This window comes from Larus michahellis, chromosome 1 (genome assembly GCF_964199755.1).
Source record: "Larus michahellis chromosome 1, bLarMic1.1, whole genome shotgun sequence".
Taxonomy (NCBI): domain Eukaryota; kingdom Metazoa; phylum Chordata; class Aves; order Charadriiformes; family Laridae; genus Larus; species Larus michahellis.
The window spans coordinates 102524474-102596562 of record NC_133896.1 but is presented as its reverse complement, the minus strand read 5'-3'; the positions used below and the strand labels follow the sequence as shown (position 1 = coordinate 102596562).

At 39.5% G+C, this 72089-nt stretch overlaps 1 long non-coding RNA gene across 2 annotated transcripts; it reads left to right on the top strand.

Moving 5' to 3' along the window:
• Window positions 1-45545: 45545 nt before the first annotated feature.
• Window positions 45546-63790, top strand: LOC141737846 (uncharacterized). 2 transcript variants are annotated; one of them, XR_012585246.1, is made up of 5 exons: window positions 45877-46235; window positions 51062-51145; window positions 52652-52755; window positions 61917-62071; window positions 63001-63790. It is a non-coding gene; the product is annotated as an uncharacterized LOC141737846 (long non-coding RNA). The 2 variants fall into 2 exon arrangements; XR_012585247.1 differs by lacking the exon at window positions 51062-51145 and having other exon boundaries at window positions 45546-46235.
• Window positions 63791-72089: the final 8299 nt, after the last annotated feature.

Here is a 72089-nt window from a genome sequence, read left to right as displayed (position 1 = left end):
GGTATTGGTGTGTTCAGAGAGAATAGAGTATGAAGGGAAAGGAGTTGTAAGATCATGAATTGTCTTACCCCCTGGATACGATGTCAGGATCTTTCAAAATTATTTTTTTGCATTTGTTACTGAAAGAAAAGGTGAAAGGATAGATGGAAGTGGATAGTATTTAAAAATACAAAACTGTTTGATCAGGAGTTGTCTGCTTTTTAATATAGTCTCAGAGCTGAATGGAGATATCCCATTCTGAGCACTAACCCCGACTTTTGCTGATGCCGTATTTCCAGCCTGACAGTATTCTCAGACTAAATTGAAATCGTGTGGAGAACTGTCACTCCTTAAGCTCCATTTTGACAAACAGTCATCATTTTGGATGCTGCCCACCATACCTCTTGTATTAATTTAAAAGTTAACTTGCGTTTAAAAAATGTGTGTTTGAACTAACAGTCTCGCTTGGGAATAAATGGGACGAATGCGTATGGTATCGTTTATAGTGTTTGTGATACACCTGGCAAATGCAGAGAGTCTTACTGTCTGTGGAATTTTTCAGTGCGCAGAAGACACCGCTGCTATAACACACATAAGTGAATATACCAAGTGTATCCTATAAATAAAGTTATTCTGTTAGGCTGCGTCCTTCAGAAAGCTGAAGTGCAGTTTGGCAGTGTAAGAAACTATTTCCTTTTTTTTTTTCCTCCTATATTACTCCTTTTTAGTTGGCCAATATTTATCCTATTTAATTTTTCCACAAAACTCAACTCCTCAGAGTAACTTTTACAGCCATTTTCCTTAAGACAGGAGAACTTTCATGAGTGAAGATTACTCACTTTAGGATTCGGGGCTAAGTTATAGGGGAATGAACTAAAACTGTAAAGTATTAAGTGTGCCTCAGAAGTGTACTCCTTTGCATTCATGGAACAATGCAGGGCTCCTGTGGGACTGGAAAAACAGAACACTGAAATTCCCAATAAAGCTGCCACAAAGCAACACACGGTTTTTAGCTTAAATAAGGATGCAGAAGCCAGAGAGCATAATTTTGATGCCAATTAAGAAAATACAGTTAGCTGTGCCTGAAGTTGATTTAAGGTTTATATTAGCCACAGAAAGGAAGTTACTAATTAATTAAAAAGTGAGTTGTTATCGAGCAGCTCTTGAGCTGGAGGCTTGATTTCTCTTTCTTGTTTTCCAGTCGTAGACTATCTTCTCTGTGTTCCACGCAGTTGTTTTCTATTGCTACTAAGCCAGTTGGACCACTCGGGGAGTAAGGGCTCGTGATTCAGTGTGTGTTCATACTGCCATGTCTATCTTAATATTTTTCTTGATGGGCAGGGCAGCTTCTGAGGCTGGTACTATTGACAGAACAATAAGCAGAGGGAGGGTGGAAATAGGGAAAAAAAAAGTTGGAGGGCAGAACTAGAGCTTTCTAGAAATCCTGGTAGCATCACATTAGAGTTTTCCTTATTTATTTTTTAAAACCCTGCTTGACTCCTTTATCTGCAGGTATACAAAATAAGTTGAGGGCAGGTTGCAGTACCCAAATGCTTCTGCTCAGACCGTCCCCTGTGCTACCTGAGATAAAACTGCATGCATTATTTACTTTTTCTTGCTAAGACAGCAATGCTTGAAGTAATGTTACTGATTCTCACTGGGCACGATGTAGGTGGATGAGATGGACAATTCAGCCTTATCTCAGAAATAACAAGAGTGTGTAAAGAAGCTTTAGTCAAATATGACAATAAAACACTAGAGCTGCCCATGGATCTATGCCCCCATTTGTAAATAGCAATGGTTTTTGTAATCAAGTGTTAACAACAGGTGGCATCTCATTTGTTAGGACATAGGCTAGTGAGATATTAGAGAAATATTGAAGTGCCTGAAGTTAACATGCAGCATGCTAGAATTACTAAAGCTGAATCAAAAGTGTTTCCTTTCTGTACACGTTTCTGTGGCTTCATACATTTTATCTTCTGCTTGACTAGGTCTTTTGTCAGGATGGCAGAGAAAAGAAGTGGAAAGCCTCTAACTGAAAACAGAGAGAGAAGGAAGGATCTTGTAAGGCAAGAAGATGCACTGGGAATATTTCTTGGACTGGTATTTAATTAGATTTACTATAGTGCCTCTTGGAATGAACTCAGAAAGGAGGTAAAGGATGTGACTTCTTGCTAATGATCATCTCCTAAACCAATGGAGATAAGAGGTGAGCAAAACATGGAGTTTGGGATTCGTTCTAGTTGTTGCTTAAAAACATGCAGCAGCATTTAAAAATTAATCCATAGTTTTGAAAAATTTATTTTTACCTTATTTTAACTGATCTAATAAAAATGGCTTCGCATAATCGTGTATCACTTAAAATATACCAGATCACTACAGGTGGAAGTGCTTGGAAAAAAACATTTTGCCATTGATCCTTGTGTTCATTCTGAACTCCTATCCCTGTGACTTTAGTTAGGTTCTGATTACAAGCTAGGCGCCTTTTTGACTTTTGTGTTTTGTGTGACTTTGTGGTTGACATCATGAGGTTGATTTAAACTGTGATTTTAGTTTAGAGCTCCAGGGTATGCTTGAACCCCAACTCTCTGATCACTCATGCAGCAGAATGCATTGTGTTTCTCCAGTCTGAAGTTATCCAACTGTCTCCTCTTGTCCTATAAAAACTGAGAACTTTTAACTTTTATAGTTGCCTTCAGCACAAGCATCTGAGACCTCTCTGCATAGTTTTTGCAATGTACTTGTATGGTTAGTGCAAAAACAGATGAGGGGAAACTAGAATTAAGGGAATTACTCAGGTTTTTGCTATTAGAAAATGGAGAAACTGCAGAGTGTCTTGGCACATTCCCGACTCCATCCAGCCTCATCCAACACTTAACATTCTGTTGTTATATTATAACTACATTGTTCTTCAAGTGTTGTTTTAAGAAGCTACCCTCAAACTGGTAGGGAGTGGGGTGGGGGGAGTCACTGGATACAATTAGTACTGCAGGCCATGTTAAAGTATTTTCTAAATAGTACAGTGATTTACATTTTATCCATCCAATATGTTAGTTATTTATAAATGATCTGTATTCTTGCTAACAGAATGTGAAGAACAATTGAGATGATTTCATGCATCAGAGTATCCATGCACACAATGAACTCCCAGGAGAAGGGAACAAGTTTGAGGAGTATGGGAAGTCTGGAGCAGAGTCTGGTGTGTAACTAGGGGTTGCTTTATGAAAAAAACCACAAACAACCAACCAGCAAACCCATAACAAATATCTGAAGACTAAAGAGTGAAATATCCCTTTGGTTGTATGGAAGAGGGAATTGTTCCTCCTTTTCCGTGAGCCTGGCTGTTTGCTGACCCGGCCAAATATATGTAGAACATGATTCTTAAAATCATTACAAGTAATGTGTTTTAGTTTTTCACATATTCTTTTTCTGCCTGGATGTCATTTTGTCTCATTCTCAGCTGGTCTGAAAGGGAGGGTGTGATAATTACTTGACAGATTGAGCAATGGGTGTTTTATTTCTTAGTGTCTCTAATTTCATTATTACATAACATTCTCTTGTAATGCAATGAACAATGGCTTTCGTGGATTTCTATTAGAAATGTAGAAAAAAAGCCTGAAGAATGCAGCAAAGCCCCAGTTTTATGCCTTTGGGTGTCCTGGATGTTGGTATTGATATTTTTCAAGGGCTTTCTGGGGAGGATTCTTTTCAGTTTGTTAGTTTGAAAAGTTTTGCCTGAATAAAACTCTGTGTCTCATAGACCTTCCCTGACTGGGGCCATTCTGACCTTTTCTATTTACTGCTCCTGTAAAGAAAGGCATAAGGTATATGGTGATAAGGGATGGACCAAATGCCCTCCCCACCTGGAAATGACATGCTAGATAGTTTTAGAATTTTTTTGTGAGCTCAGAATCTTTTTTTTTCTTTTTTTTTTTTTGTGAACTCCCCATTAATTGGCGTAGAATAATGGTTGTATAGAATTAAGCAAGCTCTTGTTTTGTTGACCCTAACACCAGCATGTTGCATGTTTCATAAAAAGAAGCAAAGAGAACTCAAGACCCAGTATTTCCTAAATTTCTAGTTCTAGCTGAAAATGTTTAGCCTCAAACTAATAGTTCTTATGGGTCTTTCTCAAAGCAGCAAAAACTGTAATGCTTTCACAGGACTACTCTGAGTGCTTCTAGTCAGGGAGGTTCAACAGAGACTCCTCAGACGCAAAAATTTCTGAAGCATTGTGACTCCACCTTGTGAATTAATAGCTTTAATATGTCATACTTGTCTTTCCCAGTCATCAGTTGCTTTGTAAATCATGACAGTTGATAACATATTGGGTTCCCGGAAGAGAATTAGACAAGCCTGCCTTTCTTTCCCCTCATTTCTCATTCCATCTGAACCTGTCTCTATCTCATGTTAATTTTAATGTAAACCTTTTTGGTTTTTTTTTAAGGTTACGTAGTGTCTGCAGCTCAGTGCATTAGCGGTGCCCTGCAATCTGGGGCAGACAAGTTATATATCAGTAATTTAATAAGTCATACATAAAACAAAACAGCATAGATTTATTTTGTTTTAAAATTGAGTAGGGTCAGCTGTGTGAGCAATGTATCTGCCAGCTACTGTCATTGTCCTGCCTGTCTGGGCAAGCTCATTTATCTTTGTTAGTAAACAACTTTAAAGGCAAAGGAGGTGGATGGCTTAAGGGAGCGTTATTAGGACACAGAATCTCTGATGTTTTGCCTACATCCAGGCCAAATCACTTATTAGAATTCTACTAACAGTAGGCAGTTAGGGGATGCAGCTAAATATATGACTGTTATTAGACAGGTGACAGTAGAACAGGCAGTTGTCACAGCTGGGAGGTCTGCACAGTTAAGTCAATCAAATTCAAGCTGTCTGCAGAGAAAACAATAAAGGTGCAAGCTTGTAAATTCTGATAATCGCCAACATTTGAGGTGCATGCATTCAGTGGTAAAGTCTTAAAATTTAAGGGTCAGTGACTTAGGCATAGCTGATGATCTAAAACTTTTTTTTCCCTTTTTAATCCTAAATTCTTTGGTATTTGGAATGCTTTGTATTCTCTGGCGCGAAAACATATGATTTCTTGATACGCAGAGCAGTTCAAATAAGCTATAAAAGTAAAAACTAGTGAACAGGTCATTTGGTTTTCCAGTTACTTAATTTCTTGTGTCTGCACAATATAGGACTGTGTTCAGCAGTCCTGTAACAACAAATAGCACAGCAATTTGGAAACCAAGTAGTTTAAGCGTGCTGGATGGTGGGAAAGGGTGTTCTCTGTTGAAGGACCACAGTAAAATGCCTGTAAATTAAAAACATATAATCTGCCTGCATAAAAGCCAGCAGGAGCTTGTAAAGCATTTCTGGGACCGTTAAAAATGACCATATTTACCAGGAGAACTCATTACCTTAAGAGCACCCCTGTGGACTCCAAGGAGCCCAGTTACACTTGACAAGTATCTCAAGGGTAGCTGCTTCCCTTCTGTCTGAAAGCAACATTGCTTTGCTCCTTTCGTGAAGGCAGCATATACTTAAACGGATGTGTTTAAAGGAGAAAAAAATAATATATATATGTATGTTATAGAATATACCACTTGGTATGTGAACACCTGCAAAGCTACTTGTCACATCAACTGTAGATCTTGGACAATTCTATTGCGAAGAAGCTTGAAACACTTGAATCATGGGAATGGATAGTGGAAGACTCCTATTAGGGTCATGTATACCACTCAGTATTCAGACTGCAATAAATCTCTCTAGTCCTATTGTCCCTTTTTTCATTCAGGTAGTATATTTCCAATGTACTTCTCTCTTTTCCTCCAGAAGACTGTTTCACAATGCACTATATTTTGCTATTAACCTAATTTCTGGAAGCCTTTATTTTCTTGTATAAATAATCAGACAGATTAAGTTGGTTGTTTCTTTTTTTTTCTTTTTTGAAATGGGCAATGAGGGGAATCTGTATCTCCTAGGTGAAATTCAGTACCTGAAAGGTCCTGATTCAGGCCTTGAGTCTGTTCTGTAGAAACGTTCTTCAGCTTCCCAAATAAAAAACGCAGTGAGCTATAATGCTTCTGCTTTCTTGCTATTCATTCTTCACAACATCGAACAAAACGTACCGTAAAAACTTCATGAAACAGAAGTCAGCAAAGAGGTCTAGCAAACCAGTTAGAGGTTTTCCCTGGAAGCTGTCAAAGCAAGGAGTACAAAGCGTAGTATGGGCAGATGATACCTACTAGCTGTCTTACTAAAGCTACAGATTTCCCATGAACAGCAATTTTTTTCTCAGTGTGCCCGTTGTCACAGCGCGGTATTCTTTGTTGGAAGGTAGTGGTATGTGACGGTATGAAGGCTACTGTTAGAAAACAGTAGGAAACAGTTGGAGATGCACTAATCGGGTATTTGGAAATGCAGAAGTGGCTGAAGAGCTGTTTTGACACTGTGAATTTGACAGCGGTGTTGCTTAGACCTTTTCTTAAACTTCCAGAGGTTCCCTCTCTCACACGCTTTAGAAAAGGATAAGAAACAGCACTGATCTGAGGTTAGCTTGGTTGTTCAGTTCTCATTACTGCCAGGATCAATTTTTTTTGAAAGATCAGTGTGGTGCACTTAACCGTTTTAAGAACTGTCCTGTTACCTGGCCTACCAAAACAGCAGAGCAATGCAACCAAAGCATTGCAATGCAACAGAGCAATGCAATGCATGAAGAGACTGGACACAACTGAATGTCAAAATGATTTGTGTGGTTTATATTACGCAAGACTTAGATATTAGGTAAAAATAATTTGGCAAGTAACTTTCCCTATTAGAAAAAACAGAGACAAGCAGACTTTACACAAACAGGAGCAAAAGGAAAATCAAAAATATAGTTCAAAATTTCTTTTCCATGTGTTTCACGTTGTCTAATGTTACATTTTCCTTAGTTACTTAAGCAGACCATTTCTGTTGCAGCATTGAAGATGAAAGGCCAAAGATCAAATCCGCTGTAAATTTTTTTTTAAACCTTTTTTTTTTTTTTTACAAGATAACAATGTTTATGAAAGCCTGAAATTATTCAAGGGTTATAAGTGTCACTTCAGTACGGCTTTGTGAGATTACTGCCAGTAATAATATTTTCTGCTTTATTACTGCATGAGGATCTACGTTATCCATATAATCTGTTATTTTAAGAGGAAGAAACAGAGGTCTCAGTTCTTTTAATAATTGCTACTTTTTCAGTGTTTCTCATTTTGGTACCCTGAGTTCTTTGTATGAAAACTGAATACATGTGAAATGACTGAAACAACAAGATGTTTCTGTTTCAGTGGCTGATGGGAATCCGTTAGTAGTTACTGTATCAGTGATAATGCTGGAAAATTGTGAGAAGCACACTTCTAATAAACAACAGGCAAAGTAAAAAGTTTCCTAAGAAAGGATTTATCTGCCAAATTAAAAGGTAACGTTGATGTTGCTGTAGAGTTAAAATAAATGTATACAAGTTTAAAGCCATTAGTTGATAAAGTAGGAAGCTGCATGAATGAAGGAAAAAAAATACAGGGTTTTTTTTTTGTGTGTGTTACCTGTTAGCTCAAAACAAACTGTGAGTGCAAACAAATTTATGAAGGCTTGAATAATATTCTTTAAATATTGTCCTTTTTTCTTTCTTGATAAACAATCGCTCGCGATTAAGTCAAATGTATCCATAGTTTGACCTTGTTTCAGGTTTATAATATGTCAGACAAAGGGTCGAAATTCATTAGTTGTATGTTGTGCTCCTCTGGGGTTTTTTTTGTGGTGGTCGTTTTGTTTTTGAATTGTGAAAAACAGTTGTTAGGAAGAGCTAGTCAGAGTTTATTGGTTGTCTGACTACCGCTCTCTCAGACTGAGAACTTAAACTGTTCTCTGAAAGAAGGGTGTCTTGGCATTTTATTTGTATAGTTCTTAATAAAATACTCAACAAAAAGAAAAAAGCTAGTACTGCCATAGGTTATTTTCTTATCGGTTAGTACCTCACTGAAATGAGCACTGCAGTAAAAACAACTCGTTGGTCTTAATCTCGGTGTGATGTAATTCTGTAATCCTCACTCATTCAGAGAGAAACTAGCAAGGTACCATCCACTTTGAAACAGTCTGCAGGTGGGACTAATAACCTGAGCTAGAGTTAATGAATATTTTAGTGTTAAAAACTGGATGATAACCTCAGAGCCAACTGTAAAGCTTATCTCTTCTAGTTCTCTTGAGGTACTGTTTTTCAGCCCACCAGAATCCTGTTATAATACAAACCTAACACAGGGCTCCTGATGAGCGGGAACCAGGCAATTTATTACTAAGAAGGTTCAGATTTTTCAGGATTTCTACGCGCAAAGTATGTTTTAATGAGAAGTGCTATGACAACAGTTACGGCTTTTTAAACTAGAAACCTTTCTTCTACTTTTTCCTTATGAATTGTTAAGCTTGAATACTTCAGCAAAGCGAACGTGCTCCTTAAAGACCCAGGAGAGCAGCTGGGTCTGGTGTGTTGGAAAAAAATACAACAGTGCTGCTTTCTCACTAAAGGACATGCAGAGGGGTCCAGCTGAGAAAAGCGTGCTAAGGATAGCAGCTTGATGGCGACAGATAGGCTACCAGAAGATATGAGAGTCCTGAGGGCTTTCTTTAACCAGCCAGCAGACCTGAAGAAGCAAAAAGTTTGTTCCAAAGAAGGGCTCCCAGTTTCTTGCTTAATTACATGGGACTGTCCCTGTTCTCTTAGCATACCTAAAATAAGCCAGCTTGAGACAGCGGTTAACCACAGCAATTGCAGTATTTTTTTGCCTGACCTAGAAAACAGGGAAACAATGAAACTCTTTTACTCCCATTCCTGGCTAAAACAAAAACAAGCACCCCTGCCCCCAAACCCAAAACATAGAAGGTCTGATCACCTTCAGATTAAAGAAGCGTTAGACAAAAAAAGTGGATGATTTTCCTGTAATGAGTTGTCAAACTACACTATACTTTTTCTCGAATACTTATAGACGTGTATGTCAGTGAGGCTTCACAAGGATATTCTGTGGGTGCCACTATGGGTTCAAGAAGGTCAGTCAAAGGCTGAAGTGGCTTTGAGGAGATCATGACTGTCTTCCTGAGATAGTGAGCCCTGAATAGAAGGCAGATGTCAGTCTTCCTTCACGTGTTGATCCAGAAGGGGAGAAAGGTACAACTGCTCCCAAACCTTGAATTCTTAGAGCTTGTGAGTTTTGTTTTTTCTGCCTTGTTCCTTAGAAGGTGTCCAGATCTGCAGAGGTTTGTTAGCACACTTACAGTTGAATTTCATTGTCACTGGTACAGATGAGTTAGAAAATACCATGCAGCAAATGACAGCTTTGTAAATAGATAGCATTTTGTAAACCATATATGTTGACGTTTCTGAGCGTTCTTGCTTTTTTGTTCCCAGAAAAAGCAACTTTGGATACAGAGTCAACTGTGGAGCAAGTCAGAATAGTCTTAAGAGATGAAAAGATACTCCCTATACCATGTTTATGGGGAAGATTTCTGTAGAAGTGATCTAAGGGTTGATAATTGCTAGCTTTTCTCCCTCAGCTTCCACTCGTTCAATATTAATCCATCAGGAAAGCTAGAAAAGTTTGAGCTATCAATGATTCTTGATTCTAGGAACTATACGACTCACTAAGGTATATAGTTTTGTTTCTTGGTGATTTTTATTTTTATTGCATTACCAGCTAACTTTGTGGGGGGGAATAAGAAGGAAGCTCAGTACTATTTTTGGTAATAATAAACCAAGTTCTGTTGTGTAAGCCTTAGCTGGAGTAAAACTAGTAGCTAAATGTTTTCCTTTGTATGCAGGTATCCTTAGCACAGGCTCAACATCGTCTTTCGCAAGCTTGCACCACCATGGTTCTGTTGGTATAAAGCACTTAAAGTCAAGGGCAGAATACAAGAGAGTCTTCTAAGACAGATGTTGAAGATAATAACCTGATTTAATTTCTTAATTAAAATCATAGCTTCCTGTTCCATTTATTGCAGCACTCAGTTCTCTGGGTCACTCCTATGAAGGCATCTTCTGTTGTGCCAAGAAAAAAATCAGACATACACCATGTGGAGTATACAACAATTACCTGTTATTAATGCACACAGTAATGAGCTGGGACTGACACACTGTTGGATAGAGATTTTATGTTCACTGTCTGGTATTTTCCAACAATGAGTCTGTGCTGGCCAAATAGCTTCCAGTCAGACATGGAAGAGTAAAACTCCATGTCGTCTTGGGATGGAATGAGCCACCGTTTTGCTGAGCTGCTGTTTCCTCCTCACTGTTTTTTTCTTTCAGGTCTTTTATTTTGTCACACTGCTGCCTTTTTTTGAATCTTTGATCTTGCTTCTTACTTGAAAATTTTTACTAAAGTTTCAGCTTGTCCCTTGTATTTCTGTGTGCTTTATTTACTTACACATTCTTCTCTTCCATGCCTTGGTAGACTATGATCTCTCTTGCTTTCAGACTAAGGTGAGAGCATAGCTATGGCTTCATCATTACATTATTTCATTAACACTGGCCCCAGTCACATATTTCCGCTGCCTTCCATTGCATATTTAAGAAAAAAGGCATTAGAAGTACTACTTATACTCATCATGGATATACAAACAGTGCTTGAAACTAAACAAACACTTCTGATTTCCTAAATTATGTCTGGCAGCTGTGATATCAATGAGCTTTTGGTTATAATTTTTACATTGTGACTGAAAATTCAGTTAAAACTTAGCACTAATAGGCTGTGTGGAGCTAATAGATTGCTTCGTCTTTTTGTCATCAGAACAAATTCATTTCTCGCTTCAAAGCTATTTGGGTTCAACAGCCTTGTCTGATTTAGCAAATGCAGTTTGTCAGTGCTCTGTGTAAAAATGGTCATTCTACTCTCCAGGTATGGTGTTGCTAGGTCATGGAAGCATGTGCATGGTAGTTTTCAGTTGTGAAATGCATTGGTTCAACATCTTCAAATTTTCTCTCTCTTTTTTTTTTTTTTTGTTAGGAAGTGTGGCAATGTGATGCCATGGTCAAAAAAAAATTTGAGAAGGCTTGCCAGGAAAAAGAAAAAACTTCCTCTCATAATTAGTGCTGGTTTTGCCAGAGGTACTCCTTTATAACTCAAGGAAAAAATAACTCAAAACTTTTGCAAATTTGACATCTTCATGTAAGATTTTTGATTGCCTGTATTTTAATATTAAAAAGCAAAAAGTTGTTACATGGATCCTAGAACCGTGAGCTCAATTTAAAGAAGGGATGGCTAATTTCAATGCTGTCTTCTCAGGCCATAAATTTCACAGATTATGAGTATGAATAGCTGGAAGCAATGTTCTCTTTTCTAGGTTTTAAATTCCACTGCTGTTCTTTTCATGGTGTCATTCTTGTGCTTCTGAAAGGAAAAAAAGGAAGACTGGCTGTCACAGGAAAACTCTGTAATGCCTCACAAAAGAAACCTACCTACTTCTCCCATTCTCAGGATAAATAATTTGGGGGCTTTAAACTCGTTTTTGGCATGCTGTTCTCTTCTGTTTACACTTTTAAGGGTACCTTTGTGACTGCCTTCCTTAAAATGTGATTTTTCTGATGATAGCATAAAAGCTTTCCAAAACATAGCACAATTCATGTGACTGCTGGTTATCTGTTTGCTGTCATTTAACGTTCACAGCATGAGAAACGGAACCCTGGTGTGTACTACCTTGCTCAGTAGTGTGGTGGGAGGGAGTTTATTTTCCATGACTCCTGTATGCAAGGAATTAGAGGAAGATTTCTCTGTTAATTCCAGCAACTTTTTGGTACTGTTTTGCTCTTCAGTCTCCACCTTCTCCTGAATGCCACTTAAAAGCATCCCAAAAAATCTCTTATCTTAAAAAAGAGATGTTTTTAACTTTGTCTGTTATGCTCATATTCTTCCTCAGTCTGAAAGTCTCATAAATCTTAGTGTTAAGGAGAGAAGCTTGCCAGCATGGTGGCATTTTGCAGGGTGTTCGTGAGTAGGGAAAGGTTCTTTTATTTTTAATTAAACAAAAAATATAAATGTGATTCATCAGCAAATTTTCCCAAATTGCTCTTTCCTTTGCTGGTCATCCATGTACAAAATAATTGTTATGAAGAGCTAAGCCTACAGGCACACTGCTGTTCACCTTTGTCAGCTCTGAGTTCTCTGTTCACTTAAGGTTGCCTCCCGCTCTAGTGTTTGTGTCATCTTAGTCTACACTGATGTCCCACATGGAAGTGTTTAAGTATCCAGTGTTGTTAAAACATGCTGGTTTGACGCTCCAGCAAGTCCGAACAAAAAAACACGACAATGTGACCAGATCAAATTCTGTTTCTCTTTGTGCTTTACCATAAAATGTCTATCAGTTTCTGTGGTAAAGCTTTCTCATTCTTACTAAATTAGTCTGGACTTCATGACGAGTAATGGATGTTGTGTTGCAGGCTTTATATATTCAGAAATATCTGTGGTTTGGTGCTTTGTCTTCATTTGCTGCTTCATCCCTTTTTTCCTTCAGAGCAGACATATGAATAAATACTTTTCTAATCTAGCAGTTTACTGTGCTTGAGTTTCTCAGCTTGTTTCTTATCTTCTGCCTGTAGAAAGATGAATCTTTTTGAACCCATGGCTCCCTGCTAGGAGTTGTTTACAACTAATGTCTTCCCTAGTCGTCTTTTCCTTTTGATATGTATTGGTAGGGGACTCTATTTTTATTTTTAAGACCACTTTCCTTTCCTTCACAGTTTCTCAGGGGATTATTTCTCTTTCACTTTCACCCTCTCCTCAACATGACTGTCTTAAATATTTCTTTCATGACAGTTCTTTATCCAAGCTTTTCTCAAAATATAAGAACATTACTTTTAAATACTCTCCAAATTGCTATCCAAAACCTGCAAAATGTAGTATGTCTCACTTTTTGTCATTTTCTGATTGTTTTTCCTCATTTTATTCTCTTCTAGGGAGAAGTTGTGTTAGTTGTTTAAGTTTAAAAGAGCGCATTTTCCTGACCAGCTGCCGTTTTTGTTCTTAAACCTTGGGAAGACTTGGTTGCTATCTGTGCAAATAGGGAAGCCCTGGTCTAGTTGAAGTCATATCTCTGAGATCTGGCTTTTGAACCAGTATGTGCTGGCTACCATCAGGTGCAGGGTTATGAGTGAAAAGTGTCAGGGATGTAGTTCAGGATAAAGTTTGTATTCGGTTTCTAGGCATAGGATCATCAGTGATTCTTTATCGCTAGTGATCACTTCATACCACGATTGTAGAAACCCCACATGTCCTATCTCATCTGTGTACTTATCTTTCTATTCTGTAGGGTGTTTTCATAGTCAAAACAGTAGGGCATACTAAATTGTTAAATCTGTTACGCTTGTCCTTCCTTTCTTTGTAGTCTTATAAAACACAAACATCTTTTTTCTCTCTCCTTTTAAATCTGGATGGTAGTTCCGTGGCAACCAAGCTAACCAGGGCAAAAATGAAGAGCTTCAGTTCATTAATTGGAATGGAAAACTAGTGCAAGCTGCTTGCAATAAACTCTTCCTAGCCAGATCTCTAAAAGCTCCTGGAATAACAATACCTTCATCGGATGTTATCAGTTATTCGGGGGAAAAGAAAAATAATTAATTTGGGGGGGGGGGGGGAGATTTACTGTCTTCTCCTGAAGTAATGCAAAGCAGAATAACAGTATGGCATAACAAACCCATTTGCCTAAATGCCCTTAATGTCAATCAGTTATATATTTAATGATGTTAAATGATTAGTGTTAATGATGATCCTTGTAAATTTTAGGGCATTATTTGTGCTGTTCAACTTGAAGGTGTTAGATTAAGCTGACAGACCAGGTGGGATTCTGGAGATAGCACAGTATAGATCCCTCCAGAAAACAGTTCTGCCAGAAAGTGGTAGGACTGATTCCTGTTTTCCTGATAATAAAAGAAACCTGGGGGAATTAACTTACCTTTTGGACACCTCAGCTAGATATCTAAAGCTAAGGGAATATTCACCATTTTGTCTTCATTTCCTCCTCTTTCCCCTTCCCCATCATTATATGCTTAATTCATAATATGTCAAATTCGTGGATCACATATAGCGGCTTGTTAATTCAAGAATAGCTGGAAGCTTTTAGTGGTTATTTTTGGGCCATCTGGAACACGAACTTTAATCTTCATGGGCTGTATTTTAAAAGGGCTGATGGACTCATTTTCCAAAGTTTAATTTGACAGAAGACTGATTTTATCTGTTATATCTATTAAAGTGGAGTCTTATTTGTTATCAGTCAACAATATTGTTTATGCTAAGTATTATAACTGTTATATGCGTTATGTTGCCCGTACAGTGGCCATTCTGCTGTTGTCTCTCTCTTCAAATATACCTTTTTTTATTGGAGAACCTATTGCTTCTGCTCAGAGCATGCTAATCAGAAATGTAACTCTGAAATGTAACCAGGAACTCAGTCCAGAGAACTCTGATGTGAAAGTGGAGTTTTCTTTTAGCAGAATAGAAAACAAAATGGCTACCCGACCAGAATTGCTAAAAAACTTTTTAGATTTAAAAGGAGGTTTTGTTCTTGCTATTCTCAAATAATAAAAACATTGTGCCCAGTATGTGCTTACTTATCATGGCAAATCCACTGCTGTCCAGGAGCAAACACCTGCTTTGTATCTCTATGCTCCTCAAATAAATCACTTGCAAGAGATCTATGTGGGCTATTCTTTAGTCTCTTCTGCGGTAAGAGGAATACTTTTTTTAAGGTATATTTACATTTTGGTAGTTGGAAGCTTTCCACAAATATAATGTGAACATTTATTTTGGTGTCAAGTCCTACAGAAGAAATGCTGAGTATGGACTTGAACAGAGCTTTCCAGTATTACCAAATGAGTAAAATGCAGTGTTTGGAACACGAAACTAACTTGCCTTTTCTCATTCTTCTGAGTTTTTACTCAGCCTTAACAATGTCTAGTGATGATGGCAACTATGAAGGCTCCATGGGTGAATGTCCTAAAATCAAATGCCTGTTTTGCTTTAAAGAATTCGTAGTACCGAGCGTTGTCTTCTCTGAACAAAATCACAATGGAGAAGGCCATATTCTCGCTATGGCTACTTTCTTCTTTACATCCATTTCTTTCCTCTGTATAATTTTTCCCAAGTGCATACTTTTTCTTCTGTTCTTTTTCATATTATTTTCTTGTCTCATCCCCATAAAAATATAAGTTTTGTCCCATATTTTTTTCCCTTCCAATCCTTTACACACGTGACTGAATCTTATGGTTATCCCCATTGCAAAATTTTATTTTAAGTTGCTTTTGCACGTTGCAATAATAAGAAGAAATAAACGTGACCTCTAGGGACACATGTATGCGAAAAGGAAGAAAATAGTTATTAAGATTTTGCTTTATTTTTTTCCTTTCTATTGTGGTATCAGCATTTGCTCTGTACTGACTTTTCCTAAATATCACGAGATATTCAGCCAAGAATGGATGAGACTCGGACACTGAAACCAAGAACAAAATTCTCACCCACAGTGCTGGTCTCCCAGTTTCTCTCTGTGATGTTGGTGCTGGGGTGGAGACATCAAAAGGGAGAAAGGTGCAATGATATGAATCCTCCTCCTTCTTCAGATATTCTGATTTTCAATAGGGCTTATGAGCCGCAGGATGTTTCAGCTCTGTCTGCATTCAGGAAAATGTATAAATACAAAAATAGAATTTGCAGTAGTGAGCCTTTCAAAGGGATGTGGATAAGGTGGAGGTTCTCAAGAATATCTCACCCTCTTAATTTAACTCCTGTGTTTTCCTAAGGGTGAGCAGGAGTAGGGAGCTTCCACTGGGCTTCACTGTGACAGAGCACTGTGATTTGTAACCAGTGCTGTGATTTTTGTAGCTAAGACTATCTTCACAGTGTCTCACGGAAAATCGTTAGTTACTTGTACTCAAAAGATCTAAACGTTTGAAAGAGTAAGTTACTGACAAATGAAAATGAAATGGTAATTGCGATGCTAACTTGATTGCAATTTCTGAACATTTCTTTGTGCAGGAAAATTGTACCAAAGCACTTTGAGAAAATGAAGACTGCATCAGGCTCACACTTGTATAAGGTTATGTTCCTGAACCTCCATCTGGAAACTTCCTGACAGGCAGTCTTCCTGGCCTTGACTCTCAAAGTTGTTCAGGCAATGAAGTACAAAGTCTTGCACACATGGCCCCTGTAGAAGTGGGGAGCTGATAGCCCTGTCTGAAGTCAAACATGCTATAAATGGGCAAACTCCTCCAGAGACCTCTGCCAGTCTACCTTATGCATGAATTCTCTTCTGCCTTTGTCACTCTTTCAGAGACAAATATACTGGATTTTGCATATGCCAGGCCATTTGCACCACGTGCAGCACAAGATTTTGTTGAGTGGAAGAAGGATGGAGGCTTAGATAATTGATGTTAATCTTTCACTTGGAGTAGGAACAGTTAGTGAGGCAGAAAACTCTGGAAATTAAGATCTTGGCATTTATGTAAACAGAAACAATCACAACTGCTCCTGTGTCCTGAGCCTTAGCAACTCTTCTTCAAATGCATGTACAAGGTCTAGGGTTTATAGACAATTCCTAGAGAGTAGTCTTGTCTGTTTAGGTACTGCAAGTATCAGTGCAAAGGGACCAGCCACACTGAGACAAGAAAAAAAAAAAATATATATGAGGACAGACATGCACTCTATTGTCTCATCTCAGATGCTTGCTGTTGGAATGAATGGCTCACCTTTGCATCTTTGCAGACTGAAGGAAATAATTTATATGCACGTTTATAAAAATTAGTCCTGTAACTATTCCATCTTAAGGTGATTATTTTTGGATCTTGACAAATGCAGTCCCTAGATCTGAGTGTTGTGGTGGTGGTAGGAAAATGACTGACTGCAATGCTTATCATCATGGCACAATAACAAATAGTTTAGTCTGACGGACCTGATTTTCCTAAAGCCTTTTGTCAGTAAGTGTGAAATTTTGTTCAGACAAAAAAAAATAAAATAATAAAAATATGGTGCAGACATAACAGTTTCATGGCAGTTCTATCTATGTAGCCTGACTTTATACCCTAAACCTCTTCCTCATACTGTAAAGCATTGCTTTACAGATCCAGAAGTGGTCCAGGCAATAAAAGGAAGCCTCAGCCCACTAGCCATATTGCTGAAAGTACTTTCATGTTGACACAGAGCGTCTGAATGAACACTACAGACTCAATTAAGGCCAAAAAGTGTGTCATTGCTCCTAGTAAGAAGCAGCAGCACTGTGTAGTGCTAGTACACAGCTCACTTTACAGTGAGTTTAGTACTGTAAAATTTGACAAATTCCATGTACCATGCATTTCATGGATTAGAACAAATTGTAACCTGAATTAGGCCACAACCCACCCAAGTTATACCACGTTATGTTCACTGAACTCTGCTCACTGAGAAGACGTTGTGTTATCGGTGATTTTTTTGTTGGTCATTCAGTTCTACTTAAGCTGAATTGAGCTCAAGCAGAAAGTTATCTTTCGGTGACAGATTTTGGGGGTTTTTTTGTATTGTCCAAAAACTTTAGAAACGCCTAATACTTTCTTGAATGATCTCATTACTATGTTACTAGCTGTGTACTGCCCGGAGAGCACAATTACCACTTTTTCAAGGTATAAAAAAAAGCGTTGCAATCACTGAAGCATCTAGACTCGTAAAATTTTACATGATATTTTTTGTAGTTTCTTTCAGAGACAAGCAAAGCAATAGCCATTGCATAATGTCTGCGAGAGTCCAGCAGGCCAGTTACGCAGGGGTTGAGCAGACGGGTCTGGAGCCCAGGCTGTGACAGCATGAAGGCGAGCTCTCGGGGCTTGGTCGTGCATCACACAGACCTGTAAGTGATGGTCCTTTAGCATGAACGGGAACAGGTTCCAGCCGTGGCTGTGGTGTCCTAGCAACAGAAAGTAAAATGTATGCAATTGTGCAACGCCTTGACTTATTAACTTCTTCAGTTTGCACTCCACCTGAATTCAAGACAAAAACACAGATATATGTATAAACAGATGCGTTTGTACATTTGTGTGAACATATATACATATTTATCATTCATTTATATATATGTACAAACACATATATACACAGATATATATATGCGCATCACCAGTGTGTATGGATAACACTTATGGAATGATCAGAATAAACTAACTCAAGTTTTCATCCACACAGTTATGGGGAAAAGAAATAGAATTAAACTCTGAAACAGGTGAAGAGTCCTAGTTCAAATGAGGGATCCTCATACGACGGCAGTTTGCTGCATAATAGTGCTAGTCTAAGAACCTCTGTAAAATTTCTTTTGATAGAATGTTGCAAGATAACATTAGCAGGTTTAAAATATCCTCTAATTAATTCTGATTCTGTACTGAAATCCAAGTGCACTTACAGATGGTTCTACCATAGTCTATCGTATCCTACAGAAATAAAAAATGCTGAAATTCAGCTGGCTGGCTACTCACTACTTTGCTAAACTGGCTATGATTTCGAGCATTTAGTTTGTGGGGGAGGTTGGATAATGAAAGAAAATTCCATTATCTCAAATGCATAAGCATTGCTACCTCCACAGTTGCTGGGAAAAGGTTTTTAGGTTTTTGACTTCTGGGGGGAGCTCCAGCTTTTGCAGAGAAGGATTTCAGATGCAATAGGAGAAGAAGAATTTGAATGTTTGAATATGCCCATAAACTGGCATTTACCCATTGCAACATTTTTTTCAAGTGTCCCGTCACTTTACCGTGCTTTTAGTTACACTTTCTTTCTGTCTTACATGACTTTTCAGGAGTCCGTATCTGGGGAGACAGGGTCTTGAGAAAATGAGAGGGCCATTCTGGCTTTGTATTTATAGCACTAATGTTTTACTTTACCACTTTCTCATGATTATAATCATTGTTGAAAAGCTGTCTTGTACGATTTTTAGCATGCAGAATTCAATAGTTCCTTTAGCGGGTGTTTTTCAAAAGACAGAGTTGGAAAGCCTGCCCCTATTATCTTGTAGTATTGATCAGTCTACGGCCCAAATAAGGGACAGTAATGAGCTCTATGCATTGCTTCCACCCTGCAAGGTTGTATACGGTCTGATTAGCAAGCTATGGAGTCATATGGGAGAAGGTGAAAGAAATTTGTTCTGGAACTTTTCTCATTTCAGAGGGTAAGAATGCTTGCCTTTGTAACTGGTTAACACCTTATGAAAGTGTTAGCCAAGTAGGGCTAACCAATCTGAGAAAATGCAAAATGTTTGAACTGCCTTGGCACTTTTTCTCACCAAGCTTTTCCAGCTTTGTTTAGATACAGGATTTTAGCAGAGGAGAGAGGAGTTTCTCCTCTTCTTGATGTCCCGCTCTGTCTTCTCCTGCTCTCCCTCAATCCCCTTAAGTGTCTCTAGATTGTAAAGGGCAGTAATGTTATTTCGATACAGTCCTGTAATTTTTTTTTTTTTTAAATATATAACTTAGTGGCCAGTTCAGTCATATGACTTCTTAATGATCACCAGGCATCTCATCAACAGAGGTGGGTGGGAACACTAACGGTGTCAGAAAGCTTCCCTATCCAAAGCAGAAGGAAGCCAGGGTATTTAAAAGGTTTTTGTTGGCAGATGGGAGCTATATCAGAAGACATAACAGTTTGATGGCTGGGTGACTCGCCTAGGATGTGGGCAATAGATTATGGTTAGACACTGGGGCTTACCCTGATGCTGAGTTGACCTGAGCAATTTTTTCAAGAAAATTTTCTTCTGGAAAGCTGTTGTGTTTCCCCCCGTATGTGTTTAGGTTTGACAGAATGTTATTAAAAATGAAATCTTTCCCTCCCCTCCATTTCTCACTTAAAAAAAGAAAACAAGGGTTGAGTATTTCCACTCATCTCAGCATACCAAATGCTTGGAGCACCACGCAGTTTGAAGAAGGCTGAACTGAACCCTCAAGAGAACTAAAATCAAATCATTGGGGTAACTTGGGCCAGTGGGTCATCACTGGACGCATCCTTGCCCTGCGCAGGATAGGAAGGAGGAGCAAGGTAGCCAGTTCACATTGTTGCCATACTTGGGCTGCTTGGTACAGCTCAGTACCTACCAGGGTAACAGCACTGCTCTGGGGGCCTTCTGCACTATCTGCTCCCGCATGTGGCATCTCTTAACATCTCACTGTGTTGCTCACTGGAGAGATGCCCATAATTGTTAGTTGCGTTAGAGAGAACACTTGAGCCTGGACATGACTCGGGCACCAGGGCAGAACTGAGAAAAACAGGCTGAAGTCCTTACAGACCTTCCAGTTTTCATAATCTTTCCCTGGATGGAAATGACTTGTTTCACTCTTTTGTAATATTCAAACCAGGTAAAAGTGAGTATTTATAGCTCCACAGAATTGCTCCTAACACTTCTTTGCCCTGTCTCAGAATTTATGGTAACGTATTTTTCTAACTGCAACAATTTGCCACCAACCTTTATGAGGATGTCGAGTATAAAGCACACATTAAAAAGGAGGAATAACTCAGTCTCTGATGATTACAAAGCATTATGGTCACTGTGTAAAAGGGTACATTCGTATGTGACACCTAAATTGGAAATGCACAGCAAATTATGCAGGGAGGAGAAATATCTGAATTCAGATGGTAGTGCTGGTTGGGGGATTTTCTTCCCTTCAGATACTTGGTCAAAGAAGGGCTTTGTGTTTCTGAGGGTAGTTGCTATTTACTAGCACATAGTAACCATAATTACTCCTGGTGTTTGCCAGGAGAGAAATACTAAGGCAAACTCCTCCTCAGTCTGTTGAGGCAAAGCAGTGCTTTGCATTTTCCCTTGCGGAGCTACGGACAGGTCTTTTCCAACGGCTGCCCATTCTACTTTCCCAAACTCAGCTCAGCCTCTCTCTGTTTCCCACCAGTAGCTGACAGGGAAGAAGCATGCCAGCCTGTTCGTACCTGTTTGTGGATGTGGGTGTTTAGCTCAGTGCTACTCTGGACGTGTGTTTGCCACCTCTGAACCTTTCAGGGATGGTCTGAGCTCCTGCTGCCACCACAGATGGATTTGCTGCCGTGTGTCACTTACTGTAGCTGTGACTATTTGCCCAGCGGCTCAGAGGAATCACTATGGTATCATCAATCTCTGTGGCCTCTTCTGCTTGCCTTTGCCTGTCAATAGTGCTCTGACTTTTTCCTTTACTGTAGGTCACGAGGACGTTTCGGTGTTGTACCTACCTCTTTGAATAGCTGTAGGTGAATGCTGTAGGTGAATTTCTGGGCACAATGCCTTGGTCATTTGTACCTCTCACAGGGGTTTAATTTCATTAAAAGGAATCAAAGGAAATGCCATGTACAAAGTGCATCGTAAGAATAGGCAAGAGGTGTAGTTAAAATATGTAGCTAATGACAGCAAATCAAATAAACTTAAATACTGTCTCCCTCATGCTGTGAGGTGAATATTTTCCTCCCTTCTTCCCAAAGTTTCTGTATCAGTGATGTGTTGTGATTTGACGTTTAAAATTTTGGTTTATACTTCTTTTTGCAGGGAGGGGTTAGCCTGACTGTGTGATGTCCTACTCACAAGAACTGAGATTAGGTTTAGGAAAGGTGAGGGTGGGATGCATATGTACACATATACATCCAAAGACGCTCCAACTCTGCTGCTACCTTAACAGGAAAATACTACCCTCTCATCTTTGTTTAATTATCATCCTCTTTTGTAAACTAACTGAGTGGCTCAGAAATCAAGGCACTCAACTATTGTAGATAACAGTTGCATAATGGTGAGCACTGCTTGGTCTGGGAAGCTTAGATTCTTATGAATGTATCCGCATTTATATATGTCTGTCATTAGTAAGAGGTGATTTAGAAAGGTATTTGTTTTAAGTTCATATGCTTTACTGTGGACTTGGCGAGCCAGCATCTGATTTGGATTTATTGAAGCAGATGTTAAGCGGAGAAAAGAGACTGACATGTCTGTAGTGGTTCCATAGCTGTCTGAATTATTGTTAAAACCCCAGCACTGGCACATCTCTAATTTAATACACATTTCAGCAGCGACCATGGTAATAAAATCTGAAATGCCTCGTTCTCCTTTCATTAAAGTCAGAAGGAGAAAAGAAAGAGATCTGTATCAATATGAACACAGAGGTGTTCCTGGCCAACATGAAAGTATCCTTTTATCTAACAAAAAAAAAAGACTAATCTTGTTGTTTTAACAAGCTATCTATTGCAGGCTGCTTTCTTTTTAAGCAAATGTGATACTCTGACATAATTCTTCATGCACTCGAATGGTTAATTGCAAAGCTGTCTTTCCAAAGGACTGCACCTCATTTCTTAACTGTACATCTGAGCTCAAAAGAGAGAGACAAAAGATGTAAATGGCTTGGATCTGAAATTTAGGAAATTAATAAAAACAGGATTAAAAGCACGAGGTTGCAAAACCTCTCTGGGTTTTGAAGACATATAGGGCTACCCTGCACTTTGGTGAGCCAAGGTAGGTATCCTGGTGGGAAGGCAGGCAGCTCAGGAAGAGAGTGGGTAGATAGCATCAGGGGATGATGCATCAGTGGAAGAGCCCCAGCGTGGACTCTGCAGGGGCTAGTTCTGCTTAACGTCTTGATCTCTGGGATTGGGTTGCCTTTCCCAAAGCTGCTTTGCAGGAATAATAAGAGCTAATGCCTTCTCACAGCACTACTCTTTTTCAACAGGTCTCTCAGACTGTTTCAGCTGCTTGAGAGACAAGCGCTTCCATTTAGCTTACAGGTACCTCCTGAAACAGGGCACTTGTTTTGCGTTGAGCTGACATTGACAGAAGACAAGCTTGAAATCAGTGGGAGTTAGGTTCTCTATAAGTCTGCAGAAGCTAAAAGTATCTTCTGAGCTGTGCTGAGAAAAGTTACTTTTTTTTCTTAGTGAGTAACTAAATGGGGAATATACCACTGTGCTTGTAGTAGAGCAGTTTAGTAGCGGGTCAAACATCTGCTCAATAGAGCAGCCCATCACCAGGAGCGTGTCTAATTAATCCTGCTGTGCTGTGAGGGGGCATCAATTCTGTCAAAGTTTTTGGGCAGTCTTTTGCTTTTTTCAGCAATTATATGCTCCTAACTTACTGTAGGAAGAGTTGATAAAACAGTAGTGTTGAAAACAAATGGGTTTTTTTCCAGGACATATATATTAATGCATTTGTTACTTGGGCATTTAGTTTTAAGATTAACCTATCTTCACATTATTCTGCAGGATGGGAAGTCAGAATTTTGCTGAGCTCTAGTTACACATGTAATGATGATACAGTTATCCATTTATAAATGTCTTAATTGATTGCTTAACACATAATAATGCTTAGATTTAATGCCTTATGTAGTACGATAAAAATCTCTCTCAATATAGGTAGATACACCTCAAGAGGGTTATGTTAATTACTTTGGGAAACAAAAGTAAATTTAAACTTGGGGGTAATTAAATTCTCATGTACAGTGGTAAATTATTTTAGCTACTTGGTACAGAATTTAAGTTTAGTTTGTCTGCTTCTCATTGGCAAGTGACAGTGAATAAGCACAGTAAAATCTTCTAATGAGATCTTTTTCCATTAACAATAAAATAATCCACTGAAACGTGTTTAAAATGATTTACTGTAGTGAGTACATGTGAACAATTTAGAATTACAAGTAAGCACAACTATCCAAGCAAAGAATAATAGCATGGCTACAGAGGCATTCATGGTTATTTCTTTTCTTTTAAACACATCTCTAAAGGAGGCACTTCATCCAAAATCTGGGGGATTTTTTATCGGCTTATCACTGGTAAACTTAAGATTCATTGAGAAAATGATCAGTTGTGTACCATGTTTAACTGGGACACTAAGGAAACATGTTGGCTTGAAAACATTTGTCTATAAGGCCTTTTAAAAGTTCTAAGTATTCCTGCCAATTTAGAGACCCAAACAGTTAAATGCTGTCTTTTTTCCAAGGAAGGTAAAAGGAGGGAAATGTCTATGATGGCTTACATACACTGAACATAATTAAAAAAAAAAACAACAAAAACCACAGTGTGCTCTGTGATGTCCAGCTCCATTGCAGTAGAGGATGAAGTCTCTCTCCAAATTTCTTTAGCCCTTCTGGAGGGAAAAAATACACGTGTCAATGTTTTGATGAGTCACTTCCCGTCAATAGGCTATATTCCCATCATATTGCCTGTCATTAGCTAGAAGAGTTGGAAAATGCTAACAGTTTCGATATATGACTGTCCAGTTTGTCTGCATGCAGAAATTTTAGGTCTGATTTTTCCATTTAGCTTGAACCTAACTTGCACAACTGTTTAACTTACAAAATGGATGTTTTTGTTCCAGAAAAAGTATTGCTTGTGTAAATGGGTAGCTTATGGAGAGGCTTTGTCAGAAAGCACTTTATTGGAAGACTATAACTAGGTCTATGGATCTAGAGAAAAATTAGTCATCACTGGAACTAGGAACTATTTGATGTGAATATTTGTTTGTGCTTCCTTGCTTGTTTACATTCTCTCCCTAAGCTGTTTTGTTTTGGTCAAAGGTCCAAGAAGTTTCAGTGCTCAAAAGGAAGATTGGAAGTGTGTAGTTCTGAAGTTTTATCACAAGTATCCCATGAAGATCTTTTTTTAAATTTACCCTTTTCTGAAACTAATTTCAGAAACTAACTTTATTAAATTTTTATAAGAACTTGTAATGAAAAAAAAAAAATAAATTCTAGTTATCAGGGTTGCAAAAGGAAGCTTTAAAATATAGGTGAAGAATATCATTAGAATTCAGAACAAGGTAAAATCTAATTTAAGGCGGTTTTGTAATTTGGAGATTTTAAAGCATGCGTTTTGAAATTCTGCATTGTCAAAGTGTCTCTTGTCAAGTTAAACTTATCCTATCAAGAAACAAAACAACAACAAAAAAATACCGGTAAAACTTGCTGGAACTTCGTTCAAGTCTGCTCCTTCTGCTGCTGAAGTTTTTTGTTGAAGTTTTTTTTTTCCTCCCATGGATGAAAATAGAATAATTTTTCAATATCAGAAAGACACAATTCTTGATGCTCCTGGAGTCCTGGCATTGCAGTAGAAAACTCTTTCATCGACAGGGAACTGTAGTTATTGCAGGAAGGGGGTTCTCCCTGTATTCTTGAAATTTAAATGGTGCACAAATAATTTCAGGGCTTTTGTGTGAACGAAGGTTAACTTTAAAAACTTTTCATCGTATAGCCCACTATGTGTACTAAAGCTGTCAAAATTTTAAACCTATGTGGGCTTTGCCTTTTTCTACACATGGAGCAAGTAGCTTTTCAGAGGTGTCTGTCTTTTTCATAATTTCAGATTTAAAAAGCAAAGCTGGCACAAATTACAAACACATGGTAGGACAAAAATAATAAAAATATTGCTAAGACATCACAGGTGTTTCATGGCGTAAAAGTACACTGTAGTAACATCTGTGATAATATTTTTATGTGCATGTTTCAAGATGAATTTAGTTACCTTTTCAGAGAGGAGCAGAACTGTGAGCACAAGAGCTGTCAGTGACATTTGACTTGAAGGTCAAAGGTTCATTGGATGAACCTTTTCACAAGGCCCTATCTGTGTAGATGAAGTAATGGTAGGGGATTGGAAGGAGCTGTGGTCAGCTGTGGACATTAGCCATGTATAGTTTCAGGTGAAATAGGTGTCATTGGGAAATAATTCAGCCTTATTAGCCGTTTTACAAATTTTGACTTCTTGGTGGTGATATAGCCATGTGTTAAAGCATAGAAATAACTTGTGACCTGGGACTTGGTGTGACATCAATAGCAACGATGCAATTATCTCCTTGTTGGTATATAGACTAAGTTAATGGTTTTGTCTAGTGTCTTTCTGACTGACTTGCTTGGTGGGTGTGAGCAAGTCACGTATCAAGAAAATGTGATATCCCTCACTTAAATTTTCAAAGTGACATCCATATAGAGATGGTAGGCAACAAGTATTCTGACAGATGAACTCTGTTCTGTGGCATGAACTCCCTTAGGACTAAGCTCATCTTAAACTCTCCCTACTTCTTGATTCAGTGGCTTTCCTTCCACAACTCTGTTTCTCATAAAAATCCATCAGCAAGGACCTTTTTAAAACAAACCTTATGGTTGTTCTTCTGGGAAGAGAAGAAAAAAGTGACAAAGTACATATGATAGGTGTTCTCTTGATGTGTTGCTGATGGATAGTAAAAGTCTTATGAAAAATGGGATTGTTTTCCAAAGATTCCCCAAACTGGCACCATTCTGTTAGTCTTGATGCCGTTTAATCCTTCCTTTTGCCCCTCACCCCATCCTCAAAATAGCTTCTTGAAAAGTTCAAGCTCCCTTTCTTCCCAGCGCAATATTAAAAGCTTTTTCATCTTTGAGTTATATGTGGCTTAGAATGTCTTTCTACATAGCTGTCAAAATTCAGATACCATGTTTCACCTGCAAGTACCCCAGCAAATCCACTTGAGTAATTAGAATTTAAAAAATGAGGCCAGTACTCACAGGGACAGGACTCTCTTTTTGCTCTGTTTGACACAGCGTGTAGTTTTGTGTTCAGTTCGGGTTGACACTGAGCAGTTAGATATTCTTATTTTCTCCTTCCCTGCTGTTTCACAATGAAATATGTTGGCTAGGAAGCCACAGTGAAAGGGCTGCCAACCTGATGAAGAGACTCGAGCTTTCAAAAATGTCTTCATACTAAAGCAGGGGGAAGCCAAGATGTTTCAGTTTGTTGTGAGAAGTCAGAGACAACAGCCTAGTGGAAAAAGCATCACCTGAGACTGTGGAGATGAGGAAGAGTTAAATCCCAGCTCTGCATTGCTTAGAGTCAGGACTTGGATTGTGTCACCCGATTCATAAACGAATGCTCTTACTACGGGGCCATTTGTTACCTGAGGATGGCATGCAGTGCCTCATTCATCCCTACCTATGCTCCTACTTTGTTTCAGTGCAAAATTCCATTCAGAAGTATCATAAACCTTTTCGTAGACTAAAGTTTCCTTTAAAAGATTTCAGTGAAAAGTTCATTTCAATTAATCTTCACTTTCTGTAAAAGGAACGTCCTAGTGTGAGACCCTCATCCCAAGTAAGCTGCTTTTATCTTCATCTTGAAGGACTAGAATCCAGTGTATGGCTTTTTCTTTTCCCTGGTTAGCTTGATGCACAATTTTTAATATGTCCATTATTTGACTGATCCTGAACTGGCTGCAGAATGATTTGCTCATACACAGATGTCCATGGAGACTGACAAGTCTGATTGCGATCAGATACTGTAATGTGTTACATCAGCAATGGACTGGGGACCACGGAATTTCCCTTCTACACTGAAAAATTAATTAAGCAAGAGGGTGGAGGCAGCCTAATCTTTTAATAATAGTCCTCTTAGGCTGTGTTACAGACAAACTCTATTAAGTAAGAGATGCTTCTGATGAGCATGAGGCCTAATCTGATCATCAACCAAAGTCTGTTCTCTGTGCTGATCCTTGGGAGTCCCATGGCAGAGCAGAAGTTTCACGTCTCCAGGATGTGCTAGGGGCTCCTCCTGACAGTATTATGTTGAAACAGTGACTGCACTTCTGAATAGCACGTTTTCTTGTGATCTCAGTCTTGCCAGTTCTTCCTCTTCTTTTAGTGTGTTTGTCTTGCTTACTGCTTACCTCTGCTTCAAATCACATCCCCAGCTCAACTGGGTTGGGTATAACTTCACTTAAACCAGGTTAAATGTGCTAATAGACATTTCATAAAGATATTGCCTGACGTGATAAGATCAAATACCAATGTCAGAATCTAAAATCAATGAATAATCTCCTTCTCACTTGATCCATAGCTGGATTAGTTTTATCGGCAGTGCCAATAGTTTATTTGGGTTTGATTTGCGCTTCTAAGGAGCAAGATGTAAGGCAGAAATTTACTTATTTTTAGTAAGAAATTAGTAATGAGAATTGACAGAAGTCTCGTTTTTCTTTTCATTCATGCTTTTAAAACTTATATTCTATATGAGTTTTCTTCCCTTAGTTGTGGCACAAGAAAATCACTTCCATATTTGCTGTACGTTCATAAATGCTTGTACCTAAGCATGCTACCATTTGCTGTTTAAAGCATACCTACATGCAAATGTCTGCCTACTACTTAGACTTGGCATCCCGCTGTAAATCCTGGCCCACCTATCACTCTGAGGAGGACTCACGACTCCAAGAGGGCGGTAAGAGCAGACAAAGTGTTCTGGCCTATGCACTGGCAAGAGGAGCGGGAGCAGCAGAGGACACGGGCAAGCAGGCGGCTCAGTCCCAGGGAGAGGCAATGCAGAGTGAGAAGCAGTAGGAGAACTGCCAGCAGCAGACTTGAAAGCAGAATACTGATATGTTTGTACATGCCTTCCCAACTTCTGTCTCCTGTCCTTCTTTCTCAATCCGCCCGTGCTGAAATTACCATGACCCAATTTCAGGGCAGACAGTTACTCTCTCCAAGTGGCTAGTTGTTTCAGAAGAGCTTCGTTGCATGAATATAAAGCAAAAGTTATCAAAACTCTTCCTTCTTTGCAATTCCCCTCCCTGCTGCTTCCTGGCTCCTTTTCTAAATCTTGGCATACAGTTAAGTCCGAAAATTATAACACCTTTTCCCTAGCCGTGTTGTGCTCCCTTTCTTACGCCTCTCACTTCTACTGTTGTGTTGCACTCAGCGCACAAATAAGTAGTTTTCCTGAGAGTTTTTTTCTTTTAAAAGCCTAAATTATCTCTACCAGTTTATCGGATCATGTCTGTAATAGCACTAGCCTTCATGATTCACAGATGTTCAGTTCTAAAAGGGAAATATATTGATAGTATTGTGTTTTGAAAAACACATTGTGTTTTTCAAATATTTATTTATGGCAAGCATTTTAAGATCTTGTGCGCCGTGTGCCTCTATCTACTTATGGATGCAAATCTCTTCCTACTCCCCTAGTTGTTTGTATTTCATTAGCATCTAGAAGTCTCAACAATGGCCCAGGATCCTTTAGTTATATGTACTGGGAACAAAAAGGTGCTCCATGAGGAAATAAACACAAGCATAGTGGAACTCTGAAACCTTTATTCATTTTAACATTTTGTTTTTCCAGATGTGTGTTAAAGATGGTATCAAAGTTAACCATTAGAAGTATGTACTGGAATTTCTCATCTCCTGAGACTTCTAATCTAATTTTTATTAATAAATCTTAATGCTGATGGAATGTATTTGTTTAGATGATGCAGACCGGATTCTTTTTTTCTCTAGACTAGAAAGATTACTGATGCAGCAGCTGCTATGCAGTTGTTTACAGCAAAATGAATGCAAAAAGTTACAATATACTACAGTATATATACTGCAGTACACAGGCTTTTTGCTGAAGTCAGGTTATTCTCATAGTTTAAAAAAAAAACACCCACACACACTTTTATACACACATACCTTTTTATTCATATGTATGTATGTATGTATGTGTAAAAACAGTCTAAAAGAAGATCACTGGAATTCCATTTACAAAGCAGAAAAAGACTTTACATATAAATCAACTTGACCTTATAGGTGGCATCTGAAGTAGTCCAGCACCTTGGTAAATTAGGAACAAGAGTGGAGAAAATGTAAGGAAATCAGACATAACTGCCCTGAAATTAAAAAAAAACCCTCTCTTTGGAGGGCAGGCATTGACCCTTAGGGCAGCCTCAACAATTTTATAACATGCTCAGAAGCAGATATCTCAGTGGCACAGCATCACAAGTAGCTGTGCGCAATATGTTTGCCCTCCAGTAGAATAAATCAATGAGAGAATAAATAGTGTAGTGGGAAGAAACACAGACAGGCACATTTCCTCCTGTGATGGAAGCTCATCCTTTTCATAAAATAAGAGGGGGGTTAGGGTAGGAAAAATAAGTGGAACATCCTACTGCTGAACAAATGCCTTCAATGTTTGTTATAAACAATCCTAAATCAATCACAGAAAAGTCTGTGTTTTGGGATAACAATGCTGGAAGGAACACTTAAGATGGACTGTTTGCCCTCTCCAAATGTATACCTAAGAGGGATTTTTATGAATGATATGGTTTTGTTTGGTTTTTAAGTCTAATGTGAAGGAGCTATATCATCTTATCAAGAGGACTGAGGTTTACCCTTAAAATAAACCACAAACACAAGAAAACCCAAAGCTCTCGTAAAATGCAGAGTTAATGTAAGGACTTTATCTCCTATTTGCTAAATGATAGGCTGAGGAAAACATCAGGTACTCAGTGTTTAATCAAAACTTAGGCACAGGACGTTAAGTTGGCACATCTGTTTTGAAATTAAACTAGACACAGAGTCATCTGTCTTTTTGTTTATCCTTTGTTGATTTCTAGACATCTCCATCTGAATTTCTAATCAGACTCGTGTAGATGATGAATATGTAAAAGTCGGTTGTCTTTTAGCTGTGATAACGGCCTGAAGATGTAACAGCATCCACTACACAGGAACAGTTAATATTTCTTACTAGACTGTCTGGGGAAAAAAACCCACACCATTTCTTGATGTCATTAGTTCAGAGGAAAAGCAGTATACCTAAACCGAAAACCAGGTGAAGAGCACTTGTGCTTAACCTGTGTTTTGCTGGAAAATTTTGCGTATCAGATCTGCTGGAGAGTAGGTCTGCTGGAGCCTGAAAGCATGCCTGTTTCTTCCAGATGGGCCCATCATTGCACACTATCTCTGGCTCACCAAGTCTGTCTCCCTAGCTATAAATATTTAAAGGGCAAAGATATTTTCTCTTACATTTTATTAATAATCACATAGCACTTGTAAATTGTCCTCAAGATACTAGAAAAACATGAATCTTCTCAGTTGTCAGCAGTGGCTGCATTTAAGGTGGGAAAATGCAGACAGAAGGGAAAAAGTGTGCTACCATAGGCTCAATGAATTGAATAGCATTGATTCTTGGTTCCAGTCTGTCCTCAGTTTACTGCAAATAGCCTGAGTGAGTAATAGTGAAGAACCAGTTTTCTAGAAATAGTCACGTAACCAGAAATACCAATGCACAAAATATGGTTGGACTACATACTTGAAGAGTGTAAAAGAGTCTGTGTTACATCTATAGAATGAGATCTTGATCATCTTCCAGTGTGTGTATAGGAAACTTAGATTTCTAATAAAAGCAATTCTCCACGAGGTTCCTTTATGTAGTTGGCATCCCTCGAATCAGTAATGGTAAACCTAAATCAGAAGAAAAGCGAAAATCTAGTATCTGTGTTCAGCTAATTAAAGCTCTTTTCTGCCTTCATTATTTCAAATTATTTCATTTATTTCTTAATGAAATATAGATTAGAAATGGCATTAACATTTGTTTACTGTATCTGTGTGTTTACTAGTTACAGATTCTTATCAGAAAGATTTCCATTACCCTCTCAGCCTACCATCAAATATTCTTAAAGCAAACTTTTTAGATTTAAAAAAGTGTCCTAGTTCCTTCAGAAAACATGGTTTCTTATTTAATATAAGCTTGAGGTGTATATTGTCTGAGTTTTTACGCTGATACTGTAAAGAGAAAGTCTCTGAATACCGTCTTTTTCTTTTCTCCTGTTTATCCTATAAGGTGTAAATTACTATCTAACTAATTAGTTATGTTAATTTTGGCACAGTAGCTGTAGGAGTAGGTATAGTCTGTTTATGGCCATTCACAGTATTGTTTATCATCCTCTGCATTAAAATGGCTAACAAGTAGCAAACTGGAGGAGCTTGAAATTGTTTTTGAGGACTAGCTGAAACAGCATTTCATGGTGACTATTATGTCCTGCAAATGCCTGGCTGAGAAAAGAAAGGATAGTTCCTTCGGGTACACCTTCCTAGGTTTGTGTGCTAAAGTGTCAAGAGCTCACCTGGAAAAATCCCGATGAGTGGATCTTTTTCAGTACTTCCATGCCAGGGATGGTCTTAATTGGCCAAGCACTGCTGCTCTTTCACATCCCAGCTGGGGAATGAATTGAGTGGCGTTCAACCTCAGTAACAGTTTGCTTGTTCAGGGTAATAACAACATCAAACTAATCATAATCTCTGGTGATGAACTTTGGGGTACCTTTCTGCAGCGCGTTGCCTGGTAACTGCAACTTTTGGTTGTTTTTCTTGGCACCTGATTCTGCTGCAGTCAAGTTCATAAGTACCTTTCTATTATTTGGGCATTTGAATGTCCAAGGAGAAATGGGATCTAGGTTGTTCCCTCATCTAGTTTCTTATGCAGGACTAAGAATTCTGAAAAATAGTAACTCAACAAAGCGGCTGAAGTATGTTGACCAGGCTGGGAACATGCTCACGGAGACAATTCCTCGAGGAAGTTGGTAGCTGCAATTTTTACTGTAGCGAAAGATCCTGTCTAATCTAGCAGGAGAAAGTGGGTATAAGTCACCAAGATGGTCTAGATGCTGGGTTTTTTTCTGCCAGTTACTTCTGCTTGACTGTCTTCATATGTTACTTGATATCTGGGTATTTGTTCATTTTTATTAAAAGGCATTGTTTAAATACAGATGTTACTGGGGTTGATGTAGAAATTTATACTTGTCGTGAGCCACGAGGACTCTGGTAAATGTGCTTTGAAATTGCCAGGCAGTGTTCAGTAAACAGGGTAAAGAAGTGATGAAACTAAGGAATGGTTCTCATTTGAGAGAGAAGCCCGGAGTGAGACATTTCTCTCTCCAGAGTACGGGACAGCAAACAGCATAATTGAGTAAAATATTCCTGACCAGCCCTGGTCATTAGCCTGGCACCATATATTTCCTTAGACATCACAGTACAGTATTATTCTTGTCAGATAGTATATTCTACATGAATATCGGAAAGAAAATGATCCTATGGAGAAGTCAGGAACTAGTTTTCAGATCTATTTCAGTCATCTGAAACAGGTAACAATAAAGAAGTGAACAATCTCAGTAACACATGAAGGCTCCCTGGAGCTCATAACCACGTCACAGCACAAATGTTAGCTGGGTGTTCTGTAATTTGTAACTACTCTCTCACCAGACATTTTATTAAACTTTGAGATAGGTATTCATTAAGCAAAGCTTTTGACTGTCTTCAAGTGAATTACATGTGTCTCTGTGGCTATTTGGCTAGTTGTGTGCTCTCAGGTCAAATTATATGACCGTTTTTTTCATCCGTTTAATCTTTAAAGAAATGACACTGGATCAGAGCAGGTAGATAAGAGCAGATCAGCAGTCTTTTCTCTGTCATTTATACAATCAAGTTTGATGAACTAGGAAAGCATTCAGGGTGGGGATGAGGGAGACCATGCTAACCACTGTGAGTTTGACAAAAGGATGAAAACTCTCTGAAAAATGGAATAATCGGTTTCGTAAAATATACTGTTTATCTGTCTTCATATAGAAATATTGCCTTACTAAGGTGTGTAAATAATTAAACAAGCACTTCCTGACTGCTATTAAAAAAACCCAAAAAAACCAAACAGTAACAAGAAAACCCCAACCAAACAAAACCCCACAAACCCATAAAAGATAAAATCAAGTACCTCAAACAGCTGACTCTTTATATTGCCATTGCCATGCCATTGAATAATTCTAACACCTCAGAGAGCAATGCAGCTTCGGTATATCGTGATTATACATCAGTAAGTACATCAGCTTTTCAACAATTTTTTTTCCTCCTGAATTCCTAAAATTTCCTGATGGAAAAAGATGTCCACCACCATCAGTTCAAAATGTGGTCATCTTCATCTATTTAAATCCTCTCCCTTCTCTTTCTCCCACAAAGAATACCCCCAAAAGCCTGTTCTTTTTATTGGAAGCCTTCTTGCCAAAAGGGAAAGTCAAACATTAGAAATAGCATAAATACTTTTTAGAGGGAAAAAAAAAGTGCTTATTGGTCCCTCTTAACTCTGTCCAGATATCTTCAATTTCATGTTGTGAAACAGGTTGAAAAGTTTGTATTAGTATAATGATTTAATGTGCACTGATTTCAGTGTTTCAAGGTCTTAAGCCTTCTATTTTTACCACTTCTATTTGCCTAATGAATGAGTGTTTCTTTCTTAGTTACGATTTTACATACTACATAGCGCTGATAGTCCATCAGCTCTAATATCCTGTCTCTCATACTAACGCTTTGGAGAAAAGTGAAAAGTCTATGGTGCCTTTGAGAGGCTGAGATATACGCTGAGGGAACAGGCATTTGGCTCCTGTTGTCTACAGTCCTCAGCCAGCTTCCTGAAACGTCAATTGTGATTGCTCTGGCCTTAGTAACAGTAGTATTTATTAAAGGTGCTGAGGGCAGTCAGGCACCTTGTAAATCCAGAACAAGTTGGATGAAAGAGACAAAATGCAAACTGACCTGTAGGGGATGAAGGTGTAAGATTTCTTCATGTTTCAAAAGCTCATTCAATAGAAGCTGGGGCTTGGGGAGTTTGCAAACTTGCAGTTAATTTTGTACTTTGTATTATTTCTGAGTTCTCCCAAGTGCGGCAAATCTGTAATACATTTTCCTTAATTTACAAAGAATTGGATACACAACCTTTGTTTTGTGAAGGATTTTCTAATAACTAAGTTTATCCTATACTGTATTGAAATATTCACCAGCACAGATAAGGGGGTTACAGATTGGGGACTGTTAAGAGCATTTACTCTCGCTTTTGGAAAGCACTAACCCTCAAATTCATAAATTGTATCACCCTTACCTAGAGTTTTAGAGGTATTTGAATCTCAGTATTTAACGTAGGGTGACATTCACAGTCACACGATCATTACGTGGATTTTTCTTTTTAGATAGTAGAATATTATAAATAACTTTCACTCTGAAATGATCTGGTAAAGGGCAGTATTGTTGCAGCAAAATCCATGGTTAATAAAAACAATTGCTTACGTTAGCTATTGTTGCCCAGTGAACTTTTTCACACATAAATGACTAAATAAATTTGCTAAAAGCTTCATCTGGTGGCTTTTAGGTTAGGGTACCCTAGTAGAGCATAGTTAAGAAAGAAATACTACCAGTATCTTTTTTTGTGCTCACTTAATAAATACACAGATGGTTTCAACACCAGGGCAGATTACCCAGTATACCTTACAAAGAAAATTAAAGTTATATGAATTTCTTTATTTTAGGTGAGCACTGTTTCAATATGACACTCTTACTTCAGATCAATGACGGGTCAGCGATAATGCTAATACTCTGAAAACTAACACCTGCTTTTAGTATTGATTTTCATTGAATGTGTAGCTGGGTGGCAGGGTAGCAGTATGTTTTTTGAGAGACTTCTAATGCTATACCCATATCAACAGCTACACAAACTCCCAGAGATATTTGACCTCAGATAAAAATTTACAGCGTGTATTTATAGCTAGCACCAGAGTTAAAAGGATTTTAGAATGGATTCGTGTAGTCATGCTAGCCTTCTTCTGAGGTTATCAGTATAGTCGGTGAGCTTGTTTGGTTTTTATTATATGTGAGCAATAGTTATGAGCTCTAGCTAAAGAAAAAGCCGCTCCACTCCTGCTCATAAACCAGGATGGTGAGGCTCAGACCATACAGTAAATCTCACGTCCTCTTCCTCCATGCATTAATAATGGTTTCTTTGTGTCAAGCGGATATGTTGTTCCTTCAGACTCATATAGGAAAACAAGGATCAGAAAATCAAAGCTTCTTGATACAAGACATTTTCTAGTTATTGTCACAGACTGTCTTTTAGACAGTCCCCTCAAATCCAGACCCAGAGCTTTAAATCTGTCTCATCTGAGGGCAGCAAGATTGAAGGTGCATTCTTTTTTTCCCGCAATACCTGCCAGTTAGCCTGGGTCAGCCAACAAACCTGTGCTGGCATCCTGGTGCCTAATTCTTTTACATCATCTAGTCAGCGTAGGCACTTAAACGCTTTTCTTTCATGGTTGCAGAGACCCCAGAAAGGCACAGTGTTTCCCAACAGGCTGCATCTAGAACTATCACAGGGACTTCTATAGCATATGCAAGTTGCTTGAAGTAAGTGGTCTTAATGTAAACTTTCGGCTAGTTAACTCCAGGGATGATGCTGTTTGACCAAAGTGAAAGGAATATCATGCCAGTATGCTTGTCCTGCATTTGCCTGTAAGTGCATGTAATATTCAAGTTGTGGATTTCTTTCCTGATCATTCTGTTTAATTTGATTACTCCCCCCTCCCTCCTCCCAAATTGTTTGATCAAAATCCAGAAAACCCGCATCACATCTATTGGTTATTTATTTCCCTTTAAGCATGTATCACTGCAACCTCCTGTCATGGAGCCTGCGATGCAAGCACATGCATAATGCCAAAAAAATTTTGAGAACACAGGAGGAAAAACAATGCTGATGACAGATGACTGCAGTGAAATGCTGATGCATGAGACATTGATATTACAAGCTCTGGCAAGTGCATTGTGCTTTGCAACTGCGATGTGCTGACCTAAGGGTCATGCAGACAAAAAGCTAAACTGCTCATTTCAATCAAAGTAATGGGAATAGGCGTGCTACAAATAAAAGGATGCTGTCAAGCTGCCTTTCTAGCACAATCTGCATGTCAATAGAACAGGTTTACCTTCTACAGAGTACATGAGTGCAACCTTCAGAACATTATTACTTTCCATTGATATGTATATTTGAGAAATACATCATCATAGAAATTACTCGGACTGGCCAGAAGATGAGAACTGTATTTATACATGTTGAGTTTTCTTTACCTGGCTACGCTTTTTAATGGGATAGAGTAGTTAGCTTTTGATTTTTTTCTCCTTCAAAAAAGTGTGGAGTGTAGCCTAGAATTGAGAATTGCTTCATGGTTAAGATTCCCTCCCTGGAGGTACCGAGATAAAGATTCACAGTTTCGAATTACTCAAATACCTGGATGTGGGAAAACTGGTCCAACTGACTACCTTAACCATTGGCTGTTGATTTGAGCCCCTCTGTTCTTTCTCCTCCTCTCCGTGTCCCTCTGAATTTGTCTGTGGTCTCTGAAATCATGGAACAGTTTTACTGGAGCTGATAGGTCACCACTACAAGTTTGTGAGAAGAGGCTTATTTTTTTCCCTTCTTGTCTGAAAAAAATCCTGGCCAAGTTTAACAATTACATGTACATATGAAACCTGATCTTTATGCAGCACGGTGTTTGCACTAAGATTGTGTTCATTTATATCACTAAAAAGAGACAGAACAGCTTACACAAAAATAGAATAAAATATGTTAAATCAACTGCAGCGTGAATTTGTGGCCGTCATATTAAACAGTGACAGTCCAATATGCCTTGTTTTGTTTAGTGTCTTTCAGTACATGTGGAAAATGTTAGAAGGTAAAGTTGCAAAATCTTAATTCATTGGTTACTAAGCATGCTGCTACACGTTGATCCAGAAATATTTTGTGCAACTGATGTGCTGGTGGGCTTTGTGATGCTATAAGGTATTTGATACAAAATGAAGTGTTTCTACAGAGAGCGTTCAATATCTTTAAGAAAAAGTTTGGTGTTTTTTTAATCAGCAGTTGGAATTAAAATATATTGTTTGCTAATGCCTTAGCGTAATTTTAAGCATTCGTCCAGAGAGAAGCAAAAAGAGAAGTGTTTGGTATAGCTACTTATTTAATGTTTTGTAACCACTTATAAGAAGATAATGCTGTTGCAAAAGAGATTTTCTTTATAAAGGAACACCTATTTGTGGAGTGTGGTAGGTGTATTTGGTTGCTTCAGCCAGTGAATTGAAATACAATTCAGCTGGCACACATCTAGGAATGGCACCTCACTTTTAGCGGTGTAGTGTTCAAATATTTAATAGACACTTTGGAAATGGGGACACGCCATGCATATGTACAATGCTGCCTGTCATGGCTTGCCTTTAATATCTCCTTTTTGGGTCTTCTTAATTAATTGTATGCACATGTCAGTGGAGGATGATAAATACTTTGTTTTCTGTGCTCTGAATGAGGAATCTGTGTGGGGATCTGGTAACAGGAATAATTTAAGAAACTAAATCGCTGCCAAAATTACCAAACTAGATATACGTATATGAGTCCATTATAATAATTCTGAGTGGAGGGGTTTCTGTGCTATCCAGTAGGTAACTCTGTGTTTAAGGTTGTCCTCTTGCTTATGGACATCTCTCTTCCCTTATTATTGACAAATGTAAATTGCAAATAGTTAGCATGTATGGGAATAGTATCATGAAAGAGTATCTACTTCTTCCTCCTCTTCAGTGTTTCTTCTCCTCTCCCTGCATGCCCAAGCTGGCATTTCTAGCTTGGGAGCCACAGTTATTCAATGTATTCTTGCTGAATTGTGTGAGACATTTCTATGCGCAGAGACTTTTGGGGCCACGACTTTCCTAAATAGGGCCGATTGGGCTGAATGTGAATCAGTGCTGCTTCTGATCCAGACTGGGTGGCATGAAAGACTACCGTTATTAATTCAAACTCAGTAGCCCTCGGAATCAGGCACAGTGTTTAATGTATGTTTTACAGCAGTACTTGCGTAAAGCTATTAATTGAAACTATTTGTAGGATCTATGCAGACTAAAACTTGGGACCGATGATGAATGTCCACATTGTACTAGGTCATTATGGTCCTTAGTAATTTTGTTGGTTGGTACTTTTCATTTTATACCTGGAATCAAATAAAAATGATGAATTTCAGAGAAAAGAAAAAAGTATAATTTGCACAATAGGTTATTACACACCACGATTGAAGGTAATGAATTGCAGCAGGCATTAAAGACAAAGGTATACCAGTTAAACTGAATTTAACCTGCTTAAGTAGTGAAATAGATATTTCTGTCAGGCCGCGATCTTCTCAAGTTATCCAAAGATAATATGGAATCCACAGTCTGTACATCTTTAAACTAATAGTGTTCAAGTGGCTTAACCCCACAGCTTTGATTCATAACAAGTATGAGGTTGTCACCAGTGTAGGTAAGTGCGAAATCAAACCACAACCAGAATCAGTCCTGCCCAAACCTGCTAAATAGCCTTTTGTAAATCCGTGCTTATATATAGCCTACCTCCAAAGACTCCTCAGGAAAAATAAGTCCTATTCAGAACACAGAAATGGCCTAAAGTAAATGCATTAAGGTTTAAGCCTGCGTTCTGTAAAATCTCTGATACATATAGATGGAGCAGGAGCAGGACTGGCTTGATATCTCATAACTTGTGAATTATTGTATCATTCAGTGGTACAATGGTACCTGAAATGATTGTTTTGAATCTTTTCAATGTTTTATCACGTTCTTGTCAGCATGTGTTTATAAGGAAAAAACCTAAAGACTTCTAGAAGCAGATAAGGTAATCCAATTCTTTAAAAATTAGTCATAAAATTGATTTTTATTTTGTGCCAAGGGAGGTAAATTGTGCTTCCTGCATTAGGAGTTGGCACTTCTACATCAGAGATTTCCTTTCATAAGTATGCAGGATACTTTCATTGATACTGACCAGCATAATTTCCCCCAGCAAATACATTCATCTGCAATCTGACAAATATTTGAGAATGATCTTGTTGAAAATTTTTGTCTTCCAACTCTCTAAACAGGCTTCAGAAATAACACGATGCAGTTCTTAGCAAGGAGCCTGTTAGCTAGCTTTCGTTTAGATTACAAGTCCTTTACTTTTCAATTTCTTTTATCCATTTAAAATAATACACACACACACCGCTCCCCCCAGCAACCCAGCACTCTGAAGAAAATCATTCTAGGAGCTGTAAAAGTTTGAATTCACAGTACAAAAGGGAATGTTGCTCATGCAGGGATTGTTGAATGCTAATAAGCTTGGCGTGTCAACTTGCTGCAGCTCCTTACAAGCCCTGTAATTCAAAAAGTTCACCTTGAAGTTTGCATATAATTTTGCCATTCATTGTACACGTAACTTTTATTGTTAATACTGGCATTCCTTTACAGGCCAAGAATGAGACAATCACATTTGAGTAGCAGCCTTATCAACACATTAATTTATGTTGGTAATTTTTTTGTCCCTAGGTCACTTTTTTCTTTCAGTTACCATGATATAATCTGATTTTATTTTCTTTTTCCTGTAACTCCCACTATTGTCAACAGGCATTTTTTTTCCAGCTAAATACACTACTTACTGTGCTTTTTGTATTTCAGCCTAGTTTTGGACTAATCTTTTTTCTTTTACCACTCTTATAATGCTACAGATTTATTGTTTCTTTTTTCATCTCTTTCAACCCACGGACTGTATTCCTGCTTCAGCTTTTTCTCTTTCATTAGAGCTTCTATACCCCTTGCTTTTCGAATGCTTTCTTGTCCTAACCTTGCACCACTGTCGCTAACTACCTCTCCTCACCTCCTGAATGTTTCAGATCAATTACTTAGAAGTTTGAGTGGAAGGTTTACGCAATTTGGGGGATTTTCTGCTTAGGCAGTTGCCAGAGAAAAGAATAGAGGGAAAATGCACAGAAGATCCAGCAAAGGGTTAAAATGAAGCAGTAAAACATTTTTGTACCTCTTTCTTTATATTGTTCTACTGGCTGAAGAATTACTTATATTATTTGTGAAAACAAACGATGAAATTTGGCAAAGTAAGAATCTCCTTATGAATTTAAATGGAAGTCTTGTGGGTAATATTTCTAGGGGCCCCAAACAAATAACCTTTGCATTTCTTTCATCCTTTCTCATGCATTTTAATTGTGTGTGTGAAGAGGTATAAAATACAAAATGCTGAGCAAACAAATAAATCAAATGCTTAGACAATGAAATATTAATTTAGTTGATATTTAAAGACACCTTGTGAGGCTAAAATGTGTATATCTTAGTCTTAGACTTCTAAATGAGTGTGCATCTAAGTTAAGTATAATGCCATGCACAAAATAATGTTGCGGGAGTGTAAAAAGACTGGAAAGCCAATACTTGGGGTTTAGCATCTGTGGAAAGGTAAATGAGATTTCTACAATTTTATTTCGTGTTGATATACTTAAACCTTTCCCTCTTCTCCCCCCCCTCGCCCCCGTCTATTAGCCTGTCTTGCTTGTAAATGGTAAAATTTTCACATGACACCTTCAATAACAGTCTTAAATTTTGAAAAATGTGTATAACTCTCTGCAAACATATTCTGAGATATAAGCATATAAAAAGAACTTGAAGCAAAATGAGTTCACCTGACTAACTTCTGTCTGGAAAGCGTTTCATCTCTATTTGCTCCTCTCCAGAAGACAGCTGGGTACAGGGAGGGAAGATAAACACCCCTGTCTTTACTTCTCAGCAAAATATCTCAACCATGACCAAGATGGATTGCCTATAGGCATGAAAGATGTGGTGCAAAACACCTATTCAATCTTTGTCTCTTCTACAATCACCACTTAGTGCAAATTTATAGTATGAAGATTTTCGCAAAGATGACTTTACAGGTGAGAGCTGGGCTGAGACCAATGTGCTTTACTCGGCCCACTGGACAGGCATCTGTCAGAAGGTGACGGTATTTGGTGGTTGTTTTTAATTTGCAGCAGTGTTGAACTGCATAATCTAAGATTTTGTAACTCTACACCCACTGTCATGAAATTTAAGAACCTTGACGTGTAAAAGCCATATCGCGTTACAAATTACTCTCCTACTACATCAATGTGTTTTTCTCACCCAGCATCAACCTAGGTGCTAACAAAATCTCCTCAGCCTCTACTAGCTGCAGCAGTTCCTCAGCTTCAGATAGTTCAGAGCGTACACTTCCCCCTCTCACCAGAATTGGGTTTTATAGTCTGACTGTAGCTGTAGCACACACAGAAGACAGTTACAGTTAAACTGTGGCCATGGAAAAGCTGCATGCATTAGGCAAAATACTTCCAAAAGGCTTAGGGAATCATTAATACCTTTCTGCCTGGCTATGGAGAAGACCACATTTGTGATACGATAAACAGTCCTGGTCTTCTGCAGTCATGGAAGGTGAACCGTAAAACAGAAGAGAAGGAGAGGCGATTTGGGAGGAGTCTTTCTCTTTGAAAGGAGGCTGAAAGTCCTCTATTTATATCACTTTGATGTAGGAGGAAAGGGAAGGAAAGGAATGAGAAGAATAAAAGCAGAGAGCTAAATGAAAGGACTATGTACAAGAAACAGATTTTTCAATGGCTCTGAGTACATTTGGGCTGGAGAGCAGAAGATGATGTAAGCCTCAGGTGTGCCTTTCAGTGGTAACGGGGGATTTTAAAAAACAGAAAATCTATGTAAAATGAAATTTTATACATTTCTGAGCAGGATTGTATGGCATCCTTGTTTACAATAGCAGGAGATCGGATTTACTGACCTGGAAGTCTCTTATCAGTCCTATGTTTTTAAGCTACATACCATTAATATAGTAATCAAAAATAAAAAGCATATTTGGACAAAGCCTGAAAGGTGTATTTAACTACTTCTGTCAAAATCACTGGGAAGATAAAAAACTCGTTTGTTAGTCTGCCCAGAAATTCATATAGTAGAAAAACGTGTTTGATTATAGACTATTACACTACCGTAGATTAATAGTATTGAGCAGCCAGAAGAGCAGCTCACTTTCTAAGGTGAAATTCTTGCATTCTTGTCTGCAAAAGATAGAGAAGACTAATGTGCACGCATTTGATGTAATGGGAACGGCAAACCTGTCAGAAATATTCTCAGCAAGGCGGCACTCCAGGAGCTTAGTAAAAAGGAGGTAAAATAAACAAATCTGTTTTTACAATAGCTGCACATCACTAGAGCTGAAGCTATTGGGAGGAAGCTAGTGGAAGAGAGCATGATGCTATGCAGGTGCCAGACGGGAGAGCTGGAACCTGGGAGAAACAGTAAAGCTACTTAGCTGAGCCTTTCTGCTGTAAGCTCAGAGTTCCTAAAGCGTAATTCATAGGCTAATACTTCTTTTTGAAGAGCTGCTTTCAGTGGCTTTGTGGGATGGACAATGGCTTTTTTGGTCTGTCCTCCACTTCTGATGTTCTGTTTCTAAATACCGTTGGGCCACATTACATTTCTGATGACAAGCATCTGTAATTTAACACAGTCTTGGCTACCTAGATATTTTAAGGAGAGCACCACATAAAAAAAAATAATATTCACATTGCAGGAGCAGCATTGGGGTCATTTGGTAGCCCCTTTCACATTCCATGAAACATAAAAAAGTGAGGTTATCATGTTGTGCTGATAAGCATGATTGTGTTAAGAGAGTGATACATAACCATGTTTTAGGTGAATGATCTGGTGAAGGATAGCAATACAGAAATTAAGAAAGGAAGAAAGGGACTTTTGCTTTAACTGAAGAAAATGACAAGTACTGATTTGTTCTTTAGTTAAATATACCATCTTCTCATTTATTCTTTTTAAATAGGGAGAAGCAACGGAGTGTCACATCAGATGATGAAATTAAGTTTTTTTATTTCCTGCCTAAATCTTCCGTCTGGTAGCAATGTAAGTACATTGTGATAATAAATATATTCTTGCTAAAAGGTCTCTGACATCTCTCTACAGGAACTCTCTGTCACAGAAAATTCAAATTTTGATAATTTAGGTAAGTAAATCTTTTCGGCAGAACAGAAAAGCATAAGTTGTAGTTCTTTCTTACATAAATACTACTTAAGAATTTCTGCAGTTATTTTGAGGCTTTGAATGCTTCAGAATGTCTCTTGGATTGGTTAAGATAAAGTTGGCTGGACCACCAAGTTGTAATCAGCACTGTGAAGTTGAGCTGGAGACTGGTCACTACTGGTGTTCCTCCAGGTATCAGGACCCTGGGGACAGCTTTAATTCACCCAACAAGCCGCACTAGGACCTCCAACCAAGTACCCTCTGCCCCTAGCCCCAGGGCACCATTTCAGCTGAGGAAATGACCCAAGTGGTGCCATGGAGGAGCCCAGGCCTATGTATGTGCTCAACTCCAGATCCTGCTGCCCTCAGTCAGGCACTGAACTTCCCAAATTGACCCTAGACCTGACTCGTTACCTCACCTGGTCTGACATTTACTGAGCTGTGAAAAGACCCTGTTGCTGTCACTGGACCAGTCCTGCTCGGAACCTGTGGGGCTGCACCCTGCCCAGGTTGTGGCCACCCTCCACTACTGGTACATGTTCCCTTGTGGAGCAGCCCTGCTTCTCCTGCTCATGGGTCCAGTACTCTTTAATGTTTCCATTAACAACCTGGGTGATGGCACAGAAGGCACAGCTGGGAAATTTGCAGATGGTAGCAGACTGGGGGCAGTGGTCAATGTGCTGGAGGGCAGGGCTGCCCTTCAGAGGGACCTCAACAGGCTGGAGAAATGGGCCACCAGGCAACCTTCGGGAGTCCAGCGGCCGCAAGTGCGCCATCCTGCATCTGGGTTGGAGCACAGCAATCTGAACACGAGTCAGTGGCGTGTCTTCACAGCAGGGACGGCCGAGCTTGTCCTGGGCTGTTAGCAGGAGTGCAGCCAGCAGGCTGGAGGCAGAGATCCTTCCCCTATTTGGCACTGATGAGATGGCATGTGGAGCACTGTAGCCAGTTTGGGGTTCCTCAGTGCAAGACAGAGGCTGAGGTACTGGACGGAGCCCAGTGGTGGGCCACCGTGCTGGTCAGGGCTGGAGCACACAGTGCAGACAAGGAGAGGCTGCAAGAGCTGGGCTTGATCCGGCTGGAGGAGGGAAGGCTGGAGGGAGGGCGCCCTTATTGCTGCCTGCAGCTGCCTGATGGGAGAGTGTGGAGGAGATAGAGACAGAGATGCTTGAAGCTTGACCGGGTAAGGCCCTGAGCAGGCTCGTTTAATTCTGAAGTTGGATCTGACATCTTCAAAGTTGGCCCTGCTCTGAGCAGGGGATTAGACTAGATAATCTCCAAAGGTCCCTTCCATCATAATTTATGTGAAAATTATTCATTCAGATAAGGAGATACACCCGTATATTTGTAAATGGGTAAACTAAGGCAGCAGTTAAATAGGCTGCCCAAGGCAATAAACCTATTTAGTGGCATCAGATTTGAGCAAATATTTGCTTTACGCCTTTCTTGTTCCTTCTTTGAAATATGTCTTCATGTATTCTCATAGAATCTATGTTCATCTAAACTTATTATGACGATATTTTTTGGCAGACTGCTGATCTTCCCCATCTGCTTTACTTAGCTATTTTATGAGTTATTAAGCAATACTGAGTATACAGCTACTTTCATGCTCTTCGGAGTTTGGGTTTTTTTATTTTAAAAAAACAGTCCTTGCATATTTTCATTTATTACCATGAGCAGGTGACCATGTCAGGAAGGCACAACAGTTTCTTCGCATATGTGAACGTACAAGGTTAACCATTGTCTTTAAGCAGACAAAAGAATGTTGTGTAAGTATGATTCGTTGATTCCAGCTACATCTAATTTTTATAAATTAGTATTGTTGAAATAAATGTGAGGAAAAAAGGTCAACTGATCTTACATGTATACACATACATATGCATATATATATATACATGTATATATATATACACACACACACCCCAGACTGATTTGTTTAAAAAAAGCTCCAACATATGGAAAATGGAAGATGTTGTCTTTATGGAGCTACCAGAGGAATTTGCATTGCATGGCTCCTCAGCCATGCTGTCTGCTGACAGAACATTCCTTTCATCTTGGTCAGCTTCTGAGAATCAGGTGCCACAGTCTGCTTTGTCAGTGCTGCTTAATGCCTTCTACCGCCTTACAAGTGTATGGAGATCATTTACACCAATTCAGTAAAATAGTAGGTTAGAGCCTTCACAGTTATATTTAAAGGCTTTCTAAAGCCCGTAGTAACTGTAATTGGTGGGCATGTTACCTGAATGTAAACTGATAATCATATTTCTCTGAGCCTTGAAGCTTTTGCTTTACTCCATATATAATGTAGCAGTGGTAAATATTTCAAAATTTAAAGCTGTGATAGCATATTTGCAAGTCCTGCATGCCCTGAAGTCTGTTAAACTCAGGGCTGGAGGCTCTACGTAGGAAGTCAGTCAGTCCCTGTCTCCCCCCTCTTCTATTTTTAATTGAAAAATTATGACTCAAAGCAGAGTCGAAAGATTCAAATTGTAGTTCTTTTACTAGAAAGAAGCTCGTACTATTTATGACTTTTAAATCTTTCTTTAAAACACAAGAAAAGACTTCAGCTAAGTGCTTGTATATAGTACAGCTGTAAATTCTTGTTTATCTGCTCTGCTGCAGTTTGTGTGTCTGCGTTTCTCCTCTTGTTGTGATTACTGAAGAATGCTTTTTTCTTTATTTTTGAGAGCTCTACAGTGCTGGCATTTATCAAGAGAAGACACACAGCACAGCCTTGCATAAATAATGGCACCGGGCCAAGTACAGCTGAGGTGGTTGCCAGCACAACTCCATTGAAGTCAAAGGAATTGCACCATGGGTGAGTTTGGCCATTGGCTCGGCTTATGTAGAGCTTTAACATGACAATTTTCAGTAATGCATCAGCTGTTTAAGGTAGTCAAGTCTGGTTTAGCTTCTTCATTGAATACTGTGTTTGAGCTGTTTCAAATAAAAGACTGAACTTCCACTCAATGGAGTGAATGGAGTTTTTGTTAGAGGACTACTTTTGCACTTTCTGGTCTCACTTAACCTGCCGTGAGTGCTAAATAACTCGATTTCCTGAAATGGCATGACAGTAGTACTGGGGTGCAGTGAATTCCGGGCAAGAAGCACCGTACTGAATATTTTGTGGGGTTTGTGTTCTGCTCTTGTACTTAACTATATGGCATTTTAAGTGATAAGATGGTGCCTGTTACCTGAATGCAAGCATTCTACTGACCATCATTAGAAATCTGCAACCACCACAGATTTTTAATGGTGCCCGTTTTAGTTCGTCTTGTTAGCTGTCATATGCATCCACTTGTAATCAGCCTCCTAAATAAAAAAAAAAAAAAAAAACAACAAATGAGTAAGCAACTTATATTGTGCAAGCACGGGATAAACTGTGCTAAGCATTTAGGAGTAGGCAGGTCAGTAAGTTTATAATAGACCTAATTTACTAAAAATCCAGAGGTTTATCAAAGGAAGCCAAAAGAGATTTGGATGTTACATTTTGGAGGGTATGAAAGAATGGCAAACTGATCCAGACGTTGCATTCCTATCGCTAAGAACTGCTGAGTAAGTGTCTCAGCATTAAGTATAGGTGCCTGTCGCTTGAAATTCATTACAATTTAGGCCTGTGTTTAATCAATCATTGCTAGCCCATGACTGTATCGCGTATTTTTCAATAGTAGGTATTTTCCTTAAAATTAGGCATCAGTGTCACTTATCGAAGTGAGAAATTGTGGCATATGCTTAAAGTAAGTGGCCACACAGATATGTCTCGGGACTTGAAGAAGTTAAGTGCCCACAAAAAACGCCAAAATGCTAGTGAGTAAATGTGAAGGATCCCAATGATAATTTGTTTTGTTTTGTTTTAAAATATCAGATTTTATGCCGATATTTCCATTCTTTGTTGGGGGAGTGGAGAGACAGAACTCAGTTATGATGTTGAGTAAAAACAATTTGTAGAAAACATTGAGTGAAGAGACAACTGGAAAGCAATCCAATGGACAGTTCAAGTTTGTGCAACTTTGTGCGATATTTTACATTTCATAAACTAACTTTGCCTCCTCAATTGGTGAAAAAAACCCTCTTGGAAATAAGGTGTCATTCCAAACAATAAATCCATTTGCAAGTTTGTTAAGGTCCATCCCAAATTTGTATTTCAACGACTGCAAATTTTAAGTAAAGCATTCTTGATTATCAGTAGGCAAGAGTTATATGTTATCTTGAAGCAGAATATCTACCCCTGAAGTGGAGATGTAGCTAGCTCTTGTAGTCTAGCTAATCTAGTGATTTCAGCTCTCAATCATTTGGGTTTAATAGATAGCTCTAGAAGAAATGCACCTGATGATAGCATTGGAGAATTTGAGGGATAAGTTTGAAGAAAAAGATTTACCTCTTCCACATAAACAACAACAAAAAATTAATTGCCAGAACTATGTTTTTTAAAAAAGATGCCATTAAATAAGAAATATTTGTTTGATTTATTTTTTTAATAGTATAACGAATATGTTGGACATAGATTTTTGAAAAAAACAACCAAACCAAACAATCACCAAACCCAGAACCTGCATATCCTTTTATGAAGAGGGGAGTAAAAAAAGTAACAAAACAGATGTATTATTCTAACAACACGGATAAGGAAAGCATTAAGGATGAGTCCTGGGGAAAATGCATCTCTGTCTCTGTTCATTTCTGTGAATCAAGTTGCCTTCACACTGTATACTTCCACGCTACAAAAAAAAGGTCCGTGCGGCAGCCCCCAGTGTTATTCTGTTGTACAGGCTGTCTGTCCTATGGGCGTGAGCTTCCAGAGTCTCCTACCAGTATATGTCTATATTCAGCTTTCTTGTAAGCCATAGCCTGGGGCTATTATTTGCTCTCACATACAATTTGTTCCATTAGCTACTGTTAGCCAAACAAATCAGATTGCTGGAGAAACGCAATGGGATCTGTAATTGTCTCTTCCTTAGAGGCATGTTTCACTGCAAGCAGTCAGTGTGTAAAGTGTTTTTTACACTTGGCTCCCAGATCTTCAGAGATTACGTGCTAGGGACAGCGGAGATGCCTGTTAACCGCGGTGGCCTTAGCCTTGACTCTGTCAGGTGCAAAACCCAGCACTAGATAGATGACTAAGCAGAAATGCACCATGTTCTGCAGTGACAATTTTTAATTAGGTTTACCAACTTACTTATTAATTTCCGAGTAATAGAAAATATTTCACTGGAAAATGAACCCTGCCTTTATTAAAGGGCAAATTACAGAAAAATAAACTATGTGAACTGTATATAAACTCTGTCAGAAACTGTAGCAGGTAAGATCGCTGAAAAGGAGAAACACCCCGGAGAAACTAGGTGGTCCTTTCTTTGCCTAAAGCTACTAGTGCCAATCTACAAAGCTAAACACACATTTCACAGCTTGTTGCTTCTTGAATACATTCAACTGAGTTCATTTTGTGTGCCAAGTACTTGTTCAGAATACACTGAACGTAACATCCAGTTTTTCTGCCAAAATGGCCTCTGTCAAGCCTCCCTCCTGCATTTAGCCAGCTACAAAAGCTGTTCCTTGCTAGAGAATTCCAGTACCTTTGGTGTTTTCCCTGAATTATTATAGTAAGAGCACTTCTTTCATTGCTTTGTAATGTGAATGTTCAGTTCCTCAGTTTTCCAGGGGGGACAAGGAGGCTGTTGCTGCCTTGGCAAACAGAAGACTTGCAGAAGATGCACTGGCTAATACTTTGCTTGCCTTCTGTTGCCTCTCTTCTTTAATATACTCAGGTTCGTGTCAAATGATTCATTAAAGCACGTCCTGAAAATCTTCCCAGGGAAAAGAGGAGCTTCATTCTGTTCGTGTTACATGTGCTGCCTTAGAGCAGCTTCCCTCTCGGGCTAGCCTGCACCTGCCTGTCTGTCATCTCCCTGGACAGTCTGGAATTATACTTGCAAATAGAATTGTCAGCTTTTGTAGGGATTTGAACACAGTGACATGCATGCTAATTCTCGTGTTGCTTCTCAGCCTCAGGCTAAATAATATTAATTTTCCTTGAGTTGTTTCAGAGGAACATTCTGTACAGGGCATAAAATTGGATTTGGTCACTCAGGGTTAAAACACTGAACACCTTTATTAATAACTTGCCAGAGTGAGGTTACAGTGTGCAACAGGAAACACATTTTGGGGGTTCTGGAATAAATGAGAAAATGATGTAGCACAGATAAGCCCTGTAAAACAAAGCCTCCGACTAGATCAGGGCCCTACAATTATATTAACTGTTTCATTGCAAATGTGAGTCAAGTATATGTTTTGGCAGCAGCGAGCAATCTGAAATCATATGATCGTCCCTGCCCAAGCTGTATTTCTGAAGTCTCTTCTTATTTAGATGCCTAGCTACAAAACTAAAACAGCAATGCACTGGCCTTCAAGTCACGAGCAGTTCCCATTAGTCAATTTAAAAAAAAATAAATCAAGTCTTGGCCTACATTCCTATAGTGTGGTAGTCTGCTACAAGAAGAAACCTTAAAGTTTCCATTCCCTTATCTCTGTGCATTTTAGTTTCGTTTTTCCTGACGAACTGTGGAACTTGGGGCTGAGCCTTTCCCCTGAACGTACGTACGTGTGTGTGGGCAGGAGGAGAAGGGACTTGGTCCCACGATACAGCATTGCCACCTAGACAGCTACCCTGGACACAGAGCTGTTGTGCTCGCGTGGATGGCTGAATGCATCCGTCTGGCTCTGGCGGGCCCAGGAGGAAGGTGATAGTCCAATTGTGCACTGCTGCTGAGCTCAGAGGCTCTTCTGAAGAAACAGAGTCATTCTCACCTCCAGCAGACACTCCTCTTCCTTCATTATGCTGGCACTAATGGTGGCCTGGCTCTTGGGAAGATAGTTTAACGAGTTAAAGCAGCAGAAAATTAACCCTAATGAAAAGAAACTAAATAGCCTTCTGTTTAATATGTCTTTGAGTCGCTGCAAGAAAAGTAAGGCATCCTATCTCAAGGAGAGGTTGTAGTTAAATCTTCTCAGCTGTATTGTAAAAACTAGTTATTAAGTAATTTGAGAGACACTTGTGGAGGTTGTGACTAGCGGGGTCAAATTTACTGGATTCCCAGTCTATAAACATTGTAAAGAAAGCATTGAGAGAGGCACAATGGGCACTGCTTTGGCTGCTAGTAGATGCCTTGTCAGGGGTTTCAAGTCTGGGTGATGCAAGCAAGACAAATTTTGTTTTATCAGCAATGTGTAGGTGACTAGCCGTGCTATAACTGGTTGTCACTTTTCTGCATGTTGCTCTCTCCTGCTTTATGAGGATTTTTAATTTCTCCAACTATTTCCCCTCCCTTGTCCCTGAAGTCAAGGCACGCTGTCACACTTGAACGATGATTTCCAGAGCATCTTTTCAGAAATAAGGTTTGGTTAGAACAGCCCTAAAAACTCCCTGTGATGCTTGTAAGCAAGAGTCCTGCATCTTGACGGCTTTGTATTTCTGTTATGACTTGGACATGGTTTAATGCTGAAGCTATAACGAGCCAGATTACAGACTGTGGAGGAATGGTACACATTACTTTCTAATGTATAAAAGCAGTGCTACAGAAGGACATCAAGCTCCAAGTTTGCCTGCTTTCCCCCAGCTGTATCAGTTGGACTAATAGGATGTTTTCTTTACAGTGAGACTCTCCACTGTTTTTGCAAAGAGTTTTACCATAACCTTTTCAAGAGCTGGTGAACTGATAAACAAAGACCTTGTTTATGGTAAGTCAGGCAAATTTACTGATGTGTAGATTTAGAGAGCAGTTCTGCTTCAAAGAACTTCCTTTGTCTTCATATTTAAAATCCAGAAAAACCTTTTCACAAATAAAACAAGTCAACATCAGACTTGCCCATAATTCTAATTTAGGCTATTCCATGAAAATATTGTCAGAGGCATTCAACTAAAAGGAGGAAGGAGAGGATATCGCATGCTCAGGCATCCATCTTTGCATATACAGAAGGAGGGAGTCACCTCCTTGCCAGATGAACTGTCTTGAAGGTTATACAGCCTTCTGTGAGCATCAGAGTTGCTTACTACCTTGGAATAGAAGAGAAGTTAATCAGTTTTTTAAGATGCGTACTCAGAGGATTTTTTTTTTTTCTCCTTCAGAAAAGGCTCAATGAGTTAATTAGAGAACGCCAGGAATTAAAACAGTGTGAGGGGCTCGCTGCTGTTTGTCTGAAACAATGAAATCAGTTAAGCCACTAAAAATCTAATCAGAGTTACAGAGACCTTAAGGCCTTTCCCACACTGGGAATACAGTTGTAGTAGCTCAGCCTACGACAGAACAACGCTGTTTCTGGCTCAGCTCTGCTGGTTGCCCCAACCACCATGTATGGAGATTTTGTCTGAGCTGTTTTGCAGATGCATTTTGAAACACTGATACTGGTCTCAACCATGGGCATGCGGGCCTTGTGTCACACAAGTGGTATGCACAGCCATACTAGTTTCCTCATCTGTAGCTTTTGTCCCCTCTGGATTTTTCTTTCTTCTCTGTAGGCTGCAAAAAGCGCAGGCGATCACTCGTGCATGATAACAGCACTGTGGAAGATTTTTTTCCTAGCTGAATTTTATGTGTATTTGGGTTATTAACATTTTATTGCATGTATGTAACGCATACACATATATGTCTGTATTTGTATACACACACACCCGCACACACAGAAGACACATGCAAAAGTTGCTAGCAGTATGAAAACTTGAACTTTTCTTTCTTTTGTTCTTTGTGTATATAAACAGTAATTTACATTGGAAATTACATCACTGTAGTATTCTTTACCAGAGCACCTGACATCAGTTTTTGATTGGGTGTGGAAACTATTGCCCCATATTATTTTCATTCTTACATTAAATTTCCACCTCCCACAGTTAAATGGTTCCAAGAGACTCTGGTTGCCACCATCTTCTGCAATGCAACTTTGTCTGATGGCAGGTATTATTCATGTGTTCATCAGCATTGTCAGCTCAGTCTTTGGATTTCAGAGCTTACTACTAATTAAAAAGTGTGTACGTTAATACAGATACACTCATGTTACCATGTCTTTTCTCTTTTATGTGGTTTGTTTCTTCAGGTGTTTCCTTCTGCCCCATATTGCCCTGTCCCTTCAAGAGTACAAAAGCATGTGTGTTTGAAAGAATGGATGAAGGAGCACATAATGAGTCATGGAGAAATAAAGGCCACTGTTCTGACATGTATGCTTTTTTTTTTTTTTTTGACATGTTATCAGATTTTCTTGATGTCATTACTTGTTCCTTGCAATGGAGATGTCAACTGACTCCTTAATGAGGCTTTGAATGACAGTCAACATCTCTGCATCCAAAGTCAACGGATGTAAGTATTTACACTATTTGAATCAATATTAAGTAGATCAGGAAGTAACTTGGGGTGGAGAAAGGTATTCTCTCCCTCTTACACACACACATATACACGCGCACAGAATTAATCTCATTTTATCTGGGGACCTAGAATTATGTTTATGTTTGGATCTTCTTACTCTTCTTACTCTTTCCTACAAAGTACTCATTTCACCATTCTTAAGAACAGATAACAGAGGCTGGATTGTTGTGACTTGCCTGTGTGTCAGTCAGTGGTGATCTCTGAACATGGGAAATGTCATGATGGATTTTACTCTGAAAGCTAATTACAGATAACAGAAGCACTTGGAGATTTTTCTATTTGCTAGAGCAAGAGTAAGCTTGTGACAAAACTGAGCATTTTGTTTCTTCCCCTCCTCTTTCTTTCTTCTTCTTTCCCCATCTCCCAATGAATTTCCCCAAGACAAGAAACTGTCTTTCGCATCAGTTATTGAATACAGGCCAGTGTTGGTGTTATGCTTTGTGACTTGCTTGTGACAATTTTCAGCATACTTAAAACATAAAACAGGTTTCCCTGAACGGTATTAGCTCTGCCACCTCCAGCAGTGTCAATAAATGGAAGCAAACAAGAAACTCAACAATGCTTTTTTGCCCACTGATTCCCATTTCAGGTAGTCAGATATTGTAAACTTGACTGAAAGCAAAACACTTTATCGAGGTTGTCTGTCTTTCAGCCACTGATTAATACACCGTCTTCACTGTCAAAGGGGGAGGGAACTGATAAGATTGTCACACACTGACCAACTCCCTTATTTCTAGCCCAAGAAAGTGGGTTTTCCTGTGATCTAGGCTGGAACAGAGAAGGGTCAAACAGGTCACTGTCTTCTTGGGGCAAAAGCTAGTGTTTGCAGAAGGCTCAGATTATTTGGCCATGATTGCTGTGGTGTTGGAAGGTTAAGATTGGTCTCCAGGGAAACCATTTCCCTAGTAGATTTTAACCTGGGCAGCTGGAAATCAACTGTTGTGTGGTCACTTTGACCTAATAACTCTACTGGGCTTTCAGACACTTTTAAGAATGATGCTTATTCCATATTTAATGGCGTTTTTTGTTTTGTATGGAGGATAGAGATTTTGATTACAAGAAAATTGAACAAGAGCAAAAAAGAAACTACATCATTCAACCTTTTCTGAGCAAGAGATTTTTAAAGAGTAAACAAGTAAATTTTAAATAGGCAGAGAGCACCCTCCTGAAGCAGTAGCAGCTACCTTAGAAAACAGAGGTGCTAGACCCAGGAGAGAGTGAAAACTCCCTTGTGCTCAGAGGGCAGATGATTTACCAATGGGATAGAATATAGCATGGGCAGGTTATCCTTTCAATGAAAAACTTTTTCCCGGAAATGGGGGCAAATGTGGAAGAGAAGGAAATAAACCCCTCTTGTCTTAGAGAGGTAGCTTCCCAGGATCAAATGTGCCTCTGCATGAAACTTTGCATGTGGTTATGAAACAGTATTTCTCTTTGACAGGGTGCAGATGAACTCAGCAGCTCATTTGTGAGCATGTCAGAGCTTTATAATATGCTTTATGTGCTTCTCAATACGATTACGTATTTCGTGTGTCTATATATGTGTCTATACGTGGAAGTATCAAAATCTTATTTTTCTGCTATTGCAGTCAGTATCAGCTGGAGTTTTGTCATTTGCTTTGAGGAAGAGAGGACAAATTCTTATTTGTTACTGGGAAGTGCTTCTTCACATGAGGAGAGATCCTACACAACATTGGGTACTCCTGTGAAGGAAGAAGTGTCCCCCAAATCAGTCAAAGGAAATTGAAAAACTCACTTTGTAGGGTTATGTTTTTTTCTACGTCCCACAGTGGATCTCAGTGTTTTTTCTGCTCTAATATCATGTTACTAAAGGACACGTACGAAATAGCAGGTCAAATTGGAAGACATTTACCATTTAGATCTGAAAAAAGCCTTCAGCTACAATGGGGTCAATGCTTCAGAGTACAAGATGAAACATTTTTATAACAAAACTGAATAGGATTTATCATTTCTTTGTAAAACAAGGGATGGAAGAGGGAATAAAAGAACAAACGTGAGGAAAAAAGAAGCATCAGGAAACCAACAGAGGGCACAGAGACAGAATAGAGAGTGTTGCACAGAAAAATAAATATGCTTCTCTGCCATAAATACACCAGAAATGCCTTAAAAATCCCCCAAAGCAGTTCACCTTTAATGAGAATAGTTGGGGTAGGGAAGCTATGCATGATAAAGCCTGATGGGATGTGTAGAGAAGATCCAAAGACTCAAAAGGTTACTGCATATTTTTAAGCTTGCTATTATTTTTCTTGTTGGCATGGTATTGTTGGAATTTTGATCTGAAATGTCTTATTTTTCCCATTATTTATCTGTTTCTGCTGGAGAGAGTTTTGTTTTACCATTTGTGAGAGGGTTCCTTTAGTGTGGTTTTTTTAATAGCCCAATCTCATTACACTGGTAATGCCATTAAGAGCATCCCTAGCTTTTGGGACTGTCACGTGACTCTTCCTGAGGAGCGGTGCAGAGGAGGCTGAAGGAGGTTGTATACCGAAGCGTGCCATCAATGGGAGTGAAGGAAATAGTCCTGCGTGCCTTGTTCCCTCTCTGCAGGTCTACCAGAGCCAGGCAGGCAAGCTGGAGTGATTCTTTGACCTTTTCTGTGCCTCATCAGTCAAATACTCACTTTAAGGCTAAAATTATTTTTAAACCCTCAGGTAGTAAATGTAACATGTTCACATACTAAACATAACTGAAGGCCATAGTCAGCACCATTATAAAAAACACACCCCTTGATGACCCGTTTTCAAAATGCATAGCCATTGCCTCTAGATTCACCCCAGCACGGGACTGTTAGAATGGTATTTTCCAGAAATCGGTCCAATCTGTTGATAAAAGCCTGGGATGCCGAGTGCTTCCTGAAAGATGTTTCCTGCAGGCAATTGATACTGATGTTAGGGGCAAGATGCTTAAAAATTCATGGCAGATGGCTCACAGAGATGATGGAGAAGATTTATCCTCCAACCGACAACATTTTATTCCTGTTCTTTTGCTGGTGACTTTTGTCATATTGAGCAAGACAGCAAAAGCTAGGGCAGAATGAAATATGATGTCTTTCCCATGAACATTTCAAAACAGACTTGAAAAGTTTTTTGTTTTGAAAATGAATTATTCAGTTTTGCAATGTAAAAGGGAGGGATTTTTTTTCATTTGGATTGGAAATGGGAAGCATTAATTATATTTTTTTTTTTACTTTCCAATGCTGGCTTTTTAGTTACTTGAAAAAATGAGCTGGGGAGTAGCTGTAGTCTTCCTAGAACCTACTGAATTACAACATGCAAATATATATGTGTGTGTGTGAATATGTATGTATGTAGAAGTGTGAATATATGTGGCCATAAGAACTTGCTTCAGAACAACTGAGAATGTCCTCAAGCCCAGCCTCTCTCTTCTGAGAGATTCTGAAGTGTTAGAGAGGGCCTGGATTTATCAGGTGTGATAACTTTGCCTTGCCGTACATCAGGTTTGCCTGTGTATCAGTGCCTCCTGTGACCTTTGATTAAGAAAGTTACAAGAGTTCAGATGGGAAGAAAAGATGTGAGAAGTCAAGTGGATAAATTGGAGAGGGCTCCTGTACACCATGGCACATTAATACTCTCTCACCCAAATATCAAAAGACAGGAACTATAAAAGCAGAACTGTGCAAACAGTCTTTCTGGTGGTATGATTATAGTTCAGTTTAAGCTTTCAGCTGAGAGTAACAATTTTTCCTTCTGAGCTCCCTGGTAACAAAGAACGATTGCCCTCTGTGGAGGGTGAACTTTCCACCTCACCATAAAAGCTGTCGGGGCTTTAATAGATCATGCCAAAAAGTCCTGTCTTTCTGACAGACCTAGCGTAGAGTCCAGAGTGTAAATAACTTCTTTGCTGTTGGCACCATTTTTTTTTTTTTTGCACATTATTAAGATTAAGAAAACTGTTAGGTGCTCTCTCTGTAGTATGGCTTTCCAGGCAAATGCCTGAGTTGTCCCTTCACTCTTTTTCCTCAAGCAACAGTCCCGCGCTGTGGGTGCAGCCACTCCTGTTGCACAGACATAGAGCTAAGGCACCATATGGAGTCACCAGTTTCCACTCATTTCAGGTACCAAATTTGAGGCATTTAGAAAATGAGTTCCCGGAGCGTTTTACTGTTGCATAGTACCATGTTTGTTCAGAGTAGATTCACCTTTAATGTCAGCAGGACTTTGACATCTTTAACAGTTTTAAATGTCAAACCTTGAGGTATCCAGACAGTGAAACACCTCAAATTTAATAACTGCTGATGGAAAGCTATGCTTTAGGCAACTCATCTACCATCACAGAGAAAAGTTAGCAGAGCCATGGTGTTGCAATATAGTAGGGTAAGCCATGACGCTGGCCCTTCTGTTGTCTTGGAGCGCGCCCAAACCGAGACACTATTCAGGAGAGAGTCCTACTCCCAGTGCAACACCGTCTGGAGCAATCTGAGACTGATTCACCCGTTTGTTGACATCTGCATCTTCCTAATTCGGAAACAGACTGAACAAAGTTTAGCTAACCAGGCAATTCCACATAGGATTCTGAAAAACAAAAGGCAAAGAAAAGGCAAATGCCAGTTTACAATGACTTATTCAACTGCGATATACGACTTCACAATGAAATAGAAAATCCAAGTGTGGCTTAAACCAGAAGACAAAAACACTGAGTTTAGGGCTGAAAGGTGTAAAACAAGTAAAATCCACCTGGAATTAATGTGATTCTTTTATATTAATGGCCAAATGATCAAAACAAATGGAAATTTTGCCACTCAAAATAATTGCAAAACTGATCTCTGTGAGAAGCAAAAAAAAACCCTTCAACTGCCTAGGTGTTTAGCACAAATGGTGTGCGAATAAGAACATCAAAAAGAGCTGTGTATCCTTTGCAGTTCAAGTACACAGCAAGCATAATAAAGGTAGGTGGGTTAAGGGTTGCAATTGGATTAGAGAAATGTGAAAAAGGCATGCATTTCTCAGAATTTTTCATTTTTTCACTCGTAGTCTCAGGTTGTTTCACATCGCTTTGATATTTCCTGTGAAATTCAGCTGTTCTCAGGTCAAGAATGCGACTCTCCAAATTTCAGGGAGGATCTTAAGTTTACTGGAGCCTTTAGAGCATGAGTTCACCAGGAAGGTAACTTCCCGGGTGGAATATTTGCCACTGGGTGATTACACTGGGAATGGATTGTGCCCTTATAATGAACAGCTAATTAAAATCCTGACAATAACACACATTGGTCTCTGACAGCCAGCTGACAAACAGACCAATTTCCCTGTCTCTGAATACCAGAAAACAGGTTTTGATCTTGCCTAGAGTGGGAAAGGTGGGTTTCCACAGGTCCCACCCTGTGCCAGAGGTTGGTGTCTCCCCAGCAGGGTCTGTGGCCAAAGTCTGGCATCTCAGCACCAAAGATCTGATGGGAAATGAGGAGCAGGGCTCCGTGCTTGGGTGACTGACGAGTGCTCTTGGGTTTTCTTAGGCCAGTTTTGTTGATGGAGCAGTAAAAAGCAGCATGAGGGAGGAATAACATCTTAAAACAGCACAGCGAATGGGGGGAGGGAGGACAGTGAAGATCTGCTCATGGCGTGGCCCATCAGCATCAGGAGAGTGAACAGAGGGAGCAGTAAAGGAAAAAGTATCTGACCCGAGCCTTTTGTGGCTAACTAGGATATGTACAAATGTTGAGAAAACGTTTTAATAAAAACTCAAAGTTTTTGAAAACTTCAGGAGAATTTTTTTAATACATTGTTAAAGCTTAAGCTATTTTCTATTTTGGGCTAGACAGGTTATTAAACTTCCATTTTCTATTTCTGAAGAAGAGAAATTCCCTAACTGATTATGAAAGTGTACCCCAGAAGCAGACTGTGAGGCGCTGTCTCCACATATAAGGCAATAATTTAAGATGCTAGTTTTACGTTCCCTTAGCACTTGGGAGCATTAAAACGTGCAATAATATAAAGGCTTATCAATGAAAAAAACTAGTCTGTACTCAGTTTCGTGGACCAATACTGCCCAAGTTTGCAAGCCTTGTATGTACATTGTGTGCAATGTCTCTTCATCCGAGTCTAGTGTGAGGAGTTTTGAATGCAGCTTTTGGGCAATCCCAAGCATCCAGAGGAAGTTGAAGTGTTTGTAGGTTCCTAATTTGAGGGAAACTGGAAAAACAGGGAAGGGCTTTGTAGTTTTTATAAGTGGTGGCCACACATGCAGCTTAATAATTCTCAGCCTTCCAGAAAATGCCTTGTCATCTCTAGATATATTAGGAATTAACAATTCCTAAAATTAAGTCTCTTTTTATTTCTTTTTAATTTATTTTGGATTTCTACTTCACTACTTCTACTTCACTAGTAAGCACAGCTGCGAAACTCTCCTTGACTGCTACTTCCCCAGCAGACTTGGAACTGCTTTGCGAGATCTGAAGGAAAGCTTTCTGGTTTTAGCGAGCCAAGTCTTTGTCTTCCTTTCAGTGATGTGTTTCCCTGGGATACCAGTCTGTTTTAAGACTTTTCGGGAAGTGAAGCAATTAAGGGACATTATAATAAAGAGGAAAAAAAGCAAAAAAACAAACTGCCTTTTAACTCTATGCTCCATTAAGCTTCTGGCAAATACATGTTTGTGGCCAGCGTCCCCTTGCTGCCATTTTTCTTCCCATGCACGGACACGTGCGATTGTAGGCTGCAAAGTGCTACACTCCACAGCCCGTATGATTTTCACAGACTGTCATGATCTGTGGTTCTTCTGACTGCCGTAGGTAGTCAGTGAAAGTGAAAATTAGTCTGTGACAATGCAAATTAATGGTATTCTAAAATATAAGACTGACCTGTTGGGAGTTGAAATTAAATAATAGGAAGGCCAGAAAAGGTCAGGAAATAGTAGGAAGGACTGGAAAGATTAGGAAGGGGTCTAAAGATGAACCCGTTAATAGACCCAAGGGCCCATTAATCTCAGTGGAGCTGTGGGTCAAGGCAGGATTGCTCCCTTTCAGCTAGCTTAGAAGTCATGTAAAAAACGCTTATTTGAAATGCCTTCTGTAAGCCTGGAGACCGAGGGCTACGCTGGGGCAAGGGGAGTCCAAATAGGATGAGAAGTTTTTTTGGACATCTGATTTACAGGAAGAGAGATACTTTAAAGCAGGCACCAAGCAGGCCTGAAACATTCATTTTGCATATGGTTTTGTTAGTTTTAATAGATACTTCTGGAAGGAAAATGCCAAGAGGACAAAGGGACAGGAGAAATAGCTGGCCAGATTGGCTAGCAGAGGAAGGAGGAGCAGAGCGTGAAGGGCAGCCAGCAGCAAGGGGTAGGATGGGAGTGGAAGGGATGGGGAGCAGCTCACCTGCAGGGCTAGCAGCACCTGGAGCTGCGCCGTGCTGCCTAGCAATTCCTGCCAGCTCTGCCAGGGAGGAGGGTTTCACTGTGGCATGCTGTCACTGGGGGAGAAGATGAGCGACCTCCTCCTGCCTCAGCAGTTGTTTCACCAGGAGAAAAAAAAAAAAAAAAAAGTCTAGAAATAATTTTGAGGATTAAGACTGCAACTTGGTCATATGCCTTGCTTGAATTTTTCCGCTTCTCATAAAATCCTGATTCTTGCGTATAAGTTGATTGATGCCTGCACGCGGTAAAAAATGAGCTAATTAAGCAGCAGAAAGCTCCATGTAATTTTCATCTGTTTCTGGGTGAGGCTGGGGCTGGTGTTTTATAGTGAGCCCTTTCCATTCAAACGTAGTCCTTGACGCTGTAGTTAATTCCTGGCAGAACAGCTTCACTCGTATCCTAAAAGTAGTTGGCAAGTTACATAGCAAGCTAACAGGAGTGCCAGGCCCCAAGGCTCTGTACTATCAAACTTACTTGCACTGTGTAGAAATGTAACTGGTTAGAGGAGAAATATCTCATTGAGCCTTCACCAAAAGCCTCTGTAGGCTTCCTGCAGTGACCCTCGCTGAGCAGGTACGGATCTGAGCTGACGTTGTTTCTTAGTTTGGACTAGTTTTTAGATTTCTTCTGGTAATCACATTCATCCTGCTGGGTAAACTGAGGCATAAATCTGGGAAAACCTTTTACACAAGAGGTCATTTTCTCCCCATTAGAGAAGATTAGTTTAGAGTATGTCATGTTCTCCCAGCAGGTGCTGTCAGAGGGCGATGTCTGCATCTTCACAGGAGGCACAAAATGCAGTGTTAGACCACAGCTACCTGAAAGCTTAGGCTAAGGAAAGGGAAAATAATAACAAAGCACCTTTTTGGAAGCTGCTTTGGCACTTGCTGTAAAGCAAAGAACAGCCCTGTCCTGCAGAGCTGACATTTGAGGGGGATGTTTATTTATTGGTTTGGTTTGTTGGTTTTTATTTTTTTTTTTTTAATGGTCAGAAAATGTCATGTTCTGCCCCGGTGGTGGGTTTTCTACCTACCCACCAACTGCCACAGCACCTGCTCCCTGCCCTGCCTACCTGCTTCTGTCCTCTCATGCCGAGAGCTCTCATTGTCAAAAACGTTTGGATATCTAGCTTGAATTATCTTTTAAAGTGGCCTACAATTTAGGATGCTCTTAGAATGGCAGACCTTTTCAATTTGGCAGGACACCGGTACCACCTGGGATGGAATTGTCTCCCCCCAGCTCCAGCACCTTGCTTGAAACTCTGCACCCAAATCTCTCTTACCCTTTTGCCATGGTTCTCCGTATTTCAACATGCAGCAGTGCCCCTTAAGCCGTGTATCAGCTAGGCAGAAATTTCTTCCTGAGGCTGTGTTTGGGGGCATAATAACGTGGCTTGGGAAGGCCCTCTTATTTCTTTGTTGTCCAAGACAACGTGGTGAATCTGAAGCACTCTGTAGTGCGAGTCATGCTTCACTTAAAAGGAAGAGCAACTTGAGAGTAAAAATAACATTGGAAAGAGAGAAACGGGTAGGAAACATCCACAGTAAGCACGCATCCTGTCTGTCCACCGCAGTCGATGCTACTGTTGCCTCCACTTCCCTGGGGCATTTTCTGCCTACCAGTAATGCAAAAGCTGCCAATGTTGACGACTGCTGTTGTGTTAAACATAGACAATGTGTGTGGCTAATAAGACCTTGTTTTCCTGCCAGCTCAACAACATGTACATGTACCAAGTTCACGGCCATTCGTTTGCTAGCACCGAGCGGGTTTGGACATGGGGCCGCACACCTTCTGACACATGTCTCAGAAGCACGTATATGATCCTTGAAATGCCAGAGAGAGGGGCGGCAGAACAAATAGCAAGGTGAGTTTCATTAGCGCACACAGTACTACTGCAATGCTAATGCCTTCGTGTGCAGAGTCGGTATTCTGATTTCAGCAGTAGCTAAAAATGTATTTTTGCTTGTTTCATTTATTTTATGCTTTTATGTTTCATTTAGGCTTATGCTTTTTTTATTTTATTTCACACTGGGAAATATTGCAATGCTTACAAGACTGCATGGCTAATAAATAAGCATCATAAAAATTAAGTGAAAAATATTGGTGTCTTTTGTGGGTTTATTTGGTTTTTATTAGCAATGCTAGCTGAAGTGCAGTCGTTAAGATGCATACATGCATATGTTGAATATAAACCAGGTGTGTGGGACAGGACTTTGGAAAGCACTTGGCATTTGTCCAATTGTTTGCATTAATGTGAATGGCAAAGCTTTTGACTTCCACGGGAGCAGAGTTTGGCTGCTGTTAGGTGCTTTTTTTAATCCTTTAAAAGAGAATGGAACCAATTTCATGCTAGCTGTTCTCAAATGCATCAAAATGGCTAGTCTTTAGGGCCTTTTCAGTCCCTGACCTCTTTGCTGAGAGCACCAATTTCTGCCAGGCATTTATGTGCCTGCCCGTCCCTTTGGAACTGCTTTGAAACCACCAATATATTAACAGAGACTTGAGAAAAATCTTCATTATTTTACAGAACCTTACATTTAATAAGTGTCTTGCTGTACAGAAAAACAAGGCTCTTGTTCTGAAGAGCTCACAGCCTAAGCAGATGCAATGGCAGCAAGCGGAGATGACTAAGTAAAATGCGGAAGCTAAGTGACAAAGGAGGGAAGTGGGATAGCAGTGATTTACTAAGACAATTGGTGAAAATGTGCCCCTTTCAGATTAGTCTTGACAAGCAAATGAAAAAAACCCTATAGCTACATCCACAGTTGACATCCTTCATGGACTGCTTTTCAGGAGATTAATGGAGAAGAAGTCACGGCAGCAAGGAACAGCTGAGGAGAGAGGGATGAGGAAGGGTAAAGGCAAGAGTGTTTGCAGGACAGGTAAGTTGAGCACCATCAGCAGAGGGGAGGATAATCAAGGGACAGTGCATGGAAGCAAGAAAAGGGGCAGTCACACAGAACTCCGGGGTGAAGAGGCTGATGCTGCAAAACCTGATGTACTGAAAGCGGGTGGACTGATTTTGACCCAGTTATCTTCACTGTAGATATTTCTACTATAGCAGTATTTGTTGTCTGGTTTTACAATTCTCCAGAGCGGGGGTTGCTGTCACCAGATAGCTAGTACAGGCGAGGTCAAAAAGTGTTCCTGGGGAAGATCTGCTTGTGACTGTTGCTTTTACTGCAACAAATGAGCGCTTTCTAAAATGGCTTTTCCGGTATCTAGATATTGATGTGACCCGTTGATATCTGACTATCCTTTGCCCTGTGAGATTATGTCACTGATATCACTGACGTGTTTTTACTAAATATCACCCCACCCAGGGGCTGTGGCTGAGGAGCCAAAGCTGTCTGAGCCGGCACCTGTCAACCACGAAATTCATTCCCCTAGCCTCAGAAAAGCACAAATTAGAAAATATAGTGCGTGGCTTATGGCTCCCAGCCCTTGCCTGAATATTAAGAACTAGTCATTTAGAGAGCTGTGAGTAGTTTCAGATTTGCCTTTGTTTTGCTGGCACAATCTTTTCTGCAAGAGTACCTGCACGCTTCATAACTTGCATATTCTCAGGGCACTTTTCTTTAGCAAAAAAAAAATAAAAATAAAAAGACAACTTGTTACCATTACACAGATGAGAAATTAATGTACACAAACCCCCCAGCAGTTTGCCCAGGTTCACGTAAGAAATCTGCGACTGAGTATTACATTGAAAACACATTGCTCTAAGTGCAGTGACCTGATATGGAAGGCAGTTTAATTTAAAGAGGTCTATGTAAAGTATCTTCTTGCAAACTACTGTATTGATTGTTACCAGACTCCGCTCAGGTGCTTGTAAAGCTGAATTTTTGGATTTGGGTAGGCCAGAACAGTAGAATTACTTATTTTGTGCATTCAGATTTGCTAAGACGCTAATTTCAGCTCTTCTTGGTTTTTCAGTGCAAAATACTATCATGATGGAGACGGGAAAAGAGACTTAAAGCTTTTGATGCACTCTAGGGGAGCACTGTATACACTTTGCTGCCTAAAAATGCTGGTTTTGCATCACAATTTATCACTAAAATCTCCAGTCTCCTATTAAAAGTTGTCAGTGTAGAATCAGATAATGATTACGATTCCTTATGTTTGCTGGTCTGGCATCTAGAAATCTTTAATTTGAATAAAAATTTTGCCAAACTGAATTTTTAAGGAGGTAAAATTCACAGTTTGTGACTAACATTATGACAACTCATTTTTTTAACCTTCTGCTCAATTATTCTTTTAAGTTTTTTTCTTCTTTTTTTAGATCCCTCTGTTTGCCATAAAATTTTCTCAAGAGCTTCAGTTTGTGAGCAGGCGTTCTATTAAATATGACATTGGATTCAAGAAGATATAGTTGCACTTTAAGCAGAATTTTTCTGCCTTCTCTGAAGTTCTAAACTGTATGGGCTGTGGCGTTTTAAACACCAATCGTGGCTGGCTCGGTGGTTTAAGCCAATGTTTACCCGGCAGGTATTCCTTACCCATGACTGAGACAGGGGAGGAGTCCCCAGGTATAACACTGAAGCTGAATTATCTTTAGCCTTACGGCACTCTTCTTCAGTACAAAAGCTAATCTATTTTATTAATGAAACATAGGAGGGTATAGAGACTCTTAGAGTGGATATTGGGCCAGAGAGGAAGACAAATTTTAGAACTCTGAAATTATTCTTAAACAGACTGTTTGCATGGATTTGGAAGGGAGGAAAGGGTGTGGCTTGATCTACTAAAAGTTATATTTCAATAATCTTTGATACTTTCAGTTCAGTTTCCACCACTTTATTTTCACTTTTACATTGTCAATGTCTTAATCAGGTTTTAGTTTAGGAATGGAAAATTGGATACATATACTTCTAAGTGAAAAAACGTGCAGATTTTGGAAATATGGTCCCTTGACTACAAAAGTTCCATTTCTGTGAAGTCTATTCATCACAAACTTCCTGAACAGCTCTACTTCCCCTTCCTTCCCATACACATTTAACTGGCCCCAAACGCATTTCAGAGACAAGGAATTTTCCTTGCTGCTTCTTTTAATTTTTCCTTGATGTCTTTCAGCAAAATGAACTCCAACGGAGAGGCAGAAACTGTAGAGTGAGTTTGGAAATTTCTTTAGTTGGTCAGATGTGATACCGGTGTCTGTCTCTGACACAGGGGAGCATTTTGTGGTAGTGACTTGAATGCGCTAGTGTATTCTGAATTTAATAAAGCACCTAGCCAAGCGTTACACACTGTGCAAAACCAGTCCAAACAGTACCAGACTAATCATCTTGAATGCAAAGGAAGAGACCGAGCCAGACCATTATGTACAGCTGCCCGTATCCAGATTTAACAAAGTAGTACCTTCTCCACTCCCATCACAGCAACGTTAGCCCTGGGAAGAGCCATTCCTTTACTGAAAACGTATCAGCACTGCATAAAATCAGTCTGAAAAAAATATGCCCTTATCAGAATAAAGCCTGCTATTATAAATTAAATTTTAATAGGGCCCTCATTTTTTCCAAGCAAACCAGATCAAGCTTTTGCCCTTTTATTATAGCAGTAACTTCAATTATGAGAGCTGTAATTAAAGGCATTTCAGTGGCTCAAATAGTGCTCATGTAGTAGATTATCTAGACCTTTTACTAATGGACTGGGAGCAAAATAACTTCCCAAGGTATTTCTCCTCTCGTCTCCTTCCCAACATGAACCAACTTTGCTCTCAATCAAAGTGGTATTTATGGTGTTTATTAAAGTTTTATTATCATGTATGCCCATACAGGCTGGAATTCCAAGGTCAATATCCATCTCCAGGCAAGGAGAGGAAACAACGGGTGAGTTGTGACTCTGTGAGGTCTTGCCTTTGAAACAGCTTGTACGATTTCACCATTGACTGAATTGGAATTGGTACAAAAGTTTGATACCGTGAAAACTGCTCACTAAGGTACCTCTTATTAGAGAAATGGAGAACCCTGTAACAGCCTATGGACATCAGGCTGGATGTGCTTAATACCATGCCTAGAAAAAACTGACAAAGGGTAGAAGTATTATCTCATTGCTGGACAAGGAATTATGCATGATGGAGGAAAAGTTTCCATTTCCTATATGAGGTTGTGGCCTGATTGTGGCTGATTGCTGATGATTTTTTAAAATAAAAATCTTCATTTATTGCTTTGGATTCTCCTGCTCGATTTCTCAATTAGCTTTGACTCAAAATTTGGTTCTAAGAGACAAAGGGTTTTCCTTCTGTATTCTCTTTCCTCAAATGTAGTCTTTAAGTACTACCATATGACTATTCAGACCATCTCTTTATGAAGAGCAAATCGTGTTGTGTCATCTTAGGCTTTCTTATCCAATTCTCTCCCAAAATAATGCTGATGTCTCGCGTGTTCTCTTCTTGGCTTGCAATAACCTGTCATACTTTTGGAGGAGAATCCCCAGCAAAGCGTCTCAGCAAACAATGCTGCCAGTTCGGTAGCTAATGTGCTTGACACAAATATTTCTGCACTTTCCAAAACTGACAAGAATTATGCGAGTGCTGTAGCAGCAGGCGAAGAATTTCAGGAAAAGCTTGAATTCTGTTTCACTGTTTAAAGATTTGCTTCTGTCATGATTTAGAAGGTCATTTTACTTTCCCTGCAGTGGCAGTAAAAGTGAGATCTCTGCCACAGAAAGGCCTCTCATCTGTCAGGTCTTGGAGTATGCAACACCACAAGTGGAAGATCAAAAATTCCTTGGATAAAGATGCCTCACAGATCCCTGTGTCCTGTCTCTGTAGGTAGTTTGTCAGCTTCCCTTAGCAGCCAATACTCTTTAATGATTAATCTTTCACTAATTCAGAGCCACGCTTTAAAAATTTAAGAGGCATCTTCCAGCTCTGTAGTAGGTTGGCTACAATACAGTTAATGGGAAAAATATTTGGCACTTTAAGAACCTTCAAAGACTCAAGAGAGAAATGGGTTTAATTCTTCCCAAGCCATATTGATTCTTACATCATGCTCAGTTTGGATTGATCTATCTGCAATGAAGGTTTGGCACTAAAGACAATTTTCAAATGTCGGAAAACCGCTGAAAGAAAGAGTGAGAAAATTCACATAGAGAAAAGTGTCATCAGTATTGAAAAACATTGCCTTTCTTTTTTATACTGACTGGGGTTTTTGAGTTTTTTGTAAACTGTTTATCTGTATTTGTTTGGGAAAGCATGTTGCATGAGCCTGCTGGAACTGCTGAGCAGCCGTGGGGAAAGATTCCCAGTTATCACCACCAAGTGAGGATTTCATGGCAGCTGCTGAAAGATCACTTTAATCCATATGCAGAGAAAGTGACTTACTCCCTTTATTAGAGAAATAAACCCTCAATATGTTCTGCTCATGACCTACAGCAATCTGACAGGGCTGGAGCGGTGCATTCCGCTATGGAGGGCTAGAGTAGTTTCTTTCTAAAGGTTGTCTCTTTGGCAACATTGGGTTTACACTGCCAAGTTACTGGGATTTGCAGGCTGCCGTGGCTGCCTTGATATTTCTCTGTGACTCTTTAGGACAAAGGGATTAGTTTTAGTCCTTTGCAAAGGCTTTTCATCTTTTCTCCCTCTCTTTCCCAACACACACTCACAAGATGTGATGGTTTTTTTACGTGCCTACGTAAATAGAGCTGATTGCTGTTAACCTCCTGACATTTCTAAAATGATCATCAAATCTTTGTGTGTATCTGCTTGCAAGAGTGACTAAGTAGGACTTTGGCCTTTCTCCTGAGGAGACCTGTCTTCTGACTGCTTTCAATTAGGAGTGGGATACGTACCACATAAGGATTAGAGGAGAAATTCTTTCATGCGGCAGTGGCTGTGCAAGTGAAACAGGCAGGAAATGTAAACAGCCCGTGAAGAATGCTGAGCAATGGGACAACCAAGGGTAATTTCACGTGGGGGTTGTAGGTGGGTCCAGAAGGACATTTGCGGCCTTGTTGCGTGACTATTTGAAAAGCAAAAGCAAATGAGGGGCAAAGAAAAGCAAAGCGGGGTAGGAAAGAAGTCAGGAGTGGAGTGTGGGACATGCAACAGTTGCTTCAGGTGCAGACATCAGGTGGCGAACCAAGGGCACTGTGCAGAGCATCTGCAGCCAGACGGAGGAAATGGAGAGGGTGGATGTGCAGATGTGCAGACTGAAGGAGCTGATGTGCACCTCGTACTTCAAAGGACCATTTTAGAGCACAGAGCACTGCCATCAGCATCAGGCTCAGGTCGTGTGTGCGCTAATTATGCAAAGTTCCTAGCTGAAAACAATAATAAGTCGAAATCGCAAGCTCTTTGTGTTTTAAACGAATCAACAGCATACTGGCATAAAGCTCTGAAAAAATTGCATCGCTGGTCTAGTTGGGAAAGGTGGGTACAAGTAAGAGCAGAGTAGCTGTTCCATAGCACAGCCTCCTCTGTTCGTGACTTCAGTCTGAGCTTGCAGCAGGCATTTCCAGAAGAGCTGCTGGTGCCCAGCAGACTCTGGTGATGGTATTTAATCATTTGGCTATGCGGTTGTTTGCATCAGAATCTATCAGCGATACAGGATTAGGAAAATAAACAGAGGAAAGGTGGGGGGAAAAACAAGTCTTCATTTCACAGCCTGTCAAGGTTCCCTGGTTTCTCTTCTTTGTTCAGACTGTATGGTAATGAGATTATTTTATTAGCCCAGTGCAACTGTTGAAAATGGGAAGGGTTGTAAAAACTACCTTTGTGTTTCTGGAAAGGGAAATGGGATTTATTCATTAACAAGTTCATCTTTTTATTAGTATTGTATTTTTCCCATCAGAACAATCAGACTTGCTTCTATAACCGAATTCCTTTAAAGGAAAACCCTCCCCAGAAAATTGCGATGGTGATTTTTACGCCTATTCATTAGGATTTATTATTTTCATTTCGTTTTCGGCCGTTGAGGAGACTTGAACGTTGGAGCCGGCCTCCTTCAGCAGATTGCAGCGAAAGCAAGGGGCGGCAGCGGTGTGTGTGCTCCCTCTAGTGAACTCTGCCCGAGGAGATGTGGGCTTAGTTTGGCCGGTGCCTCCTGGGGAGCTCCCAGTGCTTCACCCAAGGTGTTTTCTTTCCACAGGTAAAATTCATAGCATTTTCTGCTGTTCCGCCTGGGGAGCGTGGCACACGCTGAACTCAGCAGCGGTTATATAGGCTGAGTCACTGCTGGAGTAGGGGACTGCGATGGGGTCTTCTGCCCCGGCTACTGGTTTACTGGGCAGGTCAGTTGTGCTCTGCCTTTTCTACACTTGTATACAGTGTTTCTGGAAATCCTTTTCAGTTCAGCTATACAGATCTTTCAGCCTTCTTTCAGCGAACAGCAAGTTTAAGGAGAAGCAGAGCACTGAACTTAAGGTGCTCAGGCAGAAGGAGCTCTTGGTGGAAAATGGCCCCCCTGGAAGAAACTAGTCAAAGGCGGAACACTCTGTCAGAACAACTGTGGACTGATGGCAAATGGCTCACGTGTAACCTACAGCTCTACCCATTTGATCCTACTAACTCTATAGTAATATTTGTTTAATATGTTAACATTGAAGGGGGAGGAAACAGAGAATAGAATGCAAAATCTAGTTTTTACTGTGCTTTTCTGTATTTGAGTGATGTAGAGATAAGCATAGGCTCTTAAGGACACCCTAACATATAAATATCGTGTACCCTGTAAGAATTCAAATGAGAAGTAAAAAAACCCTGCATGCTATCTTTCAGACATGATTCTCTCTCATCATGGTCAATAAGAAGGGTACAAATGAGAAGAAGGGGAAATAAATGTTAGTTTTGTCCCAGTTTATCCTCCAGCCTTAAAAACGTGAAATGTAAAAGCAGAGGATCAAATTATTTGAGAGCTGTGTGCGATTATTCACAGGGCTGGCAATAACAGTGTCTGGGTTTGCAATGGAAGGGTAAGGATTCTGCAGAAATGATTCCTTTCTCCACTTGGACAGAAGGGTACCTTCTGGTTATTCTCATAGCAAATGTCAGTCTTAAATAGGATAGCATGAGAAATGCAGGCATAAGAGGAAAAGGAGTGAAATGTTTGTTTGGAATGTCTTACGAGAGCCCCTGGGAAATCTGGATTTGGATAATTAAATTATGAGTTAAGTCAGGGAAGCAGAACATGACTTTTATTTAAAACACATCAGTGACGAAACTGTTCCATAATGCACACAAATCATTAAAATCCTAATGCCTCTTGAGCTCTGAGCTGGGGGCAAACCAATAGATTGCACTACCTTCCCTGTTGGCTTCTGAAAAGGGCAAAAATTATGTAGCCTGCAGGGGAAACAACAGTCTTGGCAGCTCTGTATCAGCCTACTCAACTTCTGTTCCAAGTGTGGTGAATGGAGAAGGTGTTGACCTCTAGGCACAAATTGTCTGGTCATCATGACGCAATAGAAATATCTGAAGGTGTGCTAACATGCAACTTGTAGCTACTTAAAAAAAAATAACATGAGTTTTCATGCATCTCTGTGTCTTTAACATAGAACTTTTGAACCAGTTTGCAATTTCTGTAAATATAAATATATATATTTATATATATTTATATCCCTATATATATATATTTATATCCCTGTTTAAAGTCTATAGAGGACTTTGAATACGGGCATATTTTCAAATCTGGTTACTGGAGACCAGACAGAACCTTTAATTGTTTTTGGATATTAGAGATTATGAAATTGTGATCACTGGAGTGATTTTATGTTAAGAGAAAACTACATGCCAAGTTCTATTAGTAATCAACACCCATTGTTTCTTTACACAAATTCTGCTCCCATGTATGGCTTTATACAAAATCAAGCATTTAGTAAGCCCTCAAGTCTTCTGCACTATCTTTAGTCAGAAATAATTTTCAAACAAGGAAAGTGTAAAAAGAAGCCAAAAAACGTACTACGCAAAACTTTTCCCAATTTCCATAGACATTTCATTCATGTACTAGATAACTTGACTCTGAGAAAACTCCCCCCCACCCTCCTCCCCATTTCACTGGCATGAAGTTTCACAAAACAAGGTTGAAACTCATTAAGTGTTCTTCTCTCAGAAATCTTTACCAAAGGGCAATTTTAATTCCATATGAATGGAATTAAAATAGAGTATAAAGACTTCATGATTCGGACGGCTGACAGTACTGCGGTAGAAGAAACTAGGCTTATCCATGGAAACCAAATGCTCTACAGAAGAACTCCCTCCTTCCCCACCCCCTTTTGGCCATACAAGGACTAATTGTGGTGTCAGCTGCCGCGGGAATGCGAGGCATGTATCTGGTGTATCAAAAGAATAGCAACTGCTGTCAGCGGCATTCCTGTTCTCCAGCCGTGATTGATGGCACAGGGAGCAGTTTACACAATCTTTATTCTGCTTACAAGAGGGGGGAAAAAACTTTACATTTTTTTAAAACACTTTCTAGCTTTCTTTCATATATATATATATGCACACATACATTTATATATATTATATATATACATATATATATAATGAGTACACTTTTTGGAAAAAATATAGTATTAGCATTTGCCCATCGCTGTCTGCATTCTGTAAGCATCCTAGAAACCACAGATATTTGGGGTTGCAACTGTGCTGTTTCCTTTTTACTAAGGGTAGATAGAATTTTCTTCTCAGTAGTGATGTGATAGTTGTTGTCCACTAAATGGAAGATGACTGCTGTGTTTGGAGTAGGTATATTTTCTCTGCTTCCTTAGCTGAAATGCCACTCTTAGAAGAGTTGTAAGCTGGGCATTAGTCCAGTATTTTCTCTCAATTCTCATAAGAAAGATTGCATTAAGTTGTAAGAGTTGCGTCTGTGGAGGCTGACCAAAATTGGGCCCTAAAGCTTGGACCCAGCTGCAAACCAAGACAGTGGTATAAATCGACTCCTGGAGTTCAG